At 47.6% G+C, this 70,454-nt stretch overlaps 2 protein-coding genes across 3 annotated transcripts; one reads left to right on the top strand and one right to left on the bottom strand.

The window, feature by feature from the left end:
* Window positions 1-31,982: 31,982 nt before the first annotated feature.
* Window positions 31,983-49,171, bottom strand: CYTH4 (cytohesin 4). Of its 2 annotated transcripts, XM_063395836.1 has the most exons (13): window positions 49,022-49,171; window positions 43,514-43,596; window positions 41,097-41,197; window positions 40,765-40,831; window positions 38,359-38,477; window positions 37,924-38,004; window positions 37,160-37,272; window positions 36,462-36,610; window positions 35,320-35,431; window positions 34,826-34,902; window positions 34,404-34,475; window positions 33,412-33,566; window positions 31,983-33,088 (listed from the first exon to the last, which is right to left on the bottom strand). In XM_063395836.1, exons 1-13 carry the CDS (start codon window positions 49,038-49,040, stop codon window positions 33,016-33,018), a joined length of 1,221 nt encoding a protein of 406 aa, XP_063251906.1. In that variant the 5' UTR covers window positions 49,041-49,171; the 3' UTR covers window positions 31,983-33,015. The 2 variants fall into 2 exon arrangements, with proteins under 2 accessions (XP_063251906.1, XP_063251904.1); XM_063395834.1 differs by lacking the exons at window positions 40,765-40,831; window positions 41,097-41,197; window positions 43,514-43,596; window positions 49,022-49,171 and having other exon boundaries at window positions 37,160-37,351; window positions 38,359-38,404.
* Window positions 49,172-57,522: 8,351 nt separating this feature from the next.
* On the top strand, window positions 57,523-66,427 carry RAC2 (Rac family small GTPase 2). The gene is made up of 7 exons (XM_063394889.1): window positions 57,523-57,741; window positions 60,671-60,742; window positions 61,942-62,059; window positions 63,524-63,586; window positions 64,242-64,401; window positions 65,263-65,397; window positions 66,157-66,427. The coding sequence occupies exons 1-6, from the start codon at window positions 57,707-57,709 to the stop codon at window positions 65,391-65,393; spliced, it is 579 nt and encodes a 192-aa protein (XP_063250959.1). The 5' UTR covers window positions 57,523-57,706; the 3' UTR covers window positions 65,394-65,397; window positions 66,157-66,427.
* Window positions 66,428-70,454: the final 4,027 nt, after the last annotated feature.

The following is a 70,454-nucleotide window of genomic DNA, read 5'->3' as shown; positions in this document are numbered from 1 at the left end:
AAGACCCCTCAGCTTTGGTCAGGGCTCAGGCCTTTTCAAGCTCTGCAAGACTGAGGGAAACATAACTGGGTTGGCAAAACAAGGGTTTCTGCAGTGCTCATGCAGTGTGAAATGCAGCTCAGCTCTCTGTCAGCTGGAGGGACAGCAGCATGAGCCAGGTGCTGCAAACAGCCTTGAATGTTTGAGTGGCTTGTCAGAGAGACAAAAGGCTAGAAGAAACGTACCCCAGCAAAACTCTGGGGATGGAAAATGGCACCACAGCTGCAGGTCCTCAGGAATCTAGAGGGTGAGATTCTGGTTTCCAGAGCCACTTTTAGTGCCCTGAGTTATCCAAGACATTAGCTGAATGTTGGTGAATACCAAACAGGACCTGTGGGAGATATTCTGGAGGAGACGCTGAAGACAGGTGGGTGACCTTGCACCATACACCAGTGTTGAGATCTCTGATTCACTCCTTGATTGACATAATTTGTGCTAACCCTTAAAACCCAGGACAGCATCAGCACTGCAGATTTTCAGAGGTACCATGAGAAATCATCTGGCAGAGCTATTCCAAGTCCTGGTGATGTCAGCGCTGCAAAGTCCTGATGCAGGGCTGGTAAGCCTGTTCTTCACTGGTGAGAGAGCAGGTTATCCCAGAACCTTTCAGCTGGCTGCAAATTGCCATATATCTTAGCACTGCACAGCAATAGCACAGATGTCTTCCAGTGTTAGTTGGGAATATTTTTTGTGACCTTTGATTGAGACTGTGATGACATTGAGAGACACTGGTCTGCACCAGAGGCATCTCTTGTGCTGCCCACGTACAGGCCTTTTGAACATGGCAAGTGTCTGTACCAGGCTCAGGAGCTCTTGCAGGCTGTTTACAGCCCATGGGCTTTAGGATTCCCACCCTTGCCTCAAAACAATGAGGTCATATGTGGCAGCCCTAAGGGTGACTAACAAGACAGACCATTGGTATCAGCTTTCTAAGGAAATGGAAACATCATGCTTTCCTTCTACATCGAGAGACTGTGAGTAGCAACTTTTAACAAAAGGTAATGATATTGCCCACATGAGCCTTTAAACAGACTGAATGATGTCACCAACTTGTGTAGTAGTAAATTGCAAGGTCAGTTGCAGACTCTAAAGACTGCTGAACCATTTGAGCACAGTGTAATGCCCAGCTGACCACTCTTATGTCCCTGCAGGCACTAATAAACACTTGTTGTGATTACTGAATCAGAGCTGGCTGGGGAATTTGAGCACAGCCTTTCCATTGTACCGCAGGGCAAGTGTCTAAATGCACTTACCAGCAGGAGTGCCTCTGGAGGGAGTTATGGTCCTAGATAAATGCCTGTTTAAAGCCTTGTAAAAATCACTGGTCTATGTTAGAGCCATGTGGCTGTAGCTCAGACACAGAGAACCATGTCTCTGGGGTTATACCTCTTCATCCAAACATTCATGTTGCTGTTGTCTGTGGAGTGAAGGAATCTCTCTTCATCGCTGCCTCCATGAGAATGGACAAATATCCTTAACCTCTCAAGCTAGGCTGTGGGTGATTTCAGCTGGGTTGAGAACTTGAAGAGGCTCTAGGTGTGTGCAGATGTGTCTGAGTGAAAGCTATGCCCAAATCCTATGCACAAAAAGCAGCCTGTCTACATTCAATTCTGCACAGAGTGCACAGGGAGGTGGGATGCTATTCCCATTCCCACCAGCTCCCCTTGGGCAGCCGAGCACTGCCCGCAGTGCTTGCTGGAGTAGTCTGCCTTTCACAGCAGCTTCCTGTTCTCAGAACCAAAAAGTGAGGTGTGCTTGGAATGCTCCTGCTGTGCACTTGCCCTGTGCTGTCCTGCTCCACTACTTCTCCTTCAGTCCACTGCCTTCTCCTTGGTCACATTCCTGTGCCCGTGACCTCCACCAGTATTACCTGTCCATCTCCATCAACCTCTGAGAACTGGGACAACAAACTGACAGACACAAGCCACTCCTGATGGAAGGAGGAAGATAGTCCCCACAGGTCTCTCATCAAGAAGCCCCTCTAAAACCATCCTAATGAGATTCTCCTTAGGGCCCCTGTCAGCTCTGCCTTTCTTTGCAGGCTCCTTTGACAGACGGATGTCAGTTTGGGGAAAGCTGTTTGATGTTCTTCATCTTAATGAAAGTGATCCTCCAGCAGGCACTGTCTCCTCTGCCTCTAGGCAACTGTGGTCTAGCAGTGTCAGGCTACTCTGTGCTTTGTCATACTGGATCCTAATTAGTGGCTGGCTCCTGCTGCTTCTGAAGTCAACAGGGAAAACATCCCTCTGGCTGCAGTGGATCAGGAGGTAGGGGATGGGAAAGTCAGTGTACAGAGAAATGGTAAGGGTCTGTGTGAGTCCTTTCCTATCCTCCTCAAATATTGCTGTCATCCCTTTTTCTCTCTTTCCTCTGCTTATCCAAAGACGGACGGATATGTAGGCAGCTCTGTGTCTGCACCCTTGCTACCATTGACCTGTAGGGCACACACATGCTGCTTAGGGTGAGAGAGAAAGGACAGAGATCCCCCCAGGCCACTCACTTGGGGCTAGCTAAGTGCTGTGAAGAGGTGAACTTAATAGGACAGGCACTCTAAAGTGAGAAAATATAGATTACAGAATCCCTGTTCCAGACTTTTCCACTGATAATGTGTTGCATCTTTTTGATTCAAGTGGTTGGCTAATGTTCAAGCTCCTGTATTTTGTTTTCCCTTAGGGAGACATATTAACAATAGATCTAGGAAGTTCTCTGGGGACATCCTCTATGTCTGTTAAGTGCTGCTTTGGTATGTCAAAAACTAGGAGGCAATTTCTTTGCTGCCCAAACCCCTTTCTTCAGGCTTTTCTTAGTGGTCTTTTACTTCCTGTCTGCAGTTTCATTGTTTTCTCAGAATATGCTGCTTTCTTTCCTCTCTCAAACACCACTCCTTTATCCCATACCTTCTACTTTTGGGAAATGGTGCATGCCTATGTTTAGATGATGCCCATTAATGCTGCAAACAGGAGGTTGATTGTGTCCTGGAACCATCTTAAAGAAATACAAAAGCTAAATTAATCTGATAAATGGGCATTCGATCGGTTTGTTGCAGAACTTATTCAAAATCCAGTCAGATAGTCCATCCTCATCCACAAGCAAATGCAATCTACTGAGCAATCATTACACCTGCAGCATCTCTTTTACTCAGCGCTGTCAGACACTCACAACCCTGTCCTGGATTCCTCCTTACCTTCCCAGTGGGGATGTGTGTGTGGCTGCACAGTCCAGCATCTGCTTGTGCTTGTGTACTGCAGCTTTTGAAGTGATCATTGTATTGCTATATGCAGCACAGTGGAGGACTAGGTTTTTTCCATGGCTCTCCCTATCATTTCTCTGGGATACATGAGGAAGCCTGGTCTCATTACAGCTTTGGAGGCAAGGTGTACAGTGAGCTGCCTCACCCTTCTGCCCCTATCTTACAGGTCACTGTGGGCACATTCAGGCTGCAAGAAGACCAAATCTGACTGTGTTGTGGGTATGTGGCCAGCCAATCAGTAGGGAAGGTGCTGCTCAGCTTTGGTACTTCAGGGCTACAAACTGGATAGCTGGAAGGGTTTTGTAGCACTACGAAAAATATCAGATTTCTGGAAGTTTTTGGAAGGCATGGTTAACTATCTTGGGAAGTATGTGACACCCCAAGCACTATGGTGTAATGCAAAGTCTTTGGGTTAATACAACTGAGATATGGCTATCATAACGAATGTAATATTTGGAATACTTGGTGGTTTTTGAGCTTTGTTTGTATACAGAGCCCTTGATTCAGCCACATCCTTCCTTTTATTTTACAGAAGCACATATTCTTTCATACATAATTCTCAAACCTCAAAATTGGCCTCTCTTCATCTGACACCAGTAAATGATTCTTTAAGGGGAATAGTGGTTGAGAGACTTGGGGGCAAATTGCTAGGCTTAGCAAGGGTGGTAGAGAGGGGAAGGGTAGAGAAGATTACAGAACAAAATCCATGGCTGCTATTTGGAGGAGATGGAAGGAGCAGGGGGGAGTGGAGAGAGGGAAGTGGTTGTCCTTAAAGAAGCATAGAGTCAGGGAGCTGCTGGCCCCTCTCTGAAGGGCTCTGCTTGGCTGGACAGCTTATTAACTGAACTGGAAAGAAAATGGAGAAGATTCAGAGCAGCACAGCAGATAGAGAGGGCAAGGAAGGACTGACTGATGAGGGAAAATTAAGTTCTAAATGTGTTTATCTTTTTTGAGTGATGACTAAGAGGACGTGTGATAACCATCTTGCCATCTGAGAGACATGAATAACTATGTGCAAGTGTGTGTGTGTGGGCATGATCTAGGGTGGTGACAGGGACAAGGGATTTCAAAGAGCCAGACTCCAGTGCTTATCTTGCCCCTACACAGGTTCAAGGGCAAGCATGACTGGTCCCAAAGAGGGACCAGTTATGCTGGGAGTCAGAAGAGGTGAGGGTAGTAGGTTTGAATCAGGTGGACAAAGGGATAGGAAGGAAAATAAGGAAATCTTGCTGCTCCTTTACCAGATATAGTGATCTCTCCTGCCCTGCCCCTCCATTTTTCAAGTTATCATGAAAAACAACCCTGTCTCAGTCTCCTTGCTTCAGATTCTTCATGCTCCTCACTCCCCTCTTTTCTTTGTATTACCTTCCTATATTCATTCTTGCTCACTCTGTTCATAGTTTCTTCTCTCTGTTTCACATGCCCTTTTTCTCCTTGTTTTTATCTTCCTTTGCCCATTTCTCTCTCCCCCTGCCCCTCCACCCATCTCTTTTTCAGCAGGTAGATCTGCATTTGTGATTGAGGGTTCATTTTCCTTTCATTCCGTGGGTGACAAATTCTGACTTGGATAATCACTTGTGAAAAATCAAGAGAGAAGCCAGCTGCTCCAGTAGCACTGGAACTGGCTGTGATGTTCATGAGGACCGATGGCAGGCAGAGTGAGGGATGGGAGGGTGCTGTGCAGGGCAGGGAGATGTTCTTCTTTCCCTTCACAACACGGGAGGGGGGGGTTGACATGGTTGCTGAACATATCTAGGACACATGGGAAATTCCTCAGGCAATTTTGATCCAAGTGAGGAAAATCAGAATGCATTTCCTGAACTCTGACCTCACAAGGAAAACTGGGTTTTGACCTTCAAGTTGAGGAGATGCTAGAACCATGTAGGGGTTTGACTGCATTGAGAGGTGTGGGGCAGACTGTATGTCCATATTGCTGGCTCCAGCTTCAATTAATGTGCCCAGAGAGCGCTTAGGCAGTGCTCCACCTTGGTGCTGCTGGTACACCAGTTAAAGGAAGCATTTGAAGAGGCCTTGCTCATCCAAACTGTATGACCACAGGCCTACTAAGATGTCACCAGGCAGGTGACATCCCTTCCACAGAACACCAGCAACCTCTTAGCTCTTGTATGAGTAGTTCTGACGTGGGCAGTGGTTTATGTTCACTGAACTGGCTTTGTCAGGGTTGCCCTCCCATGGAGCTGATGATCACTCTCTCTGAGGAAATGGCTGAATGTAGAATGATCCTTTCTTCTGCCTTGCAGGAGCTGAGTCAATGGTGTTTACACAAGAGGGAACTCTCCATGTCCACAGCACAGTGCTGCTCACAAAAGCACTCATGGCCATGACACTGGGGCTCCATCAGACAGAAGATCTAGGTTTGCTGGTGTACCACAGATAGCCTCAGTTTCCCCAAATGGAAACACTTATGCTCACTTCTCTATTCATGTAGCCCATGTGGAAGCACCAGGAAGCTGCAAGGTTCTCAGTGTGAACTTATCCACTGAGGTGAAGTGTGCTTGTTTCTCCCACAGGAGTATCCCTTTGTGCTTTCAAAGGCAGAAATTCACCATCTTGCTGTTGGTGAACAGGAAGAGTCAGGTCTGCGGCATTAAGAAACCACAGCAGATGCAGATTGAAAGATGCCACTGGCCCATTTAGCTGTCTTTTTGTTCTTGGCAGCTCAGTCCTGGGAGTCATCAGCCTGCAGGCCTCAATGGCATGGTGGCACTTACACTCTCAACAATTCTATTTCTGTCTGAGAAGGCATTCCCCTTTGCTCTGGAGGAAACTTTCTTCCTGGGACACAGGGGAATGAGCACTGGGCAAAGACAGATGGTAGGAACAGGAGACCTTTGGGCTAATCTGGAGTGTTCCACCTGGGCTTTTCTAACGCTCCTCTCCAGTGCCATGGAATTCACTATACAGAGAGGTGGGAAAACAAAGGTGTTAGATAAAGAGAAAGAGGAATCTGAGAGTACAAGACAGCATGACTAAAGGAGGTAGATAGAAGGCAGATCTGATTGGGGCCAAAGGTGACTGTGGGACTTGGGCTGGTTTGTGTGCGGAGCTGTGACCAAACAGAAAGCAGAATTAAATGAAACATGGCCATGAGGAGACCAAGTAGGTGAAAACTCTTGAACTCAGAGACCAGCCTTTCCTGCAAGGGACACTACAGTTCCACTGACTTAAGAGATCATTCTCCTTGCTCCCCTACCTCCCTCTCACCTTAACTAGATTTGCTGTTGGACAGGTGCTGCTCTGCTCTTCCAAGAGTGGCACATTTCATCAGCCAAGCCCCTCTAAGTCTTCTAGGACCAGACTGAGGGAAGGAGCAACTATGTTATTAAGTTATAAGGTATGTTAGTACCTGGGGCAGTGAAAGTCACATGTTTGGTGTATTCCTGGGGTCCTAATGAGAAATACAAAACACCTCCTGTAGGAGACAGAGGCTGGGAGTAGAGGAGATGGGAAAAGGAGGGCTAGTGGATTGCCAAGGGCACCAGACCTGTCCAGGCAGGGACCAGGGAAGAAGAGTGTGTGGGTACATGTGTGATAGGGAAAAAGGCAAGAAACAAACAAACAAATGAAAAGGCTGTGTGTCTTTGTTCACTCTCCTTATTGTTTTATTAATGACAAACTAATGACTTAATGCCACCCTCCCACCCTGCTGACTGCTTGGCCCTCTGCTCAGCAGCTTCCACTGATGGGGTGGGACAGTGACACCGAGGATGACTCAGAAGGTGCTGGATGGGCTGCCCTGGCTGTGTGGTTTTCCTTCACCACTCCTTCAGCCTCCCTTTTTCTCATTCATCAATATGGCTTTGATGCGGCTCAGTGAGAATTTCCATTTGCATTTCAGCCTTGCCTGTGACACTGTCCCCGAGTCCCTGCAGCTCTGACACATGATTTCTTGCTCTCCCAAATCTCTGCTTGGCTCCAGCCGCTTATTCTCCTCAGCCTCTTTCCCATTCCTCATCCCACCATGCAATCTTCCCCTCTCCCTCCAACGATCCCCCGACGCTGCCACTGACGCCTGCTCTTTCAGTCACTCCATTTTTCCCTGACATGTCTCAGCCCCTCTCCCTGTGCTCCCAATTTGCACAGTCACCAGGTTTAGTCAGGCAGCTGGTGCCTCCAAGGCTGCATGGGGAAAAGATGGGGATTTCTGCTTTGGAGCCAAGCCACATGCAGGCTCTCTGGTACCTGAGGCTGTTCTTACAAACATCCAGCCTTTGGCATTGCCTTGCAGTCAAGCAGTCACAGCCCAGGCTCCTATGGGGATGGCAGACTGACTCCCACATTACTGTTCACAGCTCCCCCCAAAAGGTCTGTCCCACACAGCTACAAAGTGACATATTTGGTGTTTCTTGCTTGGGCTGACTGGCTGGGCAACTGGAAGAGCAGAGGTTTCCCCCAAGACAGTTCAAAAGTGTAGATGTGGCATGTGTACTAAATCTGTGTACTCCAGATTGAATAGGCGGGGCAGGCCCATACTTCCACGGGCTTTTGAAGTGTACAGGCTTTGAAATAACCTCTGCAGGATTAGTATGACAGCCTGCGCATTACATCTCAAACACCCAGAGATTGGGGGCCAGAGTTTTCTGAGTCTCCTACACAAGCAGCCCTGCTCCCACCCATAGCCAAGAGAGCCACTGCAGTGATTCATGCTCTGCACCCCACATCTTGACAGGAGAACAGTCTTCCAGTGGTGGCTACCTGGCCTTCTTTGCCAAGCTCCTGTTGCACTCCCTGGGGGAGGATGCTCAAGGATTCAAACGAGGCTAAGAAGCAGATGTTGCCTTCATTAGAAGAGAAAAATGTAACACATAGAAAAGGCGAGGAGGAGAGAGGGAGGAAGGGACGTGCAAGACAAATACTCTCACTGTCAGCAGGAAAAATTATCTTGGTTTTGGGAAGGATGGTGTCTTCTTTCCCTTCTCTTTTTATTGGGATTAGAGTGGAGAACAGTCTGAGCAGGCACAGCCTTGAGAGGCTGTGCCATCTGAGTATGGCACTGATTACACATGGCCAAGGGGCATCAGGAGTTCCCACACACTGCGGGGGCAAGCGTGGCAGCATCTCTGATAGCTGGGGGAAACAGAGGTGGCTCATTATCTCTCTCTTCCAGCCCTCTACCCTGCTCCTGCCATTTCCTACAGCAACCCCTCTGAAGCACACACTGAAGCAGTCCCCTCATCCTGCTCGCTGCACCTCAGAAGCCACCCAAGGAGCCTTTTGGCAAGGCAAATGTGGCATCAGGAGACTCCAGGAGTCCCTTCCTGCTTAAGAACCAGGTAGGGCTCATATTGATGTAAAGAAGGGAGAATATCCAACAAAAACAGAGCAAAAAGGAGGACATTGGGGGCCACCACTCTAGGAAGGCTGGGGTGCTTGGAAACTGTCAGAGAAGGTAGAACATGATAGTATGGTGGCAAACAGTTGTCACAGATGGTTTAGCCTTGGATGGAAAGGCTTCCCTTGCCTCAGGAAGCAGTCCCAGCTCTGAGAGAGAAACATCTAGCTGAGAAGATCTGCTGATCTCATTACCTGCAGGGACCATGTGTGGTCCCTGTACCCCATCTCTCAAAGCAGCCACCCAAGCAGAGAAGATCAAAGTCTGCAGTATTTTAAAATCAATTCCTCTTTCTTCTGTCCCAAACTGTGGTTCTCCTTCACTTTCCCTTTTCCAGCCCTATCCGCAGTCTGTTCAGAGAATATGCTCATGTTTCCAGCCCTGCTCATCAATATAGGCAGCATTTAGAACATACCACAGCTGAAATTACCTTGTGCTCAGGTTCCTTCATAGGAGGATTGATGTCGCTGTGTCTGCCAGCAGCCAAGAAGAATACATACCCTCCCTAGGACTGCTTCCACTTCCTTCCCACCTCCAGACCTCGGCCTTTTGGTATCTAGCACATCTCACTGCTCTTCTCAGCCCACTTTCTGTGAGGTTTTTAGGAGTCTTATGGGTTCCTTTTATTTCAGCAGACCTCCCTTGAAGCTCCTGAAGTGCAAGTTATATTCCAGTGCTTTCCTGACTCATGAGGAGTCTCCCACCCTGAAGTTTGCATCCAGTGACAGTAGAGGGCAGTGACTGTGGGAGCTACACGGTAAAGATGCTGAACTCTTAACTTTGAGATTCCGCCAGAGAGAAAAGAGGGAGTGAAAATGGCCACCCAGAGTTTCTGTGGCACAGGACAATGCTGATGCTGAGTCAGGTGCAGAAAGTGAAATGAGAGAGGACTGAAAGCCATGTGGGAAGCTGGATACTAAAATCAGGATACTAAATACAGCAGGCTTCCTTTGAAAGCCTCAGTCAAAACACTTCTGCAACTCTGAAGGGGGCATTTGATTTACAGATTTGGACAGTTAAAGAGTAAACTCGGTACCTAATGAGTCCCGCACCTGCAGGAAAAATGATGCGAAGAACAGAAGAGGATTTCCCTGGGGAACATCAAGAGGAAAAAAATGTAGTAAGAACAAACTTGGAAAAATACAGTGCCTGGGAGGGGAATCTGAGAAGGTCAGGAATGTAAGGTAGAGGGGGAAGGCAGCCCTTGAGAAGCAGTGGCAGAGCAGGGGACAGGGTTCTGGGACTGTGAGAAAAGGTGGATGGGGCAGGAGGGAGCAGTGGAAGACAGGCTGAAAGCAACAGTGGGTGTGAGACAATTCACAGTGTTCATGTTTGGTGCTGTGCCTTGGAATAATCTCCCACAATCTCCACTGTGCTGACCCAGGAGCCCACTCCTTTCTTTGGAGGTGAACATGATTCTGTTCATTCATTTTAGAGGTGGCCTTTTCTGAGAACCTCTCTACTCATTTGTCTTCTGGCCAAGGCTGGCTTGGCATTGGGCTTCTCCAACAGCTTGATGGGCTGTTGTTGACACCACTGACAGCTGAGGAAGCACAACCCTTCATGTATGAACATTCTGAACAGCCTTGTGCTTTCTCTTCTTTTGTCCTCTCCTGATTGAAGAGTTCACAAGCTGAGTGTTGCTGCCTGCAGTTCTCCCTGAAGAGTGTCTCTGAGCATTTCAGGCAGTAACCTGGAGAGCACTTACTTTCTGATAAAAGAGATGAGGCTCCATTAGTGGAGAGAGGGAGCAGAATGTGAAGGAGAGTGAGAGGCCTGCCAGCAGGCAGGGTCCCTGCTCAGCACTTTATGTTGTCCCTCTCTCAGTGCCATCCATCAATTTAACCCAATACAATGCCATGGTTTTAAGTGACTCCAGCATTAGAAACTCTGTCAGGCATGAGATTTATTGAGTGATGTGCGACAAAGCTGCTGCCTCTGCCAAGTCACAGGTTTTACTCTTTTTCTTTCCTTCCCAATACTTGTGGAGCTAGAAAATTAAGTCTTCACTGGCCTCTCATACTCATTTGGGAGATGAGAGAAAGAACCAGCCTTTCTGTAGTGGATTGAAGGAAGAAAGAGAGTCTATAAGAATGGATCAGTGTGGGGCATGACAGGGCCAGAAAGACTAAGAATATACTCTGGACAGTTTTCTAGAGTACTCCAGAGCACTTTTTTTTTTTTTTTCTTTTTTTTTTTTTTCTCCTTTTCTTTGCTTGCTCCAAGTCCTCTGTATCCAATACTTATCTACAAAGATGAACTTCATGCTCTTCATGCTAAGATATCACAGCCCTTTTGGATCTCCTCAAAAGGCTCAAAGCTGTTAGGGTTTTCTCTGTTATTCATAGCAGGAGGCTCACCAGTCCTGTCAGGAGCTTGTTGGTTCCAACAGTTTTCTATGATAGCTGGCAACCTGCCTGGCTCTGGGTCTCCCAGGATGGCTAAGGCCATCCATGCTGATCAAAGTGTGGCATCAGCTGAGGATGGCTGTAGTTGCTTCTCAGGTTTCTTTGCCAAAAGATATCCAGAGAGCCAGTCCCAGTGACACTGAAAGCTCTAGCTTTCCCAGTATCCTGACTAGGTGCTCAGTAGGGTCATGGAGGGAAGGTCCTTTGGAAAAGGATGTGATGGGGTTTGGAAAAGGATATGGTGGAGATGGGGAGAAAGAGGAGGAGCAATGGAAGACAGACAAGAACAGGGGCCCTGAGAAAAGCAGCAAGCATGAAATGAGTGTGTATCAGTAGCACATGAAGCAAGAAGCGTGCAGCTCTCAAGTGCTTTGCTTTCCTGATGCTCTTCTTCTTAATGTAGTCTGTGCTTGTCCCCTTAGATCCCATTTCTGTCAGATTTAGCAGTGGCCTTGTTAGCCTCACACTAGGTAACCAGTTTGTGGTGAAAACATGAAGAGAGAAGCCCCCAACCACCCCTGGCAGAGCAGCTGTCAAAGTGGATTGGCTTCCAGCCCCTTGCCAGCTGCCCCCAGCACCGGCTGTCTGTGCAAGTTAAGAGCCTTCTCCTGAGTTGCTGAGAACTGCCACAGCTAGCCTGTATCATTCACAGCATCCATGAGCATGGAGCTGCTGTCTGGACGTTGCATGCCCTGCAGCTCCTTGGGCACTCAGCTGGTACAGAAGGGGAGCAGGAGATATTTGTGTGCATGTGTGCGCACGCACACGGGCACACGCTCACGCTTCAGCTGCACAACTGTGCAGCCGCAGCCTGGGCCGGCACCTCGCAGGCACAAACCCAGGCTGCCACTTGGACTTTCACAGGCTCACACTGAGCAAATGGGGAACGTGGACATAGGCAGACACATGCAGAGAGCCTGAGCACATGGACGATGAGAGCTTTGGGTGTGTAGACGGGCACATAGCACATGAGCACAAAGCCCTGTGCACAACTGAACAAATGTGCATGGGCACACCACAAAGTGTTTTCCCCACCCCTCCATCCAGCTACTGTAAGTAAAGCTTGTTTTGTGTGGTATGACATTGTGTCTCTCATCCAGCCACATGATGTTTTTTATCATCTACTCTCTCAGCTATATGAAATGTGTTGATTTGGCCCTCTCACACCGAAACCTGCTGCCACCATGAACACATGGCTCTGTTCCCCTTCCACACTCCTCATCCCCATCCTTTTACCTTCAGCTGGGTATGAGCCCATGTATGAGAAGATCTGGCTCTCTAGACCTGGATGGGGTTGTTTATTCTTTGTCAACAAAAAGCCTGATTCTCGAATTCATCTGAAAGAGAAAAAAAATTGTTACGTGCTCCACTTGTCTCCCTGCCCCACATCCCTGGATTTCTCACTGCCCCTCACTGCCACTGGGTCTGGCTGATGCTCTGGGCTTGAAAATATTATTAAGATTACAAAAAAGGGCTGTCACTTCACAGCAGTGAGGCAAAATGACTTTTCAATTATGAATTTGTTAGGGAAGCCAGAAGGATGATGCACCTATAGGGCGATGGAGAAGCAGCAGGCTGCCCTCATGACCCTGCCTGCCTTCCCCTTTCCCTACCTCTCCTGCCCTCCCTATTCTTACACTCTTTACCCTCTTTTCTTCACTATCTGCCATGGGCAGCATTTTGTCCTACCCAGTTCTGTGGGTGAATGCCGCTGTCAGCAGGAGAACAGGTCCAGCCTCCCCCACCTCTGCACACCCAGGCTCCTGCTGTCTGCCCATCCCCTGCTAAAGAGAACTGTCACAAGACCGTTTATCCATAATGGCCCTCTGTGACAATTTTTTTTTTTTTTTTTTTTTTTTTTACATGAGTGTACCAAGGAAGTAAAGGCAACAAAAAAGAAAATGGCCCTGTGGTGGTAGCTCTCCCTGTCCTGTCCCTTCTCCTTGCCTGCCCTGTTTTCACCCAGATACATTACAGTATAACAAATCCGTGACTCCCCTTGGGATTTCACAGTTGTTGCTGTGCTGCCTAGCACAACTGCTCACAATTTCATTGTGGTGGCAAGGCTGACGCTCATGCCCTCCTCCCCTGGAAGGGCCCTTGGGGACACGGGAAACACTTTTTAGGCTACATTTGAGCTTCAACACGCCAGAACACATTTCAGCTCCACTCTGCAATGTGCACCTGTCCTGTGCTGAGCCCATGTGCAGTAAGACTCCATCATCTGTGCCTGCCTGATGTGGCAGGGCAGGGGCGCAGGTGGGCAGGTAGCCATGGCATGCTGCAGTCATTGGCTCCATTGATTTGGGGTGGGATTACCAAGATAGGGTGCAGCCTGTTTTTACAGCTCAGTCTAAATGTAGGAGGGGAGCAGAACTCCTTTGGATAGCATAACTGAGTCTCACAGAGGACACAGCCTTGAGCCTTCAGAAGAGCCTGGTGATGCACAAAAAACCACAGCAGGTTTGCAGACCTTGTCTCAGCCCTTATACTGAAACTTTCTGTCCTATGAGCTGGACACAGCATGGATGACTGTGTTTAGTTTAAGTTGGGCTGTAAGTGTGATTCCCTAAGTATAACACTGGTTATACTATATAAGCTGGTTAAATCAGAGGTATGCATGACCTAGAATAATCATGTGGGAATACAACTTTTCTTCAGGGTTAAATGTTATCACTTGTGTACTTTGCACTCCTTAGTCCCCCATTAACCTCCCATAAAGGATCGGTTTCTCTTTTCAACCTCTGCATCCCTCCTTTGCCCAGACCCGCATCTCATCAAACTCTGCCTGCCTGGACCATGTTTTTGAACCTTCCCCTGCCTGCTGCCCTGGTCATTCACCACTGGCTGACGACAGCAGTCTCACAGCACAGGAGTGCTTCCTCCTTATGAATTATTGACACAACTCCTTGCCTTCACATACCTGTTGTCTCTTCACACCTCTCACTGCCTCTCCTCATGCTGACTGTGTTTGGTAATTACCTCTTCATCTAGCCTTTCTTTTAAAAAATTCTTTTTCATCTCACAGAAGCTTTTTATGTTGTCTTTTCTTCATGGGGAAGAGAGTAGGGAAAGAGGTGTGCAGGGAGGGCACTACCCCAACTACTGCTAGGAATACAAAGGCAGCGTGTGCACATTCTGGCTCTTAATTGGCTGTACTCTGGGGCTTTGGGGCCTGTCCTCAGTGATGAAACAGAGATGTGCAGTTCCCGTACAGTGGAGAACATTGCAAAAGCAGAGATTCCTGTTTAAGTGGTGGGAGACAGTGTTTGAGAGAATTTGTCCAGAAGCCATAGAGTGACCCCAGACAAACCCAAGTCTCCTGTCTTCCTACTTCACTAGACCAGCTGTTTGCCTTTCTGGGACTTTTCCCTGCCCACCCCATGCATCTGGTGAATTTCCCCAGGAGGCATCATTATTAAGTGTCAATGTGAGGATGAACAGAGCTGCTAATTGGCTTGCTTGTAAAAATAGCTTGGTTTCAGCTGGCGGGGGAAGTTGGACCCTGCATTTTGAGTGTCCAGCCCTGAATTTTAGTAAAGTTGTGGAGGGAGTGGGTCTGTGAGGCCTAGTTCCAGATACATCCCTGGATGGAGTATTGCCTCCTGCTGCAGCTCAGCTTGACCAGAAGCTTCTAGTGATGGACAGAACTGCTCACGTGCTGATGTATAGCAGGGATGAAAACCGCCAAGCCCCATAGATGGCAGAAAGCTGTAGCAGGGAAGAGTTTAAGACTCCTCTGCCCCTTGCCATAGGTCCTGGATAAGGTCAGCCCTGATAACTGACCTGTGTGACCTGTGTGTGATAAAACTCCCATTCGGCTGAGATGCAGCATATAAAAAGATTATGCCAGCTTTCTTCCTGCTTGTGAGAGACAGTTTCCCCTCATTCATACAAATGCCCCTTTATCTGCCCTCCCAAGTCCCAGACAGGAATTCCATGTAGGGGAGAAGAAGCTGCAACATATCCCCAAACCATCTTTTTAGTAGCCTATGCTGCCTGATGGTTACTATGCCCACAGTGGCAAATCCACTATGTAGATTTCTCAAACCCATAGTAAATGTTTTCCAGGGAAGTGACTCCAGCATGAGACAAAAGGCAAAGTGCTCTTTTGAGTCAGTTGCACACCTGAAATGGAGAAATGAATACTGGAAAATATGAAGTGTGCCTTCCAGCTGATGACAAGAATGAGACAAGCTGTTGGGGGGGTATTGTCTCCCAAGGAAGATGAAGTTAATCTGTATGCTGATGAGGGGGGGCATTTGCAAGTGGGAAAGGGGAAGGGGATGCCTCAGGAAGAGTGAGTTGAAATCTGTGGGGAAAAAGAAAAGGGTGCAAAAAGCAGGTGGGACTTCACACCTCAAGGGATCAAGGCTGGCGTGTTTATATCAGCCCATCTTGCCTGGATTTTATTCTGGTGATGAACGTGTTCTGCAAACAAACAGAACGTTGAGGAAAAAACTTGTGAAGCAAATGACTGTTTTTTTGGTTGCTAAGCCATCTGTTCTGCTCCAGCAGCTCACTGAGGGCTCTGCTGCTGCTCACGATGCACGCGTGTGTTTTTGCGGGGGTGGCTGGTGCTGGCTGGCGTGGCAGGAGGGAGTATCAGGGCAGAGGGGAGGATGTGTATGTGCTGGGGAACTCAAATGCTTCAAGCAAATTTGCTTGGGAGGGGAGGAGGGAAGTCGGCTGTGACAGTGTATGCAAACATATGTGGCAGAGGCCAAGCCAGGGAGTGTCTGCATGTGGCTGTGCCTTCTGTGTGCTACAAGATATGTGGGTGTATGTGGCCGGGGGTCCAGAATCACAGGCGCAGGATGGGGCTTGCATCAGGATAAGGAACCACACCTCCACAGCTCTGCAACTGTAAATTGCAAACCTGCCCGCAGGTGGGGGCAAAGGTTTGTCTTTGTGCATGTCCAGGAGGGCCCGTGAAGTGACACTCACAGAGAGAATGTGCAGGTGGGCAACAGCAACTCGTAACCCAGGAGGCCAAGGGAGGTGAGCTAGAGCTGTGATCCTCTGGGAGAGGATGTGAGGCACACACTGTGAATGATGTGGCCAAGGTGCAGAAGGAGATGAAGCCATGCATGTGGAGTTCATGGCCAGCCCATCACTGTGCCGCAACCCAGCTCTCCTGTCCTTATGCCTGTCCATCCCACAGCAGTCTCCTCCCCTTCTGCCTTGCAGCCTCATTTGTTTTGCAGTGATGGAGGGTGATGAATGCATATTGATTATCTTGAACCAAGCTGTGGAGATCTTCAATCATCACACCCTTTCCCACACCTGCCCTCATTCTCATCCTTCCCTGCTCCTTGCCAGATGAGACAGGGTTGCCATAGCAGCTGACAACTTGCACTCTCCTGCCTCTCAGGAGGACAGGCAGCAGCAGTAAGAAAGACGAGTTGTATGAAGAAACCTATGGCCTGTTTATGTTCCTTTCTCCTGGGAAAAGCAGCTGGGATGCCTTTGGTAACCTTCTGAGGCTGGTGGTTACCTCAGAGCGTCCAGTTGCCGTGCTGGGGGAGTGCTGGTACCGTACTGGGTGTGCATGGTGCTCTTCACACACAACCAGGCTTGTCCAGCTGCTGGGTTGGATTTTGTGGTGCCCCTTCTGAAAACTGAACTGTGCTACCACAGCACTGAATACAGAATGGGTCTCCAGACTGCTCCAAGCTGGCAGTGCAGACAACCTCCATACTGAATCGTACCTCTCCAGGCACCTCATGTCACTCAGACATGCTGCTGCACTGCAGGGGCACACAGAGCAGCAGCTCCCACCCCAGAAACTGCTGCATTAAAAAGTCAGCTGAATGTCTGCTCTGAGCAACATTCAGCTACTGCATCCTACAGAATGCGCTCCATTGATAGCAGTAAGAGAGCTATTTGTACAACAGCTGGTATCTGAAAAGTTGACATCCAGTTTCGAGGATAATATTTTATATCTATTAAGCATTTAAGCATTTGTTCCTTAGGACAAAATTCTAGATCTTTGGCTTTTTCAGGGCAGATCATTTTTACATTTTTGCTGTGTGATTATGTCCTAGTGCACCTTCTCACAAACACTTCAGTGACCTTTTTTGTGTAACTCAGGGCCTTTATAAAGGACATTCTCCCTCTCCAAAACCACAGACTCTCACAACCTCCCATCCCCAGAAAAAAATCCACCAAGAACTTAGCTCTGTCTGTGGGGCAAACCACAACCCACAGACATAGAACTAGATTTGGAAGAAAACAGAGGAGAAAAACGTAAGTGAGGTCTGCTGACAGTGACAGGAGAGGAAAATGGAAAAAGAGTTTGGAAGAAGGAAAGTCATGAGAAGCAGAGGGAGGTGAGGCATGCAATGTGATGGGCTTTTTGTTTAAATGGAAAGTGCAATAATCTCTCCATATTTAGGTGGTGTTTGAGAGAACCTGATTGGGATTTATTAGAAAATAAAAATGCCCTAATTGAAAGCGAGTAGAGACAATTTGTATTAATAATGGTAGAAATCATCAAATAATGGAATTGTTCAAAATCTATTAGTTTGTTCCATGCAGTGAGAGGAATGGGTTGATTATCTTGCAATAGAAAATATTAAAAGGAGAGCCCAGTCTGCCGGTCCTCTATGCAGATTAAATACATAATTTATTGAAGCAATTTATTTTCTGTTGGGAAGAAGGAGAAAAAATGGAAAAATATGATAAGAGCTGCAATCAAGTCTTGGATTCTTTAATTTGAAGACTCTTATCTGCCTTCTTTCAATCATTAGGAAAAAAAATTACTCATTCCTTCATTGGGTTTAAAGCTGCAGGAGCAGAGAGGGTCGCTGGGAAAAAAAAAATAATATCTCATGAGGAGGCCTGTTATTCACCTCTTGAGCTTTATATTATTGACAGCAGTTACTTCAAATCCAAGGCAAATCAACCTTGCACTGTCTGGAGTAGCAGCAGGTAGAACTTAGAGGTCAGCTCAGAGGTGTTGCCTGTCTAATCCTTCCCAAGGACTAAAGGAACATGTGGCTAAACTAGAGATTATTTCAGAGCTGCTTAATTCATTCATTCTGTCTATCTCTGGGCTACTCTGGCCCTTACAGACCAGAGTGAAGGAATGACAAATTACTTTAGTTTTCACAGTTACTGTCCTTTCCAATCAATGGGAATTCAAGTGCCCAAAGAGGAATTAGGCACTCACAGAATCACGGAACATGCTGATCCTGAACATCAAGTCCAGCTCCAGGCCCTGCACAGGACACCCCAAGAGTCACACTGTGTACCTGAGAGCACTGTCCATATGCTTCTTGAACTCTCTCAGGCTTGGTGCTGTGACCACTTTCCTGAGGAGCTGTTCCAGTACCTAACCACCCTCTGGGTGGAGAACCTTAGGAGAGGAAAATTTTTGGTCTGTCCCAGGGGACTTGAGCATACCCATGTGCAGAAGAAGCAGTTCCAGAATTTTTGCAATCCCAGGGATTTTTCTGCTTGGTGCATGAACACCATCGTGATAGGAGACATTGCAAATACTATCTCATGTTCCTAAGAGAAATAGCTGGATTCTGCCTCTAAAAGCAGTAGAGAGGGTAAAATGAACACATTGAACTGCAATTTCTAATATTTTAAGAAAGCTATCTGAGGATCCAAGATGAACTTATTACAGCAAAGACCATGGCTAAGAGTCTTGTCTGTAAAAATCCGTTACATCCTGTAGAGAGGCTAAAAGCCATTAGCGAAAGTATAAAGATAAAAACTAGAGGTGTGGTTGGAGTAGATTTAAAGCGGGGGAGACAAAACTAAATGTACACTGCTAAGAGAGTCATGCTGTGGTGTGGGTCAGAGGTGGAATTTTAGTCCCAGCCTGAGCCAGAAAGTAAGGCTAGAGTCATGACAAGAGAGCCTAGAGCTGCCATGGTTTTGGGGCTGAGATGGAGCTGCCGAAGCAGTATCTGTTCTGCCAAGAAATTTCTGTATGAGATACTGATTTTTCACACCTGTGCTTTGCTATGGAATTATTTCTAAATAATACCACCTTTGAAAGACTTGTCTGCCTAGCTGCTTATTTTGTGTGTACAACTTCCAATCAGTTCTTCTTCTGTGACTATTGTCCTTTCAGACATGTGTGCATGTTTGGTACCTTAACACACATTCATTTCTTCTCTTCATTTTTACCTCTTTCTTTTACTTCTGATCTGCATAGGGACAAAGTGACAATGTCCTCTGCCTGTAGGGAGGAAATTTTTATTTCCTCTATTTCTCATTGTGAGAACTCCCTTGTATATCCTAATAAAGTAGGTCTCAGACAAAAACATCTCCCCACATTCAAGAAAACACTGTCTTCTTTTCCAACTCTGTAGCATGGCTTTAACCATCTGCCAGCATCTTTCTAAGCAAGGGTCACTCAAGCATATTTGTACATTCTACTACTTGTCTAGGTACAGGGATGGGCAGCTGCTTTGATTCAAACTCAGCCAAATACAACAGTTGAGACCAAGAAATTAAAAGGCTACGGCTTGTATTTCTGACAAGATTTTCCATCATTAATTTATTAAAACTGGGATGATAGAAATGGTGCAAATGACTCACCCATACTTTTGAGAGCAGACCAGATTACTGAGGGAATAGTTGGAGCAGCTCTGTCAGCTGACAGAGCACTCTTTTTTTTTTTTTTTTTTCTTTGGATTCAGTAGTCACACAGCTTCATATAAGTATGCACAGATAGATTTGGCATGTATAAATCTCTTCCTCACAAGCACAGGCTTGAATATAATGGTATAACAGCTGCCCACCTACCCCCAGTGACACTTGCAGTAACCAACACACCCAGGATATGGCATTCAGTGGTATTAAATAGGGTCAGGGCCCTAAGTGCACTAATGAGCTTTAATTCTCTGGTCTTGCCTGTGGCTTCCACTGACACATCCTCCACCCAAGCCCCAGAGTCTATTTAAGCTCATGCCAGGGCACCGACTTCTGGTGCACTGTAGTTGTGTGGCTCCTGAGTGGATCTGTGGACTGCTTCACCCACTTGGTTTACTGGAGTTTGTTAATAGTTCTTGTTGCTATCACCACCCCTGTTTGGGTAGTGAGAGGTGACTGCCCTACCGATGCTTATGTTACTCTTGGCTCCTAATCCATCCTGTTTTCATGGACTGTTGATCTGCATGGAGAAGAGAAGGCTCCAGTGATGCCTTATGCAGACTTTCAGCACCAAAGCAGGGACTACAAGAGAGCTGTAGAGACACTTTTTACAAGGGCATGTAGTGATAGGACAAGGGGGGATGGTGGTAAACTGAGAGAGGGCAGATCTTCATCACATGTTGGGAAGAATTCCTCTACTGTGAGCATGGTGAGGCACTGGAACAGGCTGCCCAGAGAAAGATGTGGATGTCTCATCCCTGGCATTGCTCAAGACCAGGCTGGAAAGGACTTTGAGAAAGTCACTCTGGTCTAGTGGAAAATGCTCATGCCCATGCCAGAGGGGTTGGAATTAGGTGATCTGTAAGGTTCCTTCCAACCTAATCCATTCAATATTTTTATAATTCTGTGATCCTTCTTTTGGATGCTCAGTAGCCCAAGTTAGTGGAGGCATGACAGGGGTGTCTTTGACAAGTCATTTGCACAATGCCTTAAAACCAAATCTTGGCAGAGGATTCTGCTGACTCCTGCATGCAGCCAAGAGGGAATGCCAGCATTTGTATTTCAAACTTTCTCCTTCCTTTGCTCTATTTAATGCTTCATATCTGTTTCTTGGAGGCAGAAGAAAGGAAGTTTTGACTTCTGTCCTTTTCTAGGTATGGGTCTGGGTGTCGGTCCATGTGCATTGCACAGAGAGATGCTTTCCTCAAGATACAAAAGTTCTTGAAAATGAGCAGAGTAAAAAGTAGAACTGACAGATTTGTTGAACAAGAGGGCTGGACCTGAGATGACTGATGTTGTCAGTACTGGGAAGAGCAGTCAGGCTGGGCTGGGGAGACAAAAGGAGAGACAGTAGGGGCTGAAGCTAGGGATCAGGGGTGGAACAGTCTATGTATCTTAACTAATGCTCTCTGGCAGAGTGGCAGCACTAATGGATATTAAAAGTGTCAGCTTCAAGATTTAGCAAAATGGTACCTCTCCTGATGCATCTCATCCTGACACATAGAGCCCAGAGCAGAGGAAAAATTAGGGCCAACAGGCTGTATGTGCTGAGCACAGGGTTGCCCTTTCCTCTTGTCAGGGACCTTACTCCTGTGACTCCACACCTCATGCTGACAATCCTGTGCAGTGCTGTTTGCTAACAGCATGCCTGTTTCTAGGTGGGAACCATCCTCCAACACCCACACAGATGTGCTCCCCTCCTCTATGCCCAGCGGTGCCTTTCCCATGAGAAGAACAAAGAGAGACATGTCCATCCCTCAAAGGTAAGGATGAAGCTTGTGTGTGGAACCATCTCCCCTGGCAGGAGTGGCTGGATGCTGGCTGGAGCCCTGTTGGGTATTTCCAGCTTGTTCTGGAGGCAGCACCATCCGCAGTCAGTATGACCAGGCTCTCTGCTCTGTGGCAGAACTCAGGCAAAAAAGACACCGCCATCCCCAGCCCTTGGAGACCCTCTGTAGGAGGTGGTGAGAGAAAGGGATTCACCTGTTCCTCCTCACTGAGCAGATGGGAAACCACTGCATGTGGGGTACCAAAAGGAAAAAGTGAAAGAAAAGAGCATTTAGGAAGAGGTAGAGCAATGCAGACTTTGCCATTTCCATGCACTCTCCTAATCTGCTCTGCTGTTCCCTTTTATCTGTGGTGGGTCCTTTTTTGGCACAGCAATGGTGGCAACTGGTGTCTGATTTGGGTGCTGGGAGGGAAGGCTTATGAAGGGCTAAGTATGATACCCCAACCCTTTCTGGCTCATAGGTACATTAGGGTTTATTCCCATTTATCCATACTCCTGCCTCACCCTCCAGAGTGCTGAAGAAATTGAGTTTTGTCCTTCTACTGCTTAGCAGACTGATCCTGGCCTCACAGAGTGGGATTCCATCTCCGTCTCAGGTTTTCCTTGGCTTCATTCTGATTTGATCCATCTTTTCCTCAAGTGGCTGACTGCCACACTGCCAGCACTGGAGATGGAAGGCCTTGTTACCCAGCCAGCGGAGGGCATTGCCCCTGGGGCAGACAAGTTGTCAGTGACTCAAGTAATGCAGTTTTTTTGCAAGCTTACTCACATCTAAAGAGCAAACCCTCAGGTCCCCTCCTGGCTTCTTGGGCTAGAAAAGAACAATGCGCATAGAAATGTCTCACAACCTGCTTGTGCTGATAGCCACTGTGTCAGAGGTAGTCACCCTAAAATCTCCACATTACTAAATTATTGCCACTGACAAATCTTCCTTTATTTAACTCATATCTCTTTCTCTTCCAGGCATGCTCCTCTGTACCTGAGCTTCACCCCAAAGTCAGCTCTGTGTGACAGAGACCACTGCAATGCCTGAGGTCTTCTGAGCAAAAATACAGAGAGTAAGGCAGAAACAGATGTTCTAGTTGGACTTCTCCTCAGTTATGCAAACCCTGACACTGGCTTTTGTCTCATGATACATAGGGTTCTCAGGCATTTGCCACGTCTGTTCCCCTGTTGCAAAGCCTGGGTCGCACCAGAAGATTTGGGTGGCTGTGAGTTTGTCAGGACACAGGTTTGGGAGGGAGTCCCAGGCTTTCCCTGCCCTCACCCCTTCAGGGCAGCTGCAGAGCTGTGCAGATAGCACAGTCCACCTGGGACTGTAGCACACAGGCTTGGAGTACCATGCAAGATGGAGGGAGGGCTCACTCTTGCATCTACCTGTATTTCTCATCTTTCCTTCCCTCTAGGTATTAGAGCCTGAACAGGGGAAGGAGGCAAGGGATTAAGGTCTCTGCAACAGTAGGGAAACAGCTTTACTAAGTTTTTGTCCCTCAGAAGATATTTGACCTCTTCATGTCCTCCAGGGAAGAGGATTGAACAAGATGAACTCTCTTAGATGTTTGCAGAGGAGAGGCAGATCCAACATAGCAAATCCCAGATTCCAGATTACAAAGTTGATTTTTATAAAGGGAATACACTTGGTGGGAAGTGGTGAATATATCCCCTCTAAATGCCCACCACCCTCCTCGTGCTCACCTGACTGCAAATCCTTGTACAAACCCAGTGCCTGCCCTCCCACAGCCCCATCTCCTGGCTACCTTTCCTCGAAGATTCCTGTCCACATCCTACTTATTCTGAAGGCATCCCTCCCCCATTCCCAGCTGTTTCCCTGGAGCATACCTCTTCCTAGTTTTCCTACATGCCCTTCATTCCTGTCCCATTTGACACTTGACCTCTCTCTTCCCAAGTGTCCTTTCCACATACAGCTGAGCCACCTTCCCAGAAACTCACTTTCTTGCACCTCTTCCCAGGAAGAAATCCTGCCCTCTTTCCTTCGCTGTTGATGTATTCCCACCTATAAATGATGCTTGGCACACTCCTAAAAGAAGCAAATGAAGAAGCCAAACATGCCTATGAGACTTAGGTGCTGCCAAGAAATAAAGTCCCTCCTTCCTCTTGTACAGACAGACATTCTTCTAAAGCCTTATGGCTGGGACACACACTGCAGGTGCTGGGAGAGGGGCTGGAGCAACAAGGAGGTATTGAGAGCATTTCTGGTGAGGTGAGGTGCTGAGCTGGTTTGGGTATTCTTGTCACAGCAGCATGGAAAATCACATTATGGCTTTACTATGGCGACTTTAATACACTGAACCCTTTATCACACCGGCTGCCCCTGCCAGGCATCTCTGCCATTCACAGCAACAAGTTTTCAATCTCTTAGCAATTCCCATCTCAGAGGAACAGCCTGTCTGCCCTGAGGAGGGGAAATATACAACAGCTTCCAAGCCTGCCTAGAGGACAGAGGCTTTCGCCTTCTCCTTTTTCCCTGATAGTAACGACCCCCTGGATTTGCAGAGGGTTCCCTCATGGATTCCCCTGCAGTTTTCGCTGCTCAGGCCAACCAGCCTGGCTCTGAAGGGTGCAAGATAAGTGTCGCTGTGGGGCAAGATAAACATTGGCCTTTCCTTGAAAAAAACACAAACCAGACCAAAACAAAAAAGGTATTTCTGTGTGTGATTGTAAAGGACTAAGCAGAGCTGCATGTGGTGCAGAGATATTTGGGTCAGGTGCAGGGGAACATAGGAGGGCAAACACTTGGGAAGATGTGAGTGTAAGGGCACACCTAATAGCAGGAGCAGAGCTGTCTGATGAAAGTAGTGCATGGAAATATACAGATTCTCACCATTTTGTCCTAAGCATCCTAAAAATTAATAATTTCCTTAAAGTCCTGGCACCTGGAGTCAAGGTAATGAAAAGATAATTTCAATTCTCAGACAAATATGAAAAGGAATGAGGGAAGCCAGATTCTTTCTCTTCTCCAGAAAAAACAAATACTCCCAAAATATAACTTGGCAAGATTGAAATAAAATCTTGGGATTTTTAAAAAAGTCCAGTCTTGTGTTTGTGGAAAATGATGATATTTTGATTGAACTTGGGAAAGATGATGGTCAAATGGTAAATGGATTTAACAAAGTACTGTAGTGGAAAAAGAATGTGTGCGTATATGCATGTGTTCATAAAATGTTTTGGTTTGAAAGAGACCTTTAAAGATTATCTAATCCATCCCCTGCTACTGTGGGCAGAAACATCTTCCATGACAGCAGGTTGCTGAAAGCCCCATCCAGCCTGGCCTTGAACAATCCCAGTGATGGGGCATCCCCAGCTTCTCTGGGCAACCTGTTCCAGTCTCTCACCACCCTCATTGCAAGAAGTTTCTTCCTTACAGCCAGTCTAAATCTGCCCTCTTTCAGTTTAAACCTGCTACCTGTAAAGATCCCTCTGGGTGGCATTCCTTCCCACGCAGAACCACTCAGCTCAGTGTCATCCACAAACTTGCTGAGGCTATACTTAATGCCACTCTCTCTGACATTAATAAAGATATTAAATGATGTGGGTCCCAGGACAGGGACACCACTCAATACTGGCTGTCTATGACTGGTTGACTACTGCTGGTCCACACCCCCCAGTGTGTTGCCTACCATTACCTGCATTCTAACTGCATCAGAGTAAAAGCATCACTGTAGGGACACCAAGCCATGAGATGTGAAGCTGTGCATGTCGGGTTTAGAGTCAGCTGGCATTCCCAGAAACCTGGAAGACGTGCACTTCTTCCCCATAGCACGTGGCTCTGAGCTGCCTGCTCCTCTCTGTCCCTTTCTTGTGTCTCCCTTGAAGCCTCTCCAGCTTTTCTCTGTGCAAAGCATACTTTCTTCTCTGAATGCCCTCTGGAGAGGGGACCAAGCAGGCCATTAGCTCCTGGGTATTGAAATCACAACTCCAGGTGCAACTGGTGAGGAAAATGGAGGCCTACAGCAAGGAAAAGAAAGTTCTATACAACAGAGCCCCTCTGTCCAAAAATGCGGGCTGCAGGCATGTGCTCGTAAGATTTCTGGGAAGGTCACACAGAGCCATTGCGAAAATCACTTTACACAACTTTTAGAAAACCTAGCTTTCTTAAATTCTAACAACTCAACCAGAACCTTAAAAATCCCATCCTGTACCTACGAGGAAGAGGCACCCATCTCCTTCCCCGTTTAGATCTTAAATTGGCACTTTCCCAAACCGAGATCGAGAAAATAAATGTTTAAAAGAAAAAAAACCGCTGCGCTTTTAAAAGACCGGCACTCCGCACTCGCTAAATCTGCGAATCCGACCGGCGCACAGCGAGAAGAAAAAAAAAAGCAACTGCCAGAAACGCACTCCTTCTGAGTGTCTGCTGACTACCACGTGAACGGCTGCACACACACGTGCACACCCTCACTCGTGCACAAAAAAAAATCGCAAAAACAAACCAAAAGAAAGAAAAGTGCCAGGAAAAACTGAAAACCGGCGAATGAGCAAAAGCGCTCCGCTCCCAGTGGTCGCGCCGGGACCAGCCTCTCTGTGGACTCTTTCTGACGGCGGCTTCCCAAAACTGAAACCCAAAAAAAGCGGGGATACTTACCAAATTCCTGGTGGCAGGTGCAAAAAAGTGATCTCGGGGTACGTCTGCTTTTGGGGGAGACGCCTTCCCTCGAGTGCGAAGAGGGTGGTGCTACTTTCCCCGTTGCTCCGGGGGCTCTTCCTTGAGTCCATGAGGCTGCTTCGACCGAAGCTGATTGCAACACTCATGGACTGCATTTTCAGACCACGCACTTGGCGTGGGGTCTGCCAGTCCTTTTTCCATGGGCTTTCGAGACCTCCGTCGATCTCTTCTCAGCCCCATGTTGGGCACCACAAAAAATGTCACGGTGCTGTGTTTCGAGACCTCAGCGTCTCCACGCATGGCTAGCCCGGGACACCGTGACAAGGGACAAGGATCAGTTTGTGCGCCATGCGACGATACTGATTCCTGTGGGTTCTTTGTTTCCAGAGATCCTTGGCAGCGGTCTTTAAGTGATGAAGCAGAGGCAGGATGGGAGGCAGTGAGGTAGCAGCGTTTATTGTGCAGCAAGAGTGATCTCTCGCGCCTGCGTTTGCTCTCGCAACTGCCCCGAGGGACGGTTCTGCGTAAACTTTTATACAGATGGTGTCAGGGAGGGGTAAAGGCAAAACAACCAATAAAAGGAATTCTAGGGACCATTACACAGGTGCAATATTTGACTTTTGCCAACCAGGGAAGTGGGGAGAAATACAAAACAAGTAGGCTTCATGACTGACAGAAAACTGACAGTTACGTAACTTGCCGCAGGGGTACACGTGGTAGGGAGGGAACAAAGGAAGATATAACAAACTTAATAAACTAAATTTCACACACTGCCACACCTGTGCTCTATGATTATAACTTCAGACTTGCCAACCCTCCCTTCTTTTCCCTACCTTCTCTTTCCTCCCCTGTTACCACACAGTTTATTCTGGGTCTATTATTGGCTCCCACTTTTGTTTTTTTTCCCCCCATACTACCTATATTCACTCAAGGCAAAGCACAATACCATGAGAAAAAGGGATATCTGTGATGAAAATTCTCAGGACCTTCTCCCACCCAGACACAAAAAATTCACAGGATCCTTTCCATGCAGAAAGTGAAAATGTGCAGAACTGTCTCTGTCCCTCTCCCTCCACTGAGGGCTGGTCCTGGCAGCCCTGCTGGAATTTGGGGTGTTTTTCTCAGTCAGAAGGCAGCAGGCAACAGGCAAATCACTGTTATCTGTGTGTCTTCCTTTTCAGGGAGAGCTGCGTGTCTTTTTCATTTAGGTAATAACAGGCTTTTGGCAGCACCTTCAGCGCAAATCCAAGCCGCAGATGAGCAGCAGGAGCAGGAGAGTTTGGCTGAGTTTTAACAGCTCACATTCCACTGATAATAGGGGGTTTCCCCAGAGCTCTGCCAAGGCAAGCTGAGTCTGTCCAGGGAACAAGAGAGCAGGAGAGGCAGTATCAGAGAAAAGGGATTTGTTAAGGCAAGTTTAAGGAGAGGGATGAGCAAAGCCCAGAAGGGAGAAAGTACCATGGGAAAGAGAAGCCAGATGCAGAGGTGGGGTGAAAGGATTAGAGCAGAGAAAAGATAAAGGAAGAGAATGGAGGATTCTGGAAAGCAGCATAAATTTGGACAAAGTTGAGAACAGTCAAAATTTATGATGATGGCAGAAAGACCCCAAAGTAGTATTTTTTTTAGGAAACAAAATACTAGCTTTCTGCACACTTTTTGCCACATTGTGGGAAGGGTCAGTTACAAGCTCCAAGAAATTCCTGACTGTTATGTGAGTTTTCATACAACTACATACTTCTCTCTCTTTTATTTTCTCTTCTATGTTGCAATAGCAGAGGAGAGAGCACACACACACACAAAAACCCAACAAACAAAAAAGCAAACAACTAAACCCAACAAAACCAAAAGCAAATACCCAGGCTCAAACTCAGCCATGTGTTGTTTGTTACTATTCAGACAATTTCAAGATGCCTCTCCCCAAGTCAATTTTAAAACCTCAGGTTTTCCATCTCTCGAAAAAAGGATTGAATACAATTTTCCATGCTCACATTGCACATGTGCCTCCCATGTGCTGCTGGATGGTTATACTGTTGTGAACATCTGTCCCACTGGGAGGTCTGTGACCCCCAAAGGAGATTTTGACCTACCTGTGAATGTGATCCCAATCAGATGGGGCTCCACTGTCACTCAGAAGCTTGCTGACTAGCAATAAATATTCATAGAACTGATTAGATGTTAATTGCACAAATCACCACCTCTTCAGCCAACTCCAGGAACCTTACTGCCACCCTGCACAGTTAAGGAGGCAGCAGAAAATGTCTCTTCCTAAGTCCCTTAAGGTCAGTCTGATAGCTCAGATGGAGGTTAAATGACTAACCTTACCACATCCCTTAACACAGCCACAGCAGTGCTTCCCCAGTTCTGCCCTAGGTGAAGGGCTGTGCTTCTGCTAGTGTAGCCCTCAGGGGTCAGGAGCCCAGAGACATCTCTGCGGTCTGTCCTGCCCCACTCTCCCCACACTCTGCTTGGTGTCCCACCCCACAAGGATTGCCCTTCCCTTCTCCTCTGTTATCTCTGTTCTTCCCACTCAGACAGTTTTGCCAGGTTCCTTCAGCAAGGTACAGGAGCAAGACATGCTGTGCTGGCAGGACATATGGTCCTCTCCCTGCACAGGCTGTGCCTTTGAGGGCCCATATGTGATGGCCACCTCACACCATCTCCCCTGTCTCCCTGAAGTGTTGGGCTGGCATGTCTAGTGACGTGAGTCTCTGTCCCCACAGAAGAGGACAGCTGTCACACACGGGGTGTCCCTCAGTGGTGGGGCACAGTGGCCGTGGCAGAGGCTGCGGGCTGCTCAAAGGTTCTTAGTATCTTGCATCTTCCTGACATTTGTGCTGCCCCTGCTCTGGAGCTGAGGTGGGAGCCCTGTTCTTGTCAGTGCCAGCCCTTCCTCAGTGACAACCCACAGAGACCCAGACTCCTCCACCCTCCCTGACTCATTTCCTGTATCCCTCTGCCCCACCATACACAGCCTCCTTGACCCACTAGCACCAGCCTACAGCAACAAACTGCTGTCTGTACACAGGCTCACACACATAGGAATGTGATAACCTGGGACAGGCAACATTCATCTTCATTGTAGAGAGGCAGCAGGATTGGAAATGGCATGGCAAGATGAGGCTGCTGCATGCCCCTGTCACAGGCACTTAGAGCAGAGACACTGCAGATGTGACAGAAGTGACACTCCAAGAAATCCTGGTCAGGTCTCAACCCCTATCTGCCTGGGCCTCCTCCAGCCTTCCAAATGGGCCCTCTGCCAGGCTGGAGGCAGAACTGATCCAGAGCAAGGTGCAGCAGAGAGGCCATGGTGCCTTTGAGAGCCATCCTGCTCTCTACCTTTGTGCTTTGGCCTTTCTTGTGAAATGCATACTCAAAAACCCCCCGAAAAATTAAGAAGGAAGAAGTACCTCAGTGGGTCCCCCACCCTCAGGTATTGAGTTGCTTTCCAGCCACCGAATATAAGTGGTGGGAGACAGGAGCAACTGTTCTTGTTGGGCTCACAAATCTGACTGCACCATTCCAACCAGCTCCAATACAGCAGGGCTGTGCTTCTTTCCATAAAAATGGCTGATCTTGGAGGGAAAAGACCAGCTCCCATCCATCTGAGGCCATTGCAATAGCCTTCCATTCCTATAGATTTATGCTATAAGCTGACAAACTGTTGTCTCCTTGTGGTGGCAATCCCTGCACTGCTGTGGGACGGGTGAGGTATCAGTGTTCACACAGAGGGAGTTATAAGGCTGGCAGCCCTGGTACATATAACCCTGTTTAGCTGACAGAAAACAGCTCCTTGTTTTTCCTGTTGTGCTGAAGGCTGTGTGACACACAGCTGAGCAGTTTCAGGCCTGACAGGAATAGTGTCTTTAATGGGTGCTCTCACCTTGCCACTGAACACCATCCTGGCCAACTTGGATGCAGAGTCTTGCCTCCAATTGCTCCTGAGCCCCCATCATCAAGAGCATTCAGCCCCTGGCAAGCGACAGGTTCAACTGATATGCTTTGATCGCTCTCAATCCATAATTCAGTCCGGTGTGCCTCCATTTGTATGCTGTCCTACCCGTCCACCTCACAGAGATTTTCTCTACCTATGCTGTAGTGCATGAGGCTCCTGGCTCTCCTCACAGCTGCTCCATCTCTGTCGATGCAAACAATTTCTATAATGCCTTTTTAAAATGTATTAGCCTCCTAAAAAGGAGCTGATAAACAGTGGATAGGAGGACAGGAAGGAGCGAGGAGGAGACAGGATGCAGCAATGTGGTCTATTCCACACATCTGCAGTATTCTCTTCCCAGCCCTTTTAAGAAAATAGATGGACATTTATTATGAAAAAGAATGGCTGGGTGTGTGCAGGAATCCTTAGGCAGGCAGGGAATAAATGTCAGTCCTCTGCATGTATGTCTGTGTGAGCCACACATGCTGCCTACGAGAAAGAGAAATACCTCTACCATCCAGATAGCAATCTGCCAGATTGAGCACCTGAGGGGCTGTGTGTGTGCCTGTGTGCCTGTATGTCTGTACCTGTGTGAGCTGCTGCAGCTGCCCTCAGCACAGAGAATGTATGATGGTGGTCAGCAACACGTTCCCTGGTGATGCCATTTGAGTTGCACAAGTTGCTCCTCTTATAAATTTCTAAGGGCTCCAAGACAGTCTGTCAAAGCACACAGACAGGAGTGGGTGGCCCCGAGACACCCAGGCCAATACCAAACACATGGGCACTCAGCAGGCATGAGGTCAGGACTCCACTCAGAGAGAGCACATGTTGCATTGCTGTAGGGCAATACCACATACCATAATATTCATAACAATGAGGAGACTGGGGCATCACATAGCAAGGAGTTTAGAAATGCATTTTCTCCTCTGGAGCCAAGGAAAGGCAATGAAAAGTCAAATTTACTGTCTGTCTCCCTGCCTCAGTTTCTAGGAGACATGCAACATGGTCCAACTCTTCCTGACTCTTGTGGTTAGTTTGATGGACAGAAATTACACAATTGCCTGTCTCTGCACATTGTTTTGCCTCTCTCAAGTTCTACTTCCCACCCTGTCCCCGCTGGGAGTAACTTTTCTCTGTAGTGTGTTGGTATCTAGGGGAAGAAGGGAAGAGAAAGGACATAGCAGCCTGAAGAGAATTAGAAGGGTTGGGGATGAGGAAGAATGGGGAAGAGCTTTGATAGACCCTGCTGTCATAGGAATGATCCAGGTAAACTGTAGGGAGGGCTTAGCCTGGATTCCCTCACCCAACACCAGATTATGGGTAGAGACTCCAGACTACATTTTGATGGGTTTTGTCACACAGAATATAAACCTGAGAAGCACTAGAACAGACATTTTGCACCCCAGTCCTACGCTCTAAGGCATCTCTCCCCTACCAAATGCATATTCGTATTTCTTTTACACATATGGGAGATGTTGCCAAGATAAGAGGCCATATTCTGACTTCTTTTCCACCTCTGGACAGGAGCCTGTGTCTCTGCACTGAACCCAAAGCAGGAGTGAATGCGTGTGTGCAAGCATGTGTGCTCCAGAGCAGTGGGCAGCAAACTCACTCTGCATCACATCAGTAACAAAGAAATTCAGCGCAGGAGACATTTGCAGGCATGAGCAGAAGAAAACCTTCACGTTCCTTCTCCAGGGTGAGCTCGTGCTTCAACCCTGAGATACACTCCCTGCCTCTTGAAATTAATTCAGCATTCCTGTGGCTTGGGCGAAAGGAACCGGAATGATTAACGGGGCTGTGCTGGCCTTGCTGCAGATTGCCTGGTAGATACAGCCCTCTGCAGGAAGGAAACAGCCAAGAGACTGCAGTGGTGCTCAGGCTGCTGCGCTGGGCACAGGAACACGATACTCTTATCTCACATCCTCTGACTTTAACGTGAAAATCATCACACTACCATGAGTTCTGGCTTGTTTTAAGCACTTTTATTTCTCTCTTTACACAAGAGACAAAACCCTCCAGACTCCAGATGATACCACTGTATGAAGATGGGAATGAATGCCTCTGTGTGTATGTGTGCTGGCTGGGAGATGTATGTACTTCCATTTCTTCATGCCATATAACTGCAAAATTTTCAGATGCAAAACCCAGGCCTCTGAGCTGCTCAAGGAACCATCACCCATCACCCATCATTGTTGGGGAGCCATCACGCAGAAGGAGAGCTAGTGTTTGGGTTTCTTCCCTAAGGAAATCTGCGGTGATCCATGAATCTCAAAAAAGAGAGACAAAACACCCAGAGCCACTGGTACCACAGCATCTCTATGCTCAGTTAGTCCTTAGTTGAATAAGGATCCAATATCTTTAACTTTTTAAAATCTATGACTCAGTTACGGAGCGGGGACTTCCCAGGATTACAGCCCTTACTACAGGCTTTAGGAAGGGAGAGAGAGAGATTTCTTCTGAACAGAGGGCTTCTCATATTACCTTGACCTCTGGTTTCACAGTGAGTTTCTAAATATCAGTGGTCTCCACCCCACAACCACTACACATCTGTTCATGGAAGAGAAACCACTGGGGCCTTTCTTCTCTGAAACTGACTGGACCATGCTCAGCTGCTCCAAGAGAATCTACATGGTCCCTCACAGAAAAATACCCTCGCCTGGTGTGACAACAGGAGGGGCTGGAGACACCGTGCAGACATCCCTGTCTCCTCTCAGGTCCTGTCCCACATGTCTGGGGCCACACAGGAGAACCCAAAGGCCAGTTTCTGTCGAGCCTTTACGTTCACGCATGGGCAACCCCATGCCCACAGTTCTGACAGTCCTCAGTGCACCCTGCACCTCTGCCTTCCGCTTGGAACGGGAAGAAGCAAAGAGGCCAAGCTGTCCTGTCAGTCATCTGCCTACCAAGTGGGAGGCAGAGGGAACCAAAGCTCCCGAACTTCTTCGCTGGAAGAGTGTGAGAGGGAAGCTGTCCATCCTTTCTGATGCCGGTGACCAGGTCATGGTTCAGTTTTTGCTGGCAATCTTTTTCTTACGGGCAGAGACCAAATCATAGAAGGGATCCTGTGTGATGCTGGTCCTGGAAATTAGAGGAAATGGGAGCAAAAGTAAGAGATTTAATGATGGAGAGCAGCACAGACAGTGTAACTGAACTTGCACAGAGACACCACTTATCAAAATGTAGGACTGGAGACCTGCAGACTCACAGTAGAGAATTTAGCTGTAGCTAGAGATTCTCCAAAAGGGACCTTGAAACTCCTTAAAGTCAAGGGGTACCATAGCTGTTAGACTTCAAACATTTCTTTCCACCCCCCCTTTTCAAGCTCTGATAAAAGATAGCCAAATAAACTTTATGACCATTTGTCCTTGGGGCTGAAAAAAGGCAACTCAAGTTCTTCTCACCGTATTGCCTCAATCCACTCATCACGTTCTGCTGGAGTGGCTGCTGAGATCTTGTAGGACTGATGCTTGCCTTCAACCACCTTCCCATCCCCATCTGTTTTGCAGGCTTTGATCTTCTGCCCTTTGCAGTTGGGATTGAAGAGTTCAAAGCAGTTCTGTCAGAAAGGAAACAAAATGGAGCAGCAGGATAAGACGGGGGGACCAAGGGGACTGCTGCCTTCAACCATGGGTAACAGGCTCAGAGAATTTCCAATGAGAAGTAGCCAAAATGCAACAGACCCTAGCTTTCCCCACCCCAAAAGTTTCCCTATGAGTTAGATAACCTTCCTTCTTAGATAAATACATCCCTCCTGTGAAGGACTGGACACTAAAACAGGCTTCATGGAGAGCTGGAGTATCAACACTTATCAAAACACACCTTCTAGGATCTGTCACTCCACTCATGAAAATCCCTCCCCCTCATAAGAAGATGCAACATCCTCTTTTCTGCCTGTCACCACACATATAGAAGGCACTTTTCCCAGAGCCATGACACATCGAAGAGTGGGTATCCACGAGAGATACACAGAAGAAATGTGTCATTTCCTGGGCAAGTTTCCTAACACAAACAGTTCTGTTTGGTCTACATGTGGTGTAACTCATTATGGAGAGTCCCAAGAGTACCCGAGAAATTGAACCTACATCTCCTGGTGCAAAATAAGTAGGAAGTCAGCTGTGTGCATTAATCTCTGCCCCCCTGCATGCATGTATACATGGGAAAACATACAATACAGTCAGCCAAAGGACAGCTCTCTACTCACAGCCAAAATGTAAATTAAAAACACAGCCATGTTTAGATGGGGGCACAGGGAATTGCAACGGCACCTTCCCTCTGAGAAGCAAGTAAAGTAGGAGCAATTTGTGCAGAGTAGAAATAATTTGTGTGCATCTTCTCTTCCCTCCAACCATCTGATAAGCCTGTGTTAGCAGAGTGCCAACCAATGGACACTTACTGGCTTTTTGGGATCATCCACCTTCCGGACTGATAGATTCTCCAAGGGGATAATGCCCAGAGGCTCTTTATCCTGAAGGCAGGGAAACATGAATTAACACCCAAAATGCTCCCCAAATCTATGCCACTGTTTAGAACCTCTCTGATTTCCCCTGTGCGGGCCTTTGTGGAGGTGACAAGGGCAGAGTAATGCCTGGGGAGACCCTTCCATTGACATAACGGGGAGTTTAGTCAAGAGGAAACCACAGCTGCAGTGCCCAGCCTCTCTCCTCCTCCACACAGGAGGTGAGGAAACAGCACGGGAGAGAGTGGAGGTATGAGATCAGCCTGGGAGCACAGGGTAAAAGGGGGAGACTTGTCCCCTACCCTCTGCTCCTCCATAACCACCCAGGACAGTTTCCCAGTCGTGAGTAAAGCCTTTACCGTGGTATATTCAAAGTAATACAGGCAGTTATCAGTCAGAATGAACCAACGGCGTTTCCAGGTTTTCACACGTCCTCCTAAAGGCAGTGAGGTTCAGAAGCCATTAGTCACATTTTTCTGTCCTTCCCCCAAGTTCCAGATATGCACACACAATCACACCCTCCCAGCTCTCCCTGTAGGTGAGCCCCAAGGAGACACCATGGTAACACTGACGTGATGTCGTGTGATAGACACTCACACACGGAGCCAATTTTGCCCTAATGGGGCTGGGAATGGGGAGGGATATATTTTTGAGTCCCTTTTTGAGCCGACAGAGCCGTCAGGAGCTGGGACGAGGGAGCAGGCAGCTGGTTTCAACAGCAGGTGTCAGCCTCAGCCCACAGCAGCAGACAAGAGCGAAGGACAGCAGAGATGACAGCAGGTTCCCGGGGGAGATTTGTGGTGGAGGCAGGCAAACGGGGAGGTCAGAGGAGCTGAGGAGTCCTCCCCCTTACCCAGTTTCAGCAGCCAGCCTTCACGGTTAGGGTTGAAGAAAGTGTGGGTGAGGTCATTGCCATCATCCTCTGGTATGGTGAACGGCTCGTTCTTTATGCTCTCAAACAGATTCTGCCCCACAGCATTGGTGGGGAAGGAGAGAGAGAAAGAAAGAGAGAGAGAGAGAGAGAGAGAGAGAGAGAGAGAGAGAAAGAAAGAAAGATTGATTTCTGACAAAGCCTGTACACAACTACCCCAGGTCAATCTGATCCATCACTCTGTTTTTACACAGGAAGCTGAGTGAAGGGCAGGAGAGCACACAATGAGCACTGGGAGTAAAACAGTCCCCGGTCTGCATCTCACAGGATCTCTACAGGGGCCACCAGCTCTTTTCTGCATCTTGTGTCATAAAACGAGTCTCAGTTTGGAAAACCACAGAAATAACATGGTGCTCCCATAACAAGACAGGCTGCAGTGACCAAACCCAGCATGTCACAAGTGCTGCTGAGGGTAGTATTAAGGCACTAGGACAGGACTCAACAAGGCAGAGATACAGCCCCATTTAGACCCTGGGCTGGCGGTGCCAAATGCTGCCGGGGAGTGGAATGTGGAGACTAGCACGTAGAGCTACATGGCCACAAGGAGGCACATTTTACAGAGCCAAAACTTTGGCTCTGTCGGGTGCAAAGGATGACCTTCATAACAGCAGAGTGACAGGGAGGCAGGTTACTGGCTTTCAAAGGATACTGAAATATTGTTCACATCATTGTATTTGCCATCATTTGTTACACAAATCCCAAGCCAAGGGAGGGAAAAAAAAGAGACTACAGGCTCCTGCACCTTTCCTCAAACTGCCTGGAAGAAATGACACTCTGGAGAAGGATCTAAAGCCTCTACCCTAAGGGTATACTGCCCAGCAAACCCAGGTGTGGGATGTAGGCAGCCCCTTTAACACAAGACAGAAGTTATTCTGCCCAGGCTGCTTGGGTGAAGGCAGACACATATGGGCAGGCTGCCCACCTCTACCTTAACTCACAGGGCAGGTCCCATGCCTGCTGAGCCTTTGGGAAAATGCCAGCTTTGCTAATGGATGCATCCCCTATCTTTTCACCTTTGTTTCACAGTGGACCCCAGGGGATGAGAAAAGGGGAATTCTTCTTACCTTTAAAAGCACTTCTGGCAGGTCCTCTCCGTTGTCAATGCCTCTGTTGATGGATACAAACCTTTCAAAGTGGGGTTTGTCTTTCACATTGGGGTTGTGCAGGCTGGTGTTAAGCATGATGATAGAGAAGGAGAGTATATAACAGGTATCTAGCAATGAGAAAGAAAATCAGGATGGCAGGCACTTGTCTTAGAGGGCAGCTCAATCCACACCACAGGTGGCTTGGTTTCTAGACACTGAAGAAGAGTCATCCTCTCATTTGTAGGAGAAGGGAGACATTTCCTCTGCTAGGAGAAAGAGTGACACAGTTGATTTCCTGTGATGGAGGTGATTCCATGCCCTCAGGATAATGGGACAAGTTGGGCAGATGCAGTCTAGTAACGGTTCTGCCAGCAGGGAAGCTTCTGCAGACCTACAGCTGTAAGTGTGATCCCTGCTGTGATGAGGAAATACCTCATGTGAGGCTGGGAGCTCTTCTCCAGTCTGTTACCCATCAGGAGTGCCTGGAGCACAGTAGCAAAAGGAGGACTGAATGCTCAGTTTATTGGAAAGCTTCACAGGAACTGGGCTGCCTCCTTTAGCTTAAGGGGAAACACACTTCCAAGGGATGCCGCCTGTGCTTTGCAAATGGAAAAGGAAGGCTCCTCTCCCTAGCAAACAGCATAGCTCAGCTTTAATGGCCTTCTCCCCATAGTTACCTGTGGACTGGAACACTCCTGGGTTACACTTGCAGTACCAATTGGCAAAGGCCTCCATCATCCGGTCAATCTTCTGCGCCTCCCCAGGCAGCCGGAAGCTCCAGAGGAACTGTCTGTCAGGAGCAGAGTGCCAGAGCACCAGTCAGATAGGCTCCAAGGGACACTGATGCCTCCCCTCAACCCATGGAACACCTTGAAGATAAGAGAAGTCATCCCATCATACTAGAGAGACAACACAGGGCATGGACCAGGAGCTCTGCCCCTCTCTAGAAATTGCCTGGATACATCAGCCTCAAACACCCTAAATGCAGGAAGCAGAACAAAGCCTCCCAGAAATCAAGGCTCTGCTTCCCCAATGAGAGACCTGCAAGGCAGCAAAGACCTCAGGAAAAAGTGTCCTGCCAGGGGGTGGCCTGTAATATAACAAGGTGCCCTAAAACAGAGTCACTGTGTTATTGACGTAAGGGGCACTGAGGACAGATATTTCTTGCTGCCAAAAATAACTTTTTCATCCCCCCAGACACTGAAGCCACAGTGACCCACTTTTCTGCACATGGGCAATCCAATCAAGGGGCCATGAAATTGTTTCCCACCTCCCTGAGAAACTGTTGACACTTTACAGAGTAACAGCCCTGGAGCCAACACACACAGCCTTGGGAAGCTCCCATTTCAGCCCAAGAGGGCTTCCTGACCTGCCTGGGTGGTAAGACACAGCGGCTGAGCAGGTCTCAGCACTGTCCCCTGCACCAGGCACACTCACTCACCTCAGTGCCTGCACCAGGTTGAGGTTGGCAAACTGGTGACACTCCACAAAGGCCTGGAGGATCTGAATGTTTGTGGGGTCCCTGGGAGAGGATAGAGGGAAAAGGTCAGAAGAGTGCTTTGACCCTGCTCAATCTGGAGGTCCCTTGGCGTGACAACACGCACCTGGCTCCACCCCAGTCTCACTTCCAAGAAGAAGCCAAGGTGCACACTCTAGTCTGGGATGACTGATCCCATTACAGGCAGGAGAAAAGGTCAGCCTTAGTCACACTCCAAAGACCCTCCCAGGGGTGTCCTGCCCACCCAGCCCACTGTGGTTGGAGATATGTTCAATCTTGGCACCTGATGAGGTCTGCCACAGGTCATCCAAAATGGTACTTCAGAGGGGTCAGGCATGACAGGGCCTCCAAGGGGTCTCCTCATCCTGGGTTGCTCACCTCCCACCCAGGTAATCTCCAATGGCTGTCTTGTTCAGGCCTTCGCCCTTGTGAAGGAATCTGGCAATCTCCTGCAGGTCTGAGGACAACACCTGGTGCTCGATCAGGTACTGGATCCCCTGGGAAGGAGAAGCAAGACAAGGAAGTAAAACAACTCTGTGGTCTAATGAGGAAGTAGGATCTCAACACTCTGATATCAGCCTTCCTTAGCTTTGATGGATTTGCTCCTCTGTTACTCCCCAGCCCCTTCATGGGACACCACAGCCATGTTCTCATCTTTATTCGACCCCTCTTCATCCACTATGGGTTGTCAGTCCCATTTTTATTTAACCCCTAGATTTGGCTAAATGTTCCACTGGAAAGGAAACTCAAACAAACAAAATAGGGCAATGTAGATTTAAAGTCCAAAAGGGAAAATCAAAATAATAAATTTTAATATTTTCAATCAAAATCTTAGTGCTCTGTTCCTAAATGTCTTTTTTTTCTAAATTAACTTCATTTAAAAGAAAAAAATGTTTGTTTAAAAGAAGGCATAATAAAAACAAATGTCCTCAGACAAAAATATAAGCTTGAGACAACTTGAAACATTTTTTTCTTAGATTTTTCTACTATGCCACAGAACAGAGAAGTCTGCAATCTTTTCAGCTCTGTCCCTCCTAGGCAATAAGGATGGAATATGCTTTTTAAGGAATACAGAGGTTGTGACTTGGGTTGTGCAAAGTGTCAATATCCTATTTTAGAGAGAATTTCATTATTTTTAAAGCCAGAGAAAAAGCTGAGGATTTTTTCAAAATATTCTTGACAATATCTAACAATGGTACAGTTCTTCAGACCACATTGCAATTCTCCTTGCAATATACAATAAAGGAATGAAAACTGTTTTAGATCCATCAAAATGTTCTACTTCAATAGAATCATTTCACTTTCCCCTGCTATATATATGAAACTATTTTTAAAATGCCCCAAAGAAAAAGCAGTTTTAAAAGAAGAAATTGAAATTTTTGTGAGTTTTTTTCCACTCCATTTACCTTTCTTCTTCCCTGATGGATTTTCAGTGAGATCAATTTAATTTTGAAAAACATTGCAGCGATGATGAGGTTCCATTTTCCAGAAGAAAATGTTTCTCCCCAAAGGTTTTTATCGGCCACATTCTTAATGCTTACCTCCTCTAGCCTCAGGAACTTTTCACGGGATCTTGGAGATAGGAACGCATTTATAAGTATCAGCATTGCATGGATGGAGTGTAACCTTAGGAAGGAGGGGCAAAGAAATCTGCTTTCATTGCAGCACCTCCCACTCTATGACATGTAACAACAGGGAGGCAATAATCAGAGACCTGCACAATATAGGTACAGAGTATATAACATTTTGACCAGTCTGATTGGCACTGAACTCATAAAGCTAAACTGATTTGGGGTTAGATTTAGTTTGGGTATTCCTGCACAGCATGGCAGAGAGAGATGCCTCAGGGGCTTCAAACCAAGGTCAGACGGAAAGGCAAAATAAAACCAACTCTCCCACAGGCTGTAAGTAGTGACATTGCTGCTCTGAGACAGCTCCCACTGGCAGAGGGATGCCCAGGGGACTGGCAAGCTCTTCAGCTGGAGTGTAGGCACTGGGGAAGGCATCTTGATGGTCTCAGCAGGGCACAGGGCAGGCATGAAGAGCTGTCACGCAGAGCAGCAGCCACCCGAGGTGTTAGCTGTGGTGGTGAGCTGATGATCAGCTATCGTTCGATCACAGCTTGTGGTTTTCCTTGAAGAGCTCAAAAAGTGTTACGGCAATGAGGAGGAAGCAAAAGGGAACTGTCTTTCTCACATCTTCTCTACTTAATCATGTTGGTTTTAGAGCTTTTTGCAAAGGGCTGAAGGCTATGGAGTCTTGACACCACTGGTCAGAGCCACAGAAAGTGGAAAAGCCATGTTTACTCCACAATTCAACCAAAAGTGTTTCCAAAATGACAGACACATTCTGTCCTCTTCCATTCTGAATGAGCCAAGGAACCTGACTCTCAAAACTTCTCACCTTTTTCTTAGTTCATCCTCCTCTATCACATTATAGCAAGCTCCTAGCCTCTCACAGTCAAGAAGGGCTGTGTTGAAGGAAATTTGGTTCTCATGGCATGCTGGCTATGTTAAACCATCCTCCCTTTACTTCTCTTAAGTTTGGGTTGAACTCTGTGGTGTGGCCTCTAAGCCCATGATGGGAGGAGACAACACAGCTTGATCATATCTGAAGACCTCAGTCAGGAGCAGGGTGGAGGCTGCTCCCAACTGGGGCCTTTGTGAGGTAGGAATCCATCCCCACCATCCCCTGCCATAGTTCCTTTGACGTCAACTGGAACAGCAGCCAGCAGAGACTCTTCCTCCCAGCTTTATCCTCATAGGTGAAAGGAAGAAATCCTACCTTTTCAGGATCCATGTTGAATTTCTTACGGCCCAGGGACAAAATTTTATCTATCTGTGACAGCTTGCTGCAAACAGAAAAAAGAAGGAAAAGTCAAACTTAGAATAAAGGACCATGTCATTTCATTCACAAGGTGAGATATCTCAAGGACAGGTGTCTGACTATCCAAAAATAATGAGAAATCTAAGAGGATAGAAGGGTCTAATTTCCCTGCCCATTTCCCTCCTGGCCTCATTTCCCTGCCCTTGTTGTGAGCTGAATCCCAATAGGGAGTTGCTTTCTCAACTTAAAAAGAGAGACTTTGTAAGCAAAGGAATACTCATTCCACTTGCCTGGTCTGTTCTCCAGGCTTATTGTCTGCCTCTTGCTTCTCCTCTGCATGTTGGAAACTTTCAATCTCTGCAAACACCTCAGCAATCTCCTCCTTCAGCTTCTGCAAAAGAAATATCAGGAAGATAAAGGCAATGGAGGGAAAACGAGCAAACACTGTAAGGAAGCGTAAGAGCATGTGTTACTACTTCTCTGTCATAGGAAAAGGACAGGTCAAATGGTCATGACCAGCCAAGGATGCCTATGAAATGGGCACTGCTCTAGAATGATCCAGCTGGATTCCAGATGAAAACAACTGGAAAGAGAGACAGAAGGATGTTCTCATGCCTATTGTCAACCAAAACTGGAAAAATCAAGCTTAATCTATGTGGTGAGTGGCAGAGAACTCACCCCACTGTTGATTTCAGTTCCTCAAACAATGTCAGATGCAAGAATCCTTCCATTGTGCCCATTTCTTTTGAGTTTTTATTTTGCATAGCCCTGCTATGCATCCAGGAAAGGAGAAGTGGAACTAGTAACTGTAAGATCAATATGAACCCATGAAGTGCCTGTATTGTAAAACACAATTTTTAATGTACCTGTCATTTAAATACCATTGAGCAGATAACTCTTCAGGTGGAGAAAAAAGGGAGGGTGAGTAAAGATAAAGCAATTACTGCTAGACTTTAAAAAAATCAATTGTGGAATTCACTTTCCTTTAGGCCTATGACAGACCATGGCTGCCTTGGCTGGATATTTTGTGTTACCATGGGAATGAAGGTGTCTATATCTCCTTGCTTCCATCCTGCAGTCATGTTCCACCTCAAAGCCAAAGTGCATCACAGCTCTCTTCCAGGAATCACCCAAATTCTCCCCCATACCAACCAGAACAGGCAGGGCGAGAAAGGTTATTTTATGACAGATCCTTTCCCATCAAGGAATGAGGATGTAGGTGGAGCACATAATCAGATAAAGAAACTGAATTTCTGCAATATCCCATAATTTAAAAGATCTTCTGCATTTCAGTTTTGCTCTGGCCACCTTCTGTTGTGCTTCATTGGTCCTCAGAGCTGTGAGTGTTCCTTACTAAGTTTTAGGTGTTGCACAAATGTAACAGAGCCATGATGTCAGCTCATGACTTTCAAATTATTATCAATTTTGTTATTTTATTCACTGCTGTCTTTTGGCAGTGTCACTGGCAAGCCAAGACCCATCCCCTTTTCTCCTCTCTCCCCCTTTGCCCAGATATGCCCCCAAGTCTTTGTATTTAAGGGTACTGATAGATAAATTCTGAAAAAAATCCCCTGGGGAAAATGTCTCTTGTTCTATGGCACTCTTTTCATCTAAACTCACTCTGCTCTGCTGGACATTGTGTACTCCATTGCTTAATGGCTTTGCGTTTTAAAGCCTGGTTTTGTGCAATCTAGCAACCTTTCTCTGTCCATAGTGGGCAAACAAATGTAGCACTCCTGTTCAAGTGTCTTTCAGTGCCCATGGCTTGTTCTGAAAACTGAAGAGAGACAAACCACACTCAAGCAAATCCCAGGTACATACATTCATAATCTGTTTTGCCATAGGGGCAAGAGACAATTCTGGTTTGCAGCAGACAGAGGAGGTCTGGAAGCCTAAGAAGTAATATGCAGTTTGGCTCAATCCTTTATGCCAGGAAATATTGCAGCTATTGCCGAGGCATCTGGACAGCTTCATGTTGTGGAAAAATCAGTCCAAGTCCAATGATTCAGTGCTATAAGCTCTCTCAAACAGGAAACCACATTTCATGGTGGAGGCAGAACAGAATAGAAAGGCACAGCACCATGCAAAACTGTGATGCAGTCTTAGTGACTGAATTTGAACTTGTTACTTTGAGACATTTTAGGAGCCACTGGAGAAATGGCTGAGTCCGCTAAAAGAAAAGAAGAAAAGCAAGTTCAACCACATAAACTTGTGTGGAAGGTCCTGCCATGAGACCTCTTCAAAGAGACAGGATCCTTCATGGAGGACTTGTCAGAGGTCCACAAAGCAAACAAAAGTTTCATGAACACAGGGGGATGCTGCAGGTAACTAGGACTGAGATGCCATTAACAGGTAATTAGTAATTAAAAAGAATCGCAAATGCTGAGCCTGATGCCTGCCAGTACAAATAAAGACATTTCTTTAATCCTGAATACTACAGTCCCAGCTCATCACTTCTCATGATCCGACCTTTTCAAATATCCATTAGGGCAGCTGATGATTCCTGCAGCACAGAGTACCACAGGCTGGATGTACCCTGGTGGCAAACAAGCCAGGGCAGCCTGAAGTTTAAAACTGAAGTTGGATCATGACAGAGAAAATGCCTCCTGTGCATTTCTGCATGTTATAGACTGTTATGCAAAGATGCTCCTTGGTGAAGACAGATTTGAGGTGGCTAGGCAGGCACATGGGACAGGATGGTCCTTACCTTAATGTCATCCAAAAGCTCCTGTTTATGCTTCCTGATTGTCTCTATTTCAGCCTCTTCAGCCGCATTCAAGCCAGTTGATTCTGAAAGAATAAAGATCCCTGTGAAAACTCTGCTGGGGTAAACATATCATGGAAAAAGCTGCCCCAACCTCTTGGTACATACCTTCCCCTAGGGTCATGCCACAGCAACTGATTTCTTTGTTTTAGCATCTGTTCTCCCTGCTGTTGCAACCACTGCACCTCCCCTTTGCCTTGCAAATGGTTCTCAGTCCAGAGTGTGCAGCACAGACCATATCCCCCTTCCTTCCATCCAGAGACTCTGCACAGTCCTCTCAGCTGACCCTGCAGACAGCCACTGCCTATTCAGCCAATTCTGCTCACCCTGAGCACGGTGAAGAGGTCTCACTAAATGCTCTCTGGTGGTTGTTATGTCAGTCATCTTTAGGTACCGAAAATCTATGACCTAAATACCTCATCAAATCCAAACCTCCCAACAAAACCACTGGCTTCATGAGTTGATCTACCATAGCTAGAGTCAGAAACAGTTTAAGAGAGAAAAAGGAGGTTTTTCAAGTAGGAGGGCAGGATCTGGGGGACGAAAGCCTTGCTGAAGAAGAAAAGTATTTAGGTGGCTGTTGTTCCGTGAACAGCAGAAAATGCAGAAATATGAGCAGGTTTCCTTGTAATGTACAGGAACTTAAACAAATAGCAGCAAAGCCAAGGCAACCACAATATGATTCATAAAAGACCTAAAAAAATGGGGTGACATTGCTGCTGCTAAATATAATCCAGGTGAAACACAGCTCTTCAGCAAGGAGAATGAGAAGGCTGCAGTTCTATACAGGAGATAGAGCAGAAGGTGAGGCCCCAGGAAAAAGCAGACCTTCAAGAAGGCCAAGAGCACTGGAGGTGCAGACAGGGTCCTTGCTGCACCTAAACACTGCAAGATAAAGCCAGGAAACCAGGTCAAGTCACTGGATGTTCTGCTCCACTGTTTCACAAGACAAAATCCCCTGGGCCTCCTGTCTTCCCAGAGAAAGGGGAAGTAGCACCAGTTGCATTGGAAATTCTCTTAGTGTGGATCTCACATGCAAAACAATTGCTATAAATATGAGTGGAAGAAAAAAAGGGAAGGAAGCAGCCATGACAGAAGGAAAAGCGATAAGGGCAACCATCTTAGTATGCTTCTTTCCTGTCATGGCCACAACCCACCTTCCTCAATCCTAATCCTTCCCCCCATCCTCCTGGCTAGTTGGGTTTGCTTGTGCTAAGTATGTTCCTGTTACTTTTCTCAGGCTGCAGCCTCTCTCCTGCCACTCTTCCTGATGGTTTCAAGCATCACATTCCCTGGGGAGAGGCTGCTGAGTCTGTGGGAGCAAAGCACTGGATAAGGACTCAGCATGAAGCCAGGCTGGGAAGGACTCATGTGCCCTCCCAGCCCTGCAAGCAGCCCTTACAAAGAGCGGCAAGAAGCTGACTGATTGATGAAGCCAGCCAAGAGGGAAGCAAAAAGGCATCCAAAAGCTCACGACAGCCAGATCTGTAGGTGAGGTGAAAACCAAAGCAGGAAGGAAGGTAAACAAACAGAAAACAAACAAATAAAAAGAAACTGCAAAGAAAACCAACCAAAAACATTCAGTGCCTCTGGTACTTGTTAGGTGGGTTGCTGACCTTGCTTTGTTAGCCCTCTGCCTCTGAGTAGTGCCCAGGCCCTTCAGATTAATTTATGTATCCTGCAATTGTGGTATCTGCAGGAGATCAGCCAGCCTCGCAGTCTCTCCAGCTGTATCCCTCTCGCTCCTGTCAGGGCTTGTAATTGTGGAATCACCGGGGTGATTCCTTGACAAATTACAACTAAGACCTTTTGCCCTGTATTTCTTTCTACAGAAGCACCATAGGAGGACAATCCTGAGGAACCTTACCTTTCCTCACCCTAGCAGCAAATTCTGTGGTTGCTTTGCTTCAGTTGTTCTGCATCTACTAAAGCAGCTGAAGACTCAAAGAGTCATGAGGCTCCCACAGGACACCATTTCACCCACACGACCCCCAACAAGGCTGTAAATAACACAGCCCCCCTTCCTCCTGAACATCTGAAAACCCCACCTCCCAGCTCCCACCTGCCCAATTTGTCAGAATGAGAAAACTGTGGGAAGGACTGTATGTGTGGGGAGGGCAGGGAAGAAAAAGAATGAGTCATGGAGAAGGAATCAAGGGGTAAAAAAGTAGGAAAGAGTGACAGAGTTTGGAAAAAAATGGATGCATCAAACTCTTAGGGTAATTTAGACTGAGCTGCAGAGAGGTTTTCATCAGATTTCCTATACAGCTGAAGTCCTTGATTGCTTTAGAAAATGGTCCATGCCTTGTCAAAGTCCTCAGTACCACCTCAGTTCTACTTCCCTCTAGGGTCAGCACACAGATGAAGCATAGCTCTGGTCAGGGGGAAACTTCACCCTGATGAAGAGCACACCACAAAACACCCACAGGTTTCAGAAAGATGCTGTCAGCCCAACCAATACTGAAGTTTCCCAGTTCAGACACACAAAAGTGACTAGTATCCTCTCCAGAGAGGACATTAGATTGTTGTTTGGAATTTATTTTCAGAGAGCAAATGTTGAAAGGAAAGTGCATCAGAATCACATTTGTGGGTTTTACACCTGCTCCTGAGGTTGCTTCCCCACTCTCAGGGCAGACCCAGATAGAAAGACCTGCCAGTTCTTCATGAACTGACCAGGACTTTGTTTTCAGTGCTGTCACTCAAAACAGGACACAGACTTCAATTCCAGTTGTGGTCGCTTATGTCTTCAGCCTCCCCATCCAGAGGGCACATCGGAGTTACCCAAACATCTGAGTACTTGTGTGGACAGCCGAGTTGTGTGTTTGCTGGTTTCATTTCCCATTGCAAAGGGCTGTGCTGAACCACCCAGGTGTAAGGCTTTCAGTCTCATGGAAAATTACAGGAATAGGGAGATGGCTTTTGAAGCACAGAGGTAAATGGGAAGTGACCACCCAAGAGAGCTGGAAGGATGAACTGCAGAAGCAGCAGGGGAAGGTTATGAAGAAGAAATGTATCTGTGCCACTGCTGCAGACCCGTGTGTCACACACTCACGGTAGGACAGCAAAGGTTCATCAGGCCCACTTGCAAGGCAATGGAGGGCTTTGAGTGTTGCTGTTAAAGGGTTTGGGCATCCCAACCCATAGCAGCACAAAAGCAGAGCAGCCTGATGGGCAGCTTCTGCCTGAAGGAGGTTCTCTGGTAAAAAATTTCACCTGAAATTCCTTTTTTTTTTTTTTTTTTTTGATATGGCTGCTGTGTCATCTCCAGTACAAACCACCTCCTCCACAGCCAGGTACCAGTCTAGTAGCAGAGAGATGACAGAAAGTCCTCCAGTCCTCAATTCCCTCCAGCCATGTGGATCTCCCTCCAGCAACCACTCCACAGTTCTCTGCCAGCTTGTGCCAGAAGAAATTCAACATAGATCCCAACAGGTTTAATTTGCACATTTCAGCTATGAGGGGAAAGCTGGGAAGAAGAATTTATGTTGTCTACTGGTCCCCATATCTCATGTGACAATTTACATTCATCCTTCAGGATAGCTTCCCATGACTTTTGACTACAGCTCTTACCCCACACATCCCAGCACAGGACACCACAGTACCAGTCTGCTCACCCATGTTTCACACATCCAGCTCAAGGGCTTGGCAAACCAGCTCTGTGGGCTCACTCAGAGTCCTGAGAGGGTTCTGAAGGAAGCTGAAAGAGGACACATACTGCAGGGAGAGCAGTCTCCCCGAGGCATCAAGTCTTACTTGCAAACAGATGGGACCTAATGGGACCATCATGTCTCCAGGTAGGAGTGACCCCAGAGAAATGTGTACACGCATCCCCAACCTTCACACAATCATTCTACAACTGAGCAATTCCAAATGCATTCAGCACTCTAAAGCTCACTGGAAAACTGTTTCTGGTGGCAGCCTTGGCTCCCGGGGGACTTCAGCATCAAACAAACTCACCTTCTCACACCACTGTTGAATGACAGGATGAGATTGAGCAAAAACATCAGTCAGAGCCAGCACATCTCTTCAGGCATTGCCTGTCTCCAGGCTCTGCCTCTACTCAGAACTGAGAAAGCTCCCACGGTGCCTGAATAGGATCCCATTGTGCTATTGCAGTGTGCATACTTTCTTAAAAGTATACTTGCTTGAATGTGTAATTTTTACGACATAATTAACTCAGAAACACATAACTTGAGTGAATGGCTGTGTCAGACCTTCAGTTAGGAGACTCTCAGTTTCTGTCAAAGGCACATCCCAAAGTAAATAGCAAAATAGGAGTTATCCCTCCTCCTTCCCAGTTTGTCCTGAAGAAGCTTTGTCCACAGTTGCTTTCAGGTAGTGAGGGTGGGGTGATTAAAAGAGACCCATTTTCACCACCATTCAACACCAGTCAGATGCTGGCAAGAGCTCAGCTCTTACAGGTACCACAAACTCCCTGGCAAGCAAGGCTGGTATGTGGTTTGAGCTTGCTCTTTCCTTGGCTACACACCTCGGAGCTAAAAAGTGCACAACAGTTGTTAAAACTGGGCACTGCTTTTTGCTTTCACTCTGTGCTCCATATCCTATACACAAAAGCCTGAGGGGACAGAGTCAGAACAAGAAGAGATATTGCAAGGTGATTCTTCTTCCTTTGTTCAGCCTGCTCCCACTCCACTCTCCCTCTTTGCTGGCTTTGCACAGACACACGCTCAAGAGCTTCCTTAGCCAGAAGCTGGAAATGTTCAGTCTGGAGGTGTGCCTTTCCTTGCTGAATCCTAACCACTTTATCCACCACCTGCCAAAGCAGGAAATAAAACCTAAGATCTCTCTCAGTTCCTCAGATGTGGTTTATTTCCTCTCACCCACATTTGGCCACTGAGATGATTTTGGGACCAGACAGGCCCACCTGTGGATCACTTGGAACTTCTAGAACCTTAATACAGTTGTTTGTCTCTAACATGGCAAGGGAGGCCCCAGTACTGAAAGCCTTGCGAGGGCATTACCCTGGGATACTCAACTGCATGAGAGGCTCCACAAAGGCAGACCAGCTTCTGGGATCTGTAGGGAAACACCGTGGAGGAACTTGCCAGAGCTGCATGAAGAGCAGCCAAAGCCTACGGGTGTTCACCCCAGGTGTCACAACACCACTGACACCGAGGAGTCAGCTCCCAGCTGAGCCCAGCACCACCGGTCCATGGAACCTGAGCAGTAACACTCAGCACAAAGGCCATTCAAACCAGTGGGGAAAACTCTCCCGATGGGGAAGGAGAACAAGTAAAAAGAAAATCCATGCCTAGTGCTGAAGACTGACAAGCAATTAATTGTACAACCAGGGATCTTCCAGCATGTCATTCCTCCAGTCACCAGCCTCAGCATCCACTCTGGCTTCTGGGATTTCATGGCGTGCTTTGCTCCATCAAACTGAGTGCACAGCCCTCACCCCAAAAAAGGCACACAATATTTGAGGCTTACCAGCAGGACAAAGATCCATCCTGAAGAACACGATATATTTGCAACACAAGTGGTATTCCTCCTTGTATTCAGCTTGTTCAGATGCTTCACAGAACTGAAACAACTTGGAGCCAGCGAACACGACCGCGGCAGCTTTGGGGGGGCGGGTTTCCTCGTGACTCCTCCTTCCCTCCTCATCCTCCCCTCACCCCGACCACATGCCACAAGCTTGTAGAGCAGGAAATTGTATGCAAGTCTCGATGAGCTAACAGGGGCTCCTTAGCTAGCTCTGAAATGCAACTTACACAAATCCATTTCCATCCCAGCAGCTTTTTGGGAATCTGTTTGAGGAGACTAAAATGAGCGGTGAGAGGCTTTTGTCTGAGATACTCAGAGGAGAGCGGGGGAAAAAGGAAGTTCTCGATTCAGAAAACCTATCTGATTGGGGAAGTTGTTTCATTTTAATGGGAAGATTCTTCCTGTGATAATTCTGCAGCACACAGAATGGGGTGGGAGCAGGGATGGGAATGAACACTCCAGAATTGGGGGATGGTTGATGGAGGGGAGAATAAAGTTGTCAGGCTCTTCTGCCTCGCTCACTGCTCAGTGTCACTTTAAGTCTTGCTCTTTCCCCCCACCCCACAACAAACTGTTTTTATTGTGAAACCTTGGAAGTAAGGATAGCGTGAACTAAGAAGAAATGCAGTCCTCTCTCAGGTTTAGAAATATTCCTGCTGCTGAGAGAGCTGGCATTAGCAGGACTGTTTTGAAGGCACTTTGCACTGTTCTTCTGTAAGGCAGAGAGGTGCTGTTTCTACTCCCGGTTCTCCACACAGCTCTAGGGGGCTGTACACATCCCCTTGAATTGTTGTTGGTTGTTGTGTGATTTATGTGGTAGAGCTGTGTTGTAGGCAATGTGGGGGAAAAGTCCTCATGCAGGAGAGGCCCATGTTAGAGACATAGGAACTGATGACTGAATAAATAGCTCAAGGTTGAATTCAGAACAGGTGTAATGCCCAAGTGCTCTTGCCTCCTCTGGTGGGGTTGAAGCTGTAGAGGATTGGCCCCTCTCCCTCCATGAGCACTTTCCAATGAAGCACTCTTCATCCTCAGCTCCCCAGCCTGCTGCTGTACTCATGGCAGGCCTTGAGCAGCACAGCAAAACAGGGCCAGACATCTGCTTACCATCTTTCCCTGAGACAGCAAGGTAGAATTTGCAAGAGCATTGTGCACATTGAAAAATAAAAGAGACCTTGTGACTTGTTAGGTAGTTGGAGCTTGCCTCTGTGTACGCTCACCACCACAGAGAAGACTGTGAGACTGGAGGTCCTTGACTCACTAGGAAGGGAAGAGCTATTACCTTCCCACATTCCCGTTAACTGAGTCTGGTCTGAAGTCCTCTGGAGAGAATAACTGGCCCTGTAGAAGCCTTGATGTGAAAGGTAGGACCTGCCTGAACACTCTGGCTAGGGTCCCTTCCTCTAGGGCCATTCAGCCTCACAAGGAAAGACACAAGTTGCCCTCCCTTCCTCCCAGTCTCTTGTATTTGCTCTAACCTGTGGTCATGCTGTAAGTTCAGTGCTGTTACTGGAGAGGGCAAGAGCTCTCATGAACCTCCAGTGAATAGTGGGAGGTATCCCCACCTTAAAACATGTCAAGTGGTGGCAGAAATCCAGAATGAATTTACACAAGCAGCTGTAAGCAGAGTCACAGCCTGTGATCTTTAGGAAGATTTGGTAGCAAGCAGTTAGGACTCACTTTCTATATTTCAATATATAACTATATAACTAACTTATATATATACAAGTTTCAATATTTACAAAGAAGCAGTTAGAAACTTGCTTGGGAGTGAAAAAAGAAGAAGGGGTGAGCTACATGAATGCAAACTAATTTCAAACTGTTATGCTCATGTCTGTCCAGATCTTCATTACACAAAATGTCCACACCTAAAAGCTATCAGAGGCCTATATTTTGGTTACAAATTGTCAAAATCCTACCCTTTGTAAACTAAATTTCTGTCTTGAGATTCTGGACTACATAAGAGGAGAATTCACTGTTCCACAATCTGGCCCAGAGCCCCCAGTTTCTGCACTGGAGCTGGTTCTGGTGTATAACCTTCAGTCCTTCCTTCCATCACTCTTTTCTACAAAAAAAAAAAAAAATAGTTTCAGCAGTATTGCAGCAGACATGTCAACTTAAAGTACTCCCTTGAAAAATGTGATCTTGCCTGCTGCAAAGATAGAAGACATATACAGGCAGCTTGGTCAGGGCTGCTCTTACACATGTGTGTGAGCAGGTCAAACCACAAAGACCTGCAAACACCAAAATGCATGCCTCTGTGCACTGCAGAAATACTTTCAGCCACTCCAGCAGAGTATAGAACCTGGCCCTGTGTCTCTCCTCCATCCTTCCTTCATCTTTTAGCTCCCAGATGTTTCTTTCTCAGAGCTTTTCCTGCCTCTCTATGGGAATGCCTGAATGCCCTGTTTGGAGACCTTGCTACTATTTCTGCTCAGTGATCACCTCCACTACTTCCATTCCTCTGCATCTGGTAGTCATGCTTGTAACACTTGATGCACTTTAAATGCTTTCAGTTATTTCAGCCAGAGGAGTCTGAATGGGGAATGCACTGATAAAAAACTGCATGAATCTATTCCATGGGAAAACAAAGCACCTGTGAGATGTTTTCTCATGAGGGCACACAACAGACAGGATCATGTAAATAAGCTAACTCTAGAGCATCTCCCATTCTTTCCAAAGTGCAGGATAAGTATGTCTCCCTGTTGTGGTCCCTAGAATTCCACTAGTTCTCATAGTGGACAAACTACTTCAGTTCTAGGCTTACCCTGGAGCAATACAACCAGTTCTTCTCTTGAGGAAACCTAGAACCAAATAAGAACTCAGTCTACTTGAGCATCCCAGACAGGCAATACAGATCTGTAGTCAACTCAGATGGATACAAACACTACCCCAGCCAGCAGTGTGTCAGAAAATGCCCTTAAATGTTCTGTAGTCATGATATGAAAAGACTGTGAATGGACTACAAACCAGAATTTTTGTTATTTCAAACAGAATGAGGAGGAGGGAGGGAGGGAGGGAGGGAGGGAGGGAGGGAGGGAGGGAGGGAGGAAGGAAGGAAGGAAGGAAGGAAGGAAGGAAGGAAGGAAGGAAGGAAGGAAGGAAGGAAGGAAGGAAGGAAGGAAGGAAGGAAGGAAGGAAGGAAGGAAGGAAGGAAGGAAGGAAGGAAGGAAGGAAGGAAGGAAGGAAGGAAGGAAGGAAGGAAGGAAGGAAGGAAGGAAGGAAGGAAGGAAGGAAGGAAGGAAGGAAGGAAGGAAGGAAGGAAGGAAGGAAGGAAGGAAGGAAGGAAGGAAGGAAGGAAGGAAGGAAGGAAGGAAGGAAGGAAGGAAGGAAGGAAGGAAGGAAGGAAGGAAGGAAGGAAGGAAGGAAGGAAGGAAGGAAGGAAGGAAGGAAGGAAGGAAGGAAGGAAGGAAGGAAGGAAGGAAGGAAGGAAGGAAGGAAGGAAGGAAGGAAGGAAGGAAGGAAGGAAGGAAGGAAGGAAAAAGAACAATTAAAAATTTATTATGCCCTTGGGGTATAGGAACATCAAATGTATCCTAGGGGAAATGAAGTGAAAATGTTGTACAGTGTGCTCAGAGTTGCCCATAGTCATGGCTCAGAGCATGTGGGTTCTACCACAGGTGTTGTCAGCAAGGCCAGTGTATGCGCAATGGGGGCATCCAGGCTGGTCCACTGTTCTCACCTCATCAAGCATGGGCAGATTAGGCAGATTGCTGTAGATCAATACTGCAGGCATTACTCCCTGTGCCTCCTGTGCCAAGGACCAGTTTTTCTCCTCAGATGCTCCCTGACTGCACACAAAAACTTAAATTCGAGCTGGAAATACCTGTCGTTCTGGTGGTCATGATGGAAAATATCAAACCAACAATGTGCGTGCACTTTTCTGCTGCTTGGTACAGGCTTAAAATAATTGTGTAAATAAAAAGGGCATATAAATATTTCCTACTGCTTTCAAGGGGATAAAGGCAGGGACAAAGTGCCATGTATTTCTCTGTGCTGAACATATCAACTGTATTACCACAAATCTCCACAAAGCGACAAAGTACAGGTCTGCTCAAATTCAATAGCCCCTTCAGGAGGCTTAGGCTGCCGTTTTCAGTTTGGGCTTAGGGACTGGAGTCTGTTTTAAAGGTAGGAAGATGGTGATTATAAAAGGCCATAGGCAAGAAGAAACCCTCTTATAAAGATTACAGAAGGGTCACTTAGAGTCTGATAAGCTTGAATGAAGAGCCAGAAGTATTTTTTTTTTGTTAGACTTGAAAGTGCAGCAAGATTGAAGCTTTATGCCTTTGAAATGAAATGGTAGAAGGGAAGCACAAGATTTTACTTTGCTAGTTCAGGAAATATTAGTCTTGTAAAAGAGAGTAGCTATAAATTTTCTTAGTACTCTAAACATTTCTTTTCACTTCCCTGGTGCAGCCTTCCTAGAAAACACCATCACTTATGAGTAAAGAGGTGTATTATATCTGTATTTACGTAACAGAGTATATCTAATATCTGATAACGTGTAGAGAGTGCTAGCAGGGAGGAGAATCAAGTTGTGCAGCTGAGACTCAAGTTTGAATTTACACATATAATCTCTAGTCCCTGTTACCTTTCTTCTACAACAGGCAGGTGAAAAATATTGTTCAACTGTCTAAGCACCTTGTGGGAAAGAACGCAGAGGAGATATTGATCTGTATTTATTGCCATTAAAGTGGCACACTGGTATTTACAAGATGGGGATTGTCACTGACTGAGAGTAAAATGTCTCTGGGAATGGAAACCCACATCAGCATCACTGGGGACCTGCAGGAGTACAGAGAACCAGATAAGGCCAAACCACAAAAACTTGGTATGATTTAGTGTCTGTGAACAATTTCTTGAGTGAGGAAAGTGCAAGTATGAAACAACCATCACAAAAAACTTAAAGCCCAGAGGTCTGTGCCATGCTCTTCGGTCAGGAATGGACCACCTGCCCCTGACTGCAGGAGGGCTGGTCTCCAGAGCAGCCCATGAGTAAGACAGGTGCAAGACTAAGTAAGCACCTTTTGCAAACTGAGTTGCTTATGATGGGCGTAAATATAGGTAGCTTGTCTTCAGTGAGGCTGGATTGGAAACTTCATTCTTTTTCTAAGCTTTTGTTTGATAGAAAAAATTTAGGCTGGAGAAGAGGGCCCCATGTGGCAGGCAAGGACACAGGCGCCGCGGAAGATTTTGGAATGTAACAGGAAGGCAGCTAGGGCTCTTCCTCCCCCTCATCCACAACCTTGTCCATAGAGATAAGCGAAAAAAGTCCCTCTGAAGTATGCAACTCCCCTCTAACTTCAGTAGATTTACATTCCCCTTTACTAACTACTAAGACCCACCATCCCTTTGTGACGTAGCAAAACCCCTTCAAGTATTTAACCCAAAGATACAAGCTAATAAATCGCCATTTTGACCATCCACCATACTAGTGTCAGTGTTTGTCTATAGCCCGAAAAGCTAAAGCGAAGCTCAGGTGCCGTGCTGTCCTTTAATACCAAGTCACCAGCCTTCTACCTAAAAGCAACACCCCATCAGAAAACAGATCCTGTATGAAACAATTCCACAGCCTCTCTAAGAGAGACTGCAGAACATCATTGCCCACTTCAGTTATGATCTGAGCTCTTAGGTCAGGATAGGCTTTTCAAGTGACTGTGGCTGTCTGAGAAACTGCAGCAGTGAAGGAGGGAGGGGAAGCAGCAACGGGGAGGAGTGGGAATTTCAGAAAAGAGAAGCAGCAAAACAAGAACTAAAAGCAGGAGACAGATGGTATGAGGCTGTGTCAAAGGGGAAGTGGGAAGCTGTGCAAAAGGGGAATATAGGAAGTGGGGACAGTTTGCAGCCCAGTCAGGTTGAAGCAAATTAATGTTTACCCTGGTGAGCACTCCATGCATAGAGAAAAGTTCTCATGGCCACTCAGGACTGCCTGAGAGAGAGGTGACATCCATCACCCTGGATGAGAAGACATGCTGTTAGACGTGACCATGTCCTATGTGTGCAAAGAAATGAGCCTTATGCTGCCTCTGTGAAAGAATCCTCCCTGCTATTCTGTCTGTGCTGAAGGACAAACCTCCTGCCCATCTCCTGCCCTCCTCTACGTGGCTGTGATGTGCAAGCATCATTTCTGAAAGAGCCCCCTTACTTTTTTCCATTATCCTTGAGGGGGCAGAACACCACAGAAAGATAGGGAGAGATAGGTGGTCCTCACTGCTTTGGATCCTTGTGGAGGAAAAGCAGTATCATGTATTTCATCCCTGCTCTGCAGTCTCATATGGATGCCATGCAAACCCAGCACATCCAGGTCGCTCTGAGGTGAGCCAACTCAGGACCTGAAAGCCTCCCAGAACAAAAGTGTCTCACTGAAAATTAATTTGCACTAGTATTCTCCCTCAAACTCAGCAAAGGGAACAAGAAACCCCAGATGTGTGCCCTGTTGCACATACAGAAGGAAACTCATGTCAAGAGCACCTCTTGGTGGTGTGAGAGGACATCAGAGTAGCAGCAAAATATCTTTATATGCTCAGTCTGGGGTTATGGGCCTGTTTCCTGCAAGCTCCTTCCTTTTCTTGCAGCATGTACAGATGAAAGGTTTTAATGCAGCAGGTGCCAGTTGTTCTTAGGGTGATTACTGTATGTGTTATTTGAGTGTAATATCCCATTATTAAATAATCCCATTTAAATGTGATGGAAAGAAACATCCTGAAAGCTTTTATGTAGATCTCTGTTTTCCCTCTACAGAGGCACTGGTGGAGGAAGGATGTTTATAGATTCACAGCACAGACTTCTGACTGGACAAGTACTGACTGTCCATTGCAGTTGCAGGGAATTACCTTCCAAAAGTAATTTGCCCAGAAATGGGCTCTTGCCAGGACTTCATAGCTCATTGCTGGACTTGCAGATTTACAGTGTCTTGGACATGACCCCACCTCTGTGTGGGTTCTCCACAACAATCCCTCTTCCCTGACCAATTAAACTGGTTTTCTTTTCCAGTCCCTTCCACACTGCCAGTCCCACAAGCCCATATGCCAGACTACCAGGACAAAAGTAAACACTGGTGTTCAGGTGTTCAGCAGGTCAGTGGTCCTTGTTCATCCCTGCCACCAGGTCCTAGAATGGTTTTTGTCTTTCCACAAGTAGCATTCTCTAGAGACTGATACCCCTACCTTCTAACTGAGTTCATATATTCTGTGTCTGCCTGTCCTTGCCAGATCCCCTCTCTAAAAGTCTCTCTTTTATGTCCTTCTCTGACCTGTATTCCTGTGTCCCATTCCTGCTCTCGCTTGCAGACATGTCAGTGGGTTTCCTTCCTCCACTTTCCCTACTACACACAGAGGGAACACCTCGTACAGCTGGTGACTTTGTGCTTCTGAAATAGTGGCAAGACTTGGAAACATTCCATGGTTGAAGGTTTCTGGGCTGTAGCCAGTGCTGAGTGACAGCTGGGAGTGCTCTCCTCCAGAACAGGTCAGTCACAACAGCCTCCTGTGGCTGCACAGGAGCACAAAGGTCATCAGCCTTTGGAGAAACACTTTACTTGGAGTTCCTTCCTTCAGGAACATTCCAGCTGCAAAACCACTGCTCTTGCTCTAACTGGCCTCCTGGCAAAGCCTGGAAATGCTTCATTTATTCTGTGCAATCATAGCCCATCTTGTATAAAATCCATCTCTTGCCCATCCATCATGAGTTCAGGCTGGAGCACACAGATGTGCACACATACACTCTTTTCAAGGCTTAATATTGCATGGGAGGAGAAGGAAGGAAGAGGAGGCAACCCCTCATTTCAATAATGGAAAGAAAGGAGTAGAGCTTCCCAGGATCATTCTGCTCTTGTCTCTTCTTTGTTAGGGTGAAGAATTGCTTTATTCTTCTTGATGCTTAGCTCTAAATCTTTTCTTTTCTGAGGACAATGAGGACTGCTTGAGAGAGCTGGAGTTGTTCAGCTTGAAGAAGAGAAGGATGTACTAGTAGTCTGGGCAGGTGAGGAATACCTTATCCCCACAGTAGAGGAGGAATAGCCACTGGATCGCAGCTGCTGTCGAGAGGCTGCATGACTTCCTTGTTCAGCCTTCGCAGAAGTGTTGTTCCTTGTGATGCTTCACCCTTGACACTTCGGGGCACTGAGAAGACCTGAAAAACCTTGATTACCCCTCATCACCCCAGTACTCTCACTTCAGATTCCCTTCCCTGCTGACAACTCCTCCAAAGCTTGGATGAGAAAGGAGAGAGGAGAAAATCCACCCTTCCACATCCTCACCCCTCTTCTAACCCTTGTTCAGCTCCCCTGGAAAAGCAGTTTGGTGCCCCCCGCTGTTCATTGGGATGAGGTGGGAAGGCAGTGGGTGAGACCCGCAGGGAGAGCAGGAAATACTACAGCAGTCATCATCCCGGCCAAGAAGTCACGCCAGCTCCGCCTTCAGCCAACGGCCTCTGCCACAGAGCTGCCGCTGCGGTGCAGGGGCGGAGGGACCGGAGGGTGATCGTCGACTGAAGTTCCCTCTTCCACTTCCTCCCTCCTTGCAACCTGCAGCTCTGATATCCACACTTGCCCATCCCTCCCTGCTGTTTGCCTTGGCCCGACTGCTCTTTGCCTCAGGCACCGTCCTCCGCCACGGGTCCAGAGCCATGCAAGCCATCAAGTGTGTCGTGGTGGGAGACGGGTGCGTACCCTGCGGGTTTGCTGTGCGTGCGCGGCGGGACAGGCTGTGACAGGGCCACGAAGAAAGTGGAGGCTTGGTGAAACTTCCCCACTTTGCTTCTGACCTTCTGCAGGCTTGCTACGACTGCAGGCATGCTCTCTCCCCCCTCTCCAGGGCAAGGGACGTTCCTCTGGGAGAGCGTGAGGAGGCATTTCGTAGGGCATGTGCATGGGAGTGCTGATCATGCATCTGCATTTCCATCGGCATCCGTGGGAAGTAGAGAAGGGCTGCTCCTGCCAGATTCAACTTGTAGGCAGGAGTTAGATTTAAAACCCATTGGGTGCAGTTGGTCTCCTGCAGATTAATGGCTCCTTGAAAGCTGTGTGCTCACTGGGAATGACTGGGAGAGGGCATGGCACTCTGGTCCTGGCAAGGTGTCTGTCTATCAGGGTCCCTATGCTCATCTTCTCTCAGCAGGTTAGCTCTGTACTGGGGTGTGGTGGACACTGCTGGCGAGGGGCCTTTGTGGGCAGACGGAGAAGAAGCTCTTTCCACTGAGATAGGCACAAGTGTAGGCCACTTTGGAAGTGGGAGCTAACAAAACCTTGCCTTCACAACACGGTGGCTTCTCTGCCCACGTCCACTGATGCCTGGAAATGGCGTGATTCAAGCCAGCAATGAGTTAAGCAGTCAGCACTGCTTGGGGCAGGAAGGATACAGTGGATAGAGTGTCTTCTTGCCCTCTGGGATGGTAAATGCAAGGGAGGGAAGGAGGTGAGTCTGTGCTTGGAATGGAATAGTTTCGTTCCTTTCCACCTAGAAGCTGGCCAGACTTATCTGGGGCAGCAAAACATAGCAGATGAAGAGACATTTACAGCAGTGCTCCTCCCCACAGTCACTTCCTCCTTTAGACCTTGCCTGGGAAAGAAGATGTCTGCACACATAACCATACATGTCAGACATGTTCTCAGGGGCTGGGTCAAGGGGACGAGGAGAAGGGATGAGGAAAGACAGAGCCCCAAATAAAAACCTTAACCTCTAAGAAAGGTCTCCTGAGGCTTTAAGCTGGAGTTGGATGAACAATTCCACTGGGCATTTATCTGTTACCCAGTTTCCCACCCCCCAGTTTGCCCCTCACACACAGCATCAACTCTGTAGTGTTCCCTCAAGGCAGCATCCCCCTCACATCATGGTTAACCCTGCCACATGTCCTATGCTACCAACTGATAAGGTTTTATAAAAGCATTACATATCGGTAACAGTCCTGCTCTCAAACCCCAGGACCTCAATTCTTCTTAAATGTCTTCTGTATCATCATTTTTCTTCTCTGTACTCTGCACCTCTGTATACCTCTCACCATCTTGCAACACAGCCCCCATTGCTCTGAGCTCTTGGTTCACCTCCCCTCACCTCCCTCCCAGCCATGCCAGAAATGTCACCCTCTTGGCTCAACCCTAACAACCACAGGACCTTCTATCGCTCAGCTTAACTGTTGTCCCATAGCTGTTCTCCCCCCATGTCCCCTCTATCAACACATCACTGACGTCTTAACATGCCCTGGGTTCAATCACACGAGCCTGCAGGTGCCACTAACCTGTGTTGTAACCTTCACCCCTTCACTGACCCTGTGCAAAGCTCTCTGTTCAACCACACCAGTTCAGAACCTCCCCCTCTTCCATGACCAATCCACTCGCAGGCCCATAAATCTCCTGAGGCATTTCCTATAGAGCTTCACCTCCCGCGATGACTCTGCGATAAGAAGGAAGCAAGGCACTTGGGGAAAGAACAGGGACTGAGAGAAGAGGACCTAAGAAAGGTGGTGGCAGGAGGAAGAAACAAATGTCAGAGCATGCCAAAAAGCTCACCTTCCTCCTCAGCTGTGCCACAGTCCAGCCACGGAGGCAGGTGCCTTGAGACCAGTGTGCCTGTCAAGGGCACACAAAAAGGCAGAGCTGCAGCTCTGTGGGATGAGACTGTGCAGGTACAGCTGAGATGGTCTGACAATTCCAGCCTTTGCCTAGGAAAGACATCTCCCTCTTCCTGGGCTATGCTAGTTGAGGCAGGTTGCTGTCAGCACCTCCATTTCCTGTGTTCTGTGACTGAAACATGGCCAAGCTTTCCCAGGCCACAAAAACCTGACGAACAGCGTCCCAGCAGGAGAAGGACTTTCTTTCCAACACCTGTCTTGGCTGCTTTATTTTCTTCTAATTTTTCTGTACTTCTTTCCCTCCACATGGGCTTCAGCTTGCCCACAACACCTCCTTCCCCCACATGACAGCCTTATTGCTCCTTATCCCACCAATGCTTTCAACCAGTCTGGACCGTGCTGCTACCTTGCACTCTACCCTGTGCAGCAGGCTGTGGGGGAGGCTGAAGGGAGAGGAAGCACCAGCTTCTAGCTCAGAAACACCACCAGCAACCTACAACAGCCATGGACCTTTCTGGCTCCTTACAGCTCTCTGCAGGTGTTGCTGCAGCTGGTTGAGTCAGGAAAAGTTCCTACCAGTGTCTGGCCACAGCACCTGACAAGCAGGCAGGAGTGTCTGTACTTGTGTGCTGAAGCTGGCATGGCAGCTTTGTCATGGCACACCGAGCCCATGCACCTGTCCTGGCTCTAAGGCTACAGCACTCTGCATGAACTGCAAAATGGGCTTCCACCTCCATCTCAGAGTGGATGTGTTTTAGCTGAGTGATCTCTGTACTAGACTGTAAAAACAAGCCTTCATGCACAAAGACTAGAAGTGTTTCTGGGTGACATCCTGTCTTTCTTCCAACCAGGTTTCTAACCTTTGGGTGTACACTGTCTGGTCCTGTGGATGTGTTGCTGCTTCCAGAGGTCTCTGGATAGGGCTAGGTTAGAGGTGTGGAAGGATTGCTTCATCTCCATGTCACCCTAGCAAGACTGCCTGTACTGCCATGAATTCCTGCTATTGTTTTCTTTCTCTTCCAGAGCTGTGGGAAAAACCTGTCTCCTTATCAGCTATACCACCAATGCCTTCCCAGGAGAATACATCCCCACTGTGTGAGTAATGCATAAACACGTCCTCGAGTGGGTGGGAGGCATGAAAAGCAGGATGTGAAGGGACACAGTGACCCCTTGTTATGCGCTCCATGGGTCACAATCTCCATGCCAAGCAGAGAAAACCCAGGGAAGGTGTCTCTAACTTTGGATCTGTCACCTTTCCCAAGAAGCTACCTTATAAAACCCTGATATAAATGGGATATTTGGGAGACTGCAGTCAACTCGAGGTCTATCTGCTTGCTAAGTTTACATGTAGCAGAGGGGATCCTGCTGACCAAAACAAACAGGCACTAGGCTACAACAACTGGGCCACACCCAAGAGAAGGCAGGTGGATGGACATGGGACCCCACTTCCTTCCCTGTCCAAAGAACTTGCTCTCATTGGAGCAGTCATAGATTCTTCATGCAGAAGAACCATAGAATTAGTTGGAAAAGATCTCTGAGATCATTAGGTCCAACCACTAGCCTAACACTGCCAAGCCCACTACTAAATCATGTCCCTTCTAACGTGCAGATGCCATGAACACATTCAAAAGACCTTTGTATTGGTTCTTCCCTATCACTGGTTTTCCTGAATCTGGAAAAAACAAAAACAAAAAAACCAAAAGGACCAGGAAATAAAACATTCTAGAATGAGGAGAGGAACTTCTCTGTTGCTTTATTATCTTTTTTTTTTTTTTACCAAGACTTTACTCCTAAGCATGCAATTCTGACAGTTGTTCTAAAATATTTCAAGCTGGGTTGTCAAAGAGTAATTGGACACATTTTTCTCAGTTCTGGGAGGGCTGTTGAGGAATGCAGCAAACTACAGAGACATGGATTCTTCTTCACTTCTAAGAATAAAACTAGGTTTTAGAACACAGAAGAAAGATAGGGGCTTGGCTCTAGAGCAGACACAGTTGTGGAAAGGATATTGGGGGAAAAATGGGAAAATAAAACAGTTTGTGAACATGCATGCAAGGTATCAAATGTGTAGCTGCAGCCAGGCACCTGTCCAGGACAGTTGAATGGTGAGGAGGTGGTTGATGAGTGGGAATTCCATAAGGTGGAGGTTCACAGGAAACCAGGATCATCCAGGTGAGCTGAGGAGAGGAATCACCACCCTTTGCTCCTGGGTGCACCTAGTGAACCTCACCTACACTACTGGAAGGGTTCCCTCTTCTCCTGTTTGAGCCATGGCCTCTGTGTCTGAATTTCAGGTTTGATAACTATTCTGCCAACGTGATGGTTGACAGCAAGCCTGTGAATCTGGGACTCTGGGATACTGCTGGACAAGAGGATTATGACAGGCTGAGGCCACTCTCTTACCCGCAGACGGTGGGTCACACTCTGTGCCCCTCCTCCCTTCCTCCCTCAGCTACATCTCCATCCCTCACTGTAAAACTTAATGTGTGCTGTGAAACAGTGACAGGGTTGTTACTGTCTCTCTGAGCCCTTTTCTGAGAATATCTCTGTTGATATACAACTGCCTTGAAACCTGAAAATTGAAAGATATCTTAAGGATATTTTGGAGCCTTTATCTAAACTCACATAACTGGTATAACTGAGCAAGAAAACAAGACATTCAAAGACACTCTTGAACTCAGCTGACACTGACTTTGTGTGGGGCAGATATCTTACACAGCCCTGTGAAAAAACCTTCCCTTTGTAAAGTTAAGGTGGTTCATGGAATTTAAGAGCTGAGGCAGGAGTTTGTCATATTTCTGTGAACCTCACTCTTCTGACTTCTGCCTTTTAAAAGAGATATGATTTGTGGGCATGTGATTGATCTGCTCGTGCCTCTAGCAGAAAAAATGGGTGCCTCAGATACTGTGTTCACCAATTTTTCACCACACTGACAGATTTCAGAGTTTAAGGATCATCTTTTCTGGAGAATGTTGTTTCAAGCAGTCTTTTGGCAAGCTCAGAAAGACCTTAATGCATCAGGCATTAGTCTAAAGGTTGCCACTGCAAACAAAAAGGTTAAGAATTGATTAGAAATTATTTGTTTGGGCTAGGTTCAGCCACCTAAAAATCAGAGACACCTGCTATAAGGTGTTTTTGCCTGTAGTCAGTGCAAGCAGGTCTATTTCTCAACAACATGCTTGCATCCACGCTGGGACATATCTCAAGGATAGGTGGAGGAATATGTCTCTAAGGCTTTTGTCTCTGATGGCTGTAGAAGTATGGAAATGAATAGGCTGGGTCTGAAACCACTGCCCCAGCTAGGTGAAGCTGGATGAAATAGATAAAACCTTGATGAGCTGGTATCGTTTTGGTTTGGTTTGGTTTGCTCTGGTTTTAAAGGAAGTCTAAATTCTACTAGGAGAATCACTTACCTGGAGAGCCTGCCTCCTCTGAATCCTGCAAGTATACTTTCTAGGCTGAAACACTAGGTCTGTCTCAACTGTAGGTAAAATTACGCTGGCCTTAAAGCTCTCTGGTGTTCCGTGAGAAATGGGCAGGAAGCTGTCAGGCCATTTCCCATGAGGATGAGTGTGCCAACCGCAAAAACCCCATCCTCAGAGTTGACCATTTGGCTCTTCTGATAATGGTGGCTATGGTTACAATGACTCAGGGGAGCAGAGATCCTTCTCTCCAGTAGAGGCAAGAAGCAGCAGTCAGGACTTCTATATTGTAGAGAGAGCTTTCCCAGGCACAACCCTCTGCTGCAGAGGGAGGGTGCTGCCCACACAGACACCTCCCCTCCCCTCCCCTCCCCTCCCCTCCCCTCTCCTCCCCTCCCCATCGTGCCATCCCATGCTCCCATCCTAACTCTGCACCATGGTTGTATGCCTACAGGATGTTTTCCTGATCTGCTTCTCCCTTGTCAGCCCAGCATCTTATGAAAACGTCCGAGCTAAGGTGAGACCATGTCCTGGTCCACCAGGGTGTGAGGGGGGTGACATTGGTGGTAGTCTTGCAAGAACAGTGAGTATGGGTGGAGAATACCACTAGGACATCTAGGTTCAAGAGGTCATATCTCTTTCCTATTAGTCAGAAACCTCCTTAAGATGCCTCTTCTGGTTCATTTCAAAGAGGGCAGCCAACTCTACTAATGGGCAAGTATTCATCTTGCTGGGTTATTGTGCTGTCAGATAACAGACTTATATTTGGATGGCATCTTTCAGCCAAGACTCTCAAAGCACCAACACACAGGACAGGTCCATAGGGTGTAAGAAACAGGTACCCACAGCTTTTAGATGGGAAGCGAGGGAAGAAGGGAGAGATTGGTGAACAGGAGAATAAGATCATGTCCTTCCTACCACTTTAAGGTTAAGGGTGGGAGGGTCAAGGGCAGAGAGCAGCTTGTGCTTTTGTGTAACAAAATTTGAGCTCCCTGTCAGGGGTTTTGCCTGAGGACCCAGCAACAGGAGCTGGCCTGGGCCAGGCTATAGTGCCCAGCAGTGGATGTGAGAAAGGACAGGCTGTTAGCTACCTTGCTGACATTTTTTTCAGGAGTGCCTCTTTGTTTTCCCATGTTCATGCTCACATCTCTGGCATTTTGCTCTGTTGCTAGTGGTTCCCTGAGGTGCGGCACCACTGCCCAAGCACTCCAATCATCCTCGTGGGCACAAAGCTGGATCTCCGTGATGACAAGGACACCATTGAGAAGCTGAAGGAGAAGAAGCTATCCCCCATAACGTATCCTCAGGGTCTTGCTCTGGCCAAGGAAATAGGTACGTGTTTGGGAATCATCCTGGACCTACTGAAAGGAGAGAGGCAGAAGAAAAGGGCTTCACCTCAGTTTATGAGGCTTTTGTAGCAGTAGCTGACAGTAGTAGATGTGGTATCTCTGAGGGACACAAGGAGACACATCCAGGGTCATGGGACAAAATGCACTTCAGGAGACTCAGGAAGGAGATCTGCTTCTTGAGGAAGACTCAGCCCCTCAGCTGTCTGTTTTCTGCCTCCCTCTGGCCACCATCCTCCACATACACACACAGTTAAACTCTTTCACATTTTCCTCCTGTTTTACTCTGCTTACTTCTATCTGGGGCAATATTCATTCTGTGCAAGCCACAGCTGCACTGTGGGCAGAGGCCACTCCTCCATATCCGGAGAGAGGCAGAAGAGAGGCTTTTAACCTCTCTCAGGAAGAGTTGCAACTGCAGTTTCCTGCTGGGGTCTGTATGTGCAATCCCAGGTATGAGTGTCTCACCCCACCATCCAGCTCTTCTCAGATGCGGCACACAGAAGTAGGAGAGTGGTTGAGAAACGCAGCTTGAGGGAGTTTTCACGAAGGAGTTTAGCAGAGAGAGTGTCTAGCCAGGATGACGTGGTGAGACACAAACAATGGCTCTGCTCTGGCTACATGGGTAGCCAGTAGGCAAACCTAGGTCTAGTGCAGCTGGCAAGCTTTGCCCTGGAGTCAAGACTGTTTGAGTGAGTGAAATGTGTCCTGACAATGTGTAATGTCTTTGATCACTTGAGATGTGTTTATTCAGCTTGGGCAAGAGCCAGGTGCCATGCTTTCTAGCATAAGGAGCAGAAACCTGGGTATCCCCAGCTTCCTTCAACACCTGCTTCCTTCCTGACAGACTCTGTGAAATACCTCGAGTGCTCGGCTCTGACGCAGCGTGGCCTCAAGACGGTGTTTGATGAGGCCATCCGAGCAGTCCTGTGCCCACAGCCCACCCGGACAAAGAAACGGGTGTGCAGCCTCTTCTAAGCAAGTAAGTCTGACAGAGCTCCCTGGGAGTGACTCCAGTGGTGCTTTCCTGCCCCTGAACCCAGACAGTCAGGGCCACTCTGTTCCTGGTGAGGCTGTTGGAGTGGGTCACCTTCAAAGAGAGAGAGGGAGACAGCTAATCCTGCTTGGGGAAAGGACAGGACATGGTATGATGCACACAGGATCAATTTCCCCCTCCTTTCTGCTAGACTGTAGGCTAGTTTGTTCCCATCTCTTGATTTGGGGCAGCCTAGGATTTTCCACGTGTGCCCTCACAGAGAAGAACTGTCTGTCAGCTTCTGCCACAGAGGGAAGTACATCCAGGCTGCCCTGAGGATGACCTGCTATGAGACCTATCAAGCCCTAGCCTTTGCCTATAGAAAAAAAAAAAAAAAAAAAAAGAGGAAAAGAAAAAGCTGTTCTTTATTCATGGCAGTTGCTAGTGGCCCTTCCTCTTACCAAGCCGGGCTGACCTCAAGGAGTTTTTTGTGTTGCTCATTGGCAAGTGGCAGCTTCTCCTGTAGGACTCCTTTACTCCTTATATTGTTCCTATCTGCCTCCACTTCAGTACAAGGCAGCAGAGGAAGGAGAAAGGCTTCAGGACACCAGTCAAAGCTGGTCAAAGCCTGATGAGAGAGAACATTGAGAGCCTGCTAGTTTGGACCCTGTCCCTCCATACACCCACCATCACCAGAGCAGAGGGAGGGAGAGCAAGAAAATAGTTCAGCTGGTATAATGAGGTCTGTCATGTTTTTGGCTGTAGATCCCGGCCTTGTCCTGATGCCAGGCGCTGCCCAGCACACAGGAGAGTGATGGCTCCAGCAACCCAGAGCTCAGCACCTTGGGACGTTTATTGCTTTTTACTTTTGCTGGCTTGAAAGGCTGCTGTGGGTCTGTACCACTGGTTTGTGTGTTCACACAACGTCCCCGCTCTTGCCTCTCCTGCCCACCTGCCCCTTCCCTTCCTTCCACTGTAACCCTGAGGTTACAACATAGAGAATAAGACCGAATAAACAGACTGTACATTCTTGTCATGTCCGTGATGTGTGCACCTCAGGGGGACACAGCCCTGGAGCCGTGAGCAATGGGAGGGCTGGGCTGGAGGCACCTCCCAGCTGTGCCCCTCCTTCCACAGGGACAACACAGGCGCACCACATGAAGCTGGGTGAGCCCCAATTGCTGTAGTTTGATGAAACCAGGCCTGATTCATCCTCCAAGTCGCTAAGTTCTCGGCTGAGCCCCCTCCATTTCTTTTGCCTTTCCTCTTCTCAGTCTCCATGTGTTTAAAGGAAAAGTTGTCTCCCCTCTTTGCCACACAGAGGATGGGATGCAGGCTTTGGGAGGAGACACCTGGACACAGACTCCTCTCCATGGGGACTGCCCCCGCAGGTTGCTGGGGTCATCTTTTCACCAAAACATTGTTGCATTAATCCTTCTAAGCTCTGTCACTTTCACACTGCCAGACACAGGCAGAGTTAGAATAGGAAGGGGGAGGGCAGGGAAAGAAATTAAAGAGGGAGGAATGAGTCACCAGTCCAGACAAATTGCCTCCAAGACACTAAAATTAGGATGAAGAGAGTGGTCCCAGCGGTACTATGGATCTGGCAGCTGTGAGCATCTCCTTTCCTGATGCATTGCAGAGACTTGAGAGTAAGTGTTACATGGTGGCTGCTACTGCCACTACATGTGGGAGAGACGAAGGCTTAGAGTGTGATGATCAGCACTGCAGAATCCTGCAGTCCTAAGAGGGCACAGAGAAACTATGGAGTTGAGCCAGATTACTGCTCCCGGATGCCGCAACACTTCTGAGCTTCAAAGGCTGCTTCCTGCATTGAGGAGGTGATGCCAGGTACAACCAGACACAATGAAGGTCCCGAGGTACCCTGCTGCTATGGAAATTTCTGCAATTTCGATTCATGGTCAGACCTAAATAAGGCAGTTAATTCAGTGATGTGACACATTACCTACTGGTAAAGTTCAGAGCAACCCTGGCAGACACCCTGTGGCAGGGAGTTCTACAAATATCTGCACTGCACATGGGCTGCTGTATGAATTGCCCAGGCCCCATCCAAAGTTAATATAAATTATGACAAAATAAGTCCAGAAGAGTAAAAATTAAGCCCCCGGTATGGACATATACCTGTGAAAGGGCAGGGGACACAGAGAGTACTTGAAAATGGGATCTAACCTCCTTTAATCATCCTAAGCATGACTCAAAGCAATATATTCCCAATGGTTTATCACTTCTCTTCAGATTTCAAGCCTTGGCTTTTACCTTTTCGGTCTGCCTCATCCCCTATCATGTACAGCAATGCATACGACATATGTGAAACAAAATTCATGTCTCTGCCTCCCTGTGGAGGTGCACAGGCTGAGCTCTCCTCCCAGCAAAATTTAAGCAGTTTGCTCCTCCACTGGAGCTGAGGCAGAGGATGAGACACCACTCAGAGCATTGAGGAGACATGGAGACCTGGAATTTGATCATGTGACTGTGCTTATGCTAATAAGTCCTGCAAGGGTTAATAGGACTATGCAGAACTCTGCTGTTGCATGACTCTGTTTCTTCTAACCAAGAAACCTGGGGGCTTCTGCATGGTACTAAAGACACTTGCCCTGCCATGGTAAAGAAAACCTCTGGGTGCTACCCATGCCATTCCTCCCCCAGTGAGGACTCCTCTCTCCTCTGTATCTCCAGACAGCATTGTGGCCAAGTTCTAGCCTAAAGAGGCCTGACAGCTTTGAAGTCCTGTACTGCCTTCATCAGCTCACCTTTGAGCAGCACTGGCCGCACATAAAGTTGCCCAAGTAGATTTGGATGCCAGATTTTAGATCCTGGCTATGTTGTACTCGAAGAGATACTGCCTTCTTTTGTTAAAGTTGGAATTTACCCTAGGGACTCAAATGCTCACAACAGCAGTGTCAAATATCAAGAACTGGGTGATGCACAGCACAATGAGTCACTGATGAAGTGACATCTGCAGGGCAGAAAACAGGGTGAGAATGACAGGGAAAGCCTTTGTGCAGGGAACGGGATGGGAAATCTTTTGTGGGACAACCACTCACACAAAGATGAATTTCTTTCTTAGATCTGTTTCTTCTGTGTCTATGTCTTCCAGCAGAGATGAAATCTGGTAGGAGAGTTTGGGGCTGTTAAACTGGAACATTTTCCCAATTAAGGTGCAAAAGACAAGATATTGTGTATGGAGCCAGGGAAAGGAAAAGAGTTGAAACAGACAGTCCCCTATCTGCTCATCTGCCCTCACCTCCGTCCATCTGGAGGTGCTCACGGGGCAGAACAGAAGGGAGAAGGGTTTGTGTGCTCAACATCTGCCCCTATTTCTGAGCACCCTGCCAGCCAGAAGGCTTTGCTGTGTGCCTGCAGCTCGGAGCAGCACGAGTCCTGCCTGCAAGACCCTTGGATCAGGGGCCCATTTCCTGGGTGCCCCTGGGAGAGCCGAGCCGAGTCGAGTCGCCCCCTCCTGCACGCCACTCTTCCACCACATAGCTGTTCTCTGTATCCCTCTTTTCTTCCTCTCCCTCTTCCCTCCACTGTCATCAGCTTCTTTTACCGCACTCCTCATTCCTTCATCCTCCCCTCTTCTGCGCTCCTCTTATCCCTCTGCCCATCTCCTTGCGCCTCCCTCTCCCGCTTTTATTCTCCATCTCGGTATCTCCCCCCGCTCATCTTTGTTCTCCTGCCCTGTCGTCCATCCCCTCCTTCTCCTCCTTCTCCTGCCGGTGTTTCCGTGCCTGGCGCCCATTGGCTCCCGGCACCCGTTCGCCGGTACCGGAGCCCGTCTCCCTCTGCCCGAGCCCCGCGGACGGTGGGGGCTGCGGGGGGAGAGACGCAGGGGCGTGGGGCTGAGGGGCCCGCATTCCCCGCCCGCCCCCGGGCCCCTTCCCACGCCAGGCACGGCGAAGGTGATGGGCAACGCCGGGGAGAAGGACACGCGCCTCCGCTAGCGCTCGGCGGGGCTCGCTCCCTCCCGGAGCGCTTTACTCTGTCGGGTTTAAGAAAGAGGAAGGGGAAAAGCAAGACACGGATTCTCCCGGGGAAGCGGAGGAAAATGTACATCCCGACGACATGTAAGTACCCGGCGGCTCTGCCCGCTCTGCCCAGATGCCTACCGCGGGCATGAATCCGTGCAGAAGTTAAGTCTGCAGTTCCAGAGAAGAAAACCTGCCGACCACCCCCTGCTGCCGACCCTCCAACTCTGCCAGTCCAGCCTGGTCCTTACGAGAGAGCTCAACCCCGAGGTGAGACGGGAGAGTCCTGAGCTGGAGCAGGGCCATGGGAAACAGGGGGGACAGGAGGGGAGGGGGTCAAGGGGCTGGTGCAGGTTATTTGGCTGTGTTGTCCCTCCCAGCTGCTATTCATGGTTTGTTACCAGGACTAGGCTCAGCTTTCAGCATCCACCTCCTCCTCTCATTCAATGCAGAAACATACGTATATTTATTTATTTTTTCCCTAAAGGAAGAAGTGGTGCCAATTTCCCATCTCTTCCTACCTCTCTACCTTCTTCCTGCTCTCCAGCTGCATGAACCAGGCATATTCTGGTAGCACCTGTTAAAGGATTCCACGCCTCTTGCAACAGGTGTTGTCCACATCAGGAACAGATCCAAGTGGATGCCAACACACTATCAGTCTGAGGCCAGGGTTCCTCACCAACTCTTATGCATGTGCTGCCAAAGCAACCAGCAGAGTGGATCCAAACTAGATGGAGCACTGGTGCCCAGTGTTTTTTCTGCCAAACTAGCCAAAATGTGTGACATAGCATTTGAGCTGGTACATGGTACTTGAGAAAGTTAAAATGGCAGAAACAGACCATGCCTGCTTAAAGATCAAGGTTCTCCCCTGCAACTGCCTGAGCAGGAAAATGAGTTTATATGAAATCCATGCTTTTTGTTGCATGCCTTAGCATTTTTGATAGGGCTTCTGAAGCTACCCTGAAGCAGGATTTACTGTATTGCTAAACAACAGTCTGAACAACTGGCTTTGAGGTCTAGACCCCAGACACTTCTTCAAATGTTTTGCAGCTCCACCAGGAGTATCTCCATCTA

This window comes from Prinia subflava, chromosome 4, assembly GCF_021018805.1.
Source record: "Prinia subflava isolate CZ2003 ecotype Zambia chromosome 4, Cam_Psub_1.2, whole genome shotgun sequence".
Lineage (NCBI taxonomy): Eukaryota > Metazoa > Chordata > Aves > Passeriformes > Cisticolidae > Prinia > Prinia subflava.
This window is presented reverse-complemented; position numbering and strand designations above follow the sequence as displayed.

Bases quoted from the DNA above. Each gene is read 5' to 3' on its own strand.
- CYTH4 (XM_063395836.1), bottom strand. The intron at 34,903-35,319 runs GTAAGGGGGAGG...CACTGCCTTTAG, and splicing joins AGGCTGGCTGCTGAAACTGG to GAGGACGTGTGAAAACCTGG. The intron at 33,567-34,403 runs GTAAGTGTCCAT...CCTTTCTGACAG, and splicing joins TGGATGATCCCAAAAAGCCA to AACTGCTTTGAACTCTTCAA.
- RAC2 (XM_063394889.1), top strand. From the start codon at position 57,707: ATGCAAGCCATCAAGTGTGTCGTGGTGGGAGACGG. The intron at 57,742-60,670 runs GTGCGTACCCTG...TTTCTCTTCCAG, and splicing joins TGTGTCGTGGTGGGAGACGG to AGCTGTGGGAAAAACCTGTC. The intron at 62,060-63,523 runs GTGGGTCACACT...GTATGCCTACAG, and splicing joins CACTCTCTTACCCGCAGACG to GATGTTTTCCTGATCTGCTT.